Below are 72,089 nucleotides of genomic sequence, written 5' to 3'. Positions count from 1 at the left end.
ATTAAATACTAACCTTATTTGTAGGACTTGTCCAGTTATGGAAGAGAATTATTAGATTGAACATGAAATCTGTCTTGTAGTTTGAATGTACCCTCCAAAATTCATGCTGAAATTTAATTGCCAGCGTAACACTATTGGGAAGTGGAAGCTTTAAGAGGTGATTAGGTCATGAGCATTCCACCCTCATAAATAGATTACTGCTGTCGTCTCAGGGGTGGGTTAGATATTGAAGGAATGGCTTTGTTATAAAAATGTGCTTTCTTTGTTTCTCATGCTTGCTTCTATTTTCCATCCTTCTGCCATGGGATGACTCTCACCAGATGCTGGTGTCATGCTCTTGGACTTCCCAACCTCCAGAACTGTGAGAAATACATTTATTTTCTTTATAAATTACCCACTTTGTGGTATTGTAACATAACAACATAAAATGGATTAAGACAATACTTTCACAGTCTTTTCCTTCTTATCTTTTTTGACGGTGCTGGACACATAAACAAAAAGAAATAGAGCAGAATTGATGACTTAATGTTCCATGTTCCATATTCCACCCATTATCTATAGCCTATATCTAACAATTTGAATTTCTGCTGTATGCACTACTGAACTATCTAGCATAAAAAGAATAGGTATGAGCATGAATATGTTTTCTCATGTTTTTTGCATCAATCGCATGGCATTTGTCAGGTAATATTGTCTACAGCCAGCCTCAATGTTTAACTAGGACAGTAGAAAACTTGGGAAGTACATGGTAATTATATTTTTCTTTTTAATTTTTAGAGGTGAGGACTCACTCTGTTGCTTAAGCTAGATTGCAGTTGTGGCAGCACAATCATAGTTGACTGCAGCCTTGAACTCTTGGGCTCAAGGAGCTATCCTCCTGCCTCAGCCTCCCAAGTAGCTGGGACTACAGGCATGCATTACCACACCCTGCTAAATTATATCTTAGTTTTTGTTTGTTTGTTTGTTTGTTTGTTAGATATGGGTCTCACTGTGTCACCCAGGCTGGTCTCCATCTCCTGACCTCAAGTGATTCTCCTGCCTCAGACTTCTGAATTGCTGGAATTACCAGTATAAACCAATGTGCCTGGTGGTAATTATTTTGAAATACACAAAAGCATCTCATAAAAAGATGAATTAGACCTTATCTGTGTGTCCGCAGCAGAAAATTATTACAGGTGGGTGGAGATTATAAGAAGGTAGATTTCCTCTAAGACATAGTAAAAAGAGTCAGCACATCCCTTCAGATATGTGTGTGTCTGTGTACGCATATGTGTAGTTGGGGTTGGAAACCACTGAATCCAGTCTGCAGCATGAGACTTTTATGATTCCATCAGAGATCAAAGCTGAGTAGAAAAGAAGTCAGACACTTCTTACTCAATATTGGGAGCTTCAGTAACGCCATTTTCAATTGACAAACTGACTCCATTCTTAATTGATAAAAACCCACTCTACCTGAACCGTCCTCAACACCCACTCCTAAACCTATTCACACATGTGCACACATGTACATGCACACACATACACACACACACACACACACACACACACAACTGTTGTTTGTTCTTGGGAGCTGATCTTATTTTAGTAGCTTCCCGGAAAGAATAACTGACAGCCTCAGCTTTCACAAGATGCCATCAAATAAAAAACTCTAGAATGGGACACTCTGCTCACTTTGCCCCAGGAATTCTGTGCCTGCCTGTCTGAAATTTGGCTGATGACCAACATCAGTGAAGGCTTGGGGTGCTAAGAGCACATGCTTCAATCTTAAATCCTTTTTATATCTGGAAAAGATAAAGGATCTGAGTAAGGGCAATCTCATCCTTTGTAAAGAGGTAAGGCTTCCTAGAAGGAAGTGGAGGGGGTGGAAATTTGGATAGAGGCCCTTGAACAATGAGGCCCTTGATATGAAAGAGGCAGAAATTATTCAACCTGAGGACAGAAGAACCAGACTGAGATTTGATAAAATGGCCACAAAGGACCCCCTCACAGGTCTTTAAGTGCCTTCATTTTTGAGATTCAAAGCAATGTTTACATTTGCTACAACCATGCTCTCTTCCCTTTTATGTAATAATTCTCTTTCAAGATAATTGAAACTCCTTAGAAAAGAAATTTGCATGACACCATATACCCAGAGAGACTGGTTTTAAGAAAATGAAGGAACAGAGTGAAAACAGAGAAGGAGGAAACCCTTGTGCTCCACCCATACTTTCAATCTTCCGTGTTTTCTAACAGACAGGGCATTAGTAAAACAAAAAACATGCCACACTCCATTAAGACATGGAGTCAATTTCCCCACCCTAAAGCTTGGCTAGCTTTGTGATTGGCTTTAACCAACAGAATGTGTCAGAAATAATGTGCTATTTTCAAGGTTAGGCCTTAAGAGGCCTTGTAAGCTCCATGTTTGCCACCTTGGAAAGCCACCCAGAGACCATGTCAGAATGCCAGTTGAGCCTAGGGAAGAATGAGCAGCCACTTGCGGGAGAACCAAGGAGTCCTAGTCACTGTCAGCACCAACTGCAATACCTGACACTCAGGCCATGTTGCCTCTTCTAGCCTAGCCAAGCTTTCCAACTGAATGCAGCCCCAGCAGGGATCCCAGGTGAAATTAGCAGAGCAGACTCCCCAACCAACACTTCGGATCATAACAAATAATGGATCATTGTTTTAAGCCACTACATTTTGAGAAGGCTTATTAAGCAACAGCCCTTTTACTGGAGCGTGAGCTCCAGATGATGCCCAGAGGATTTGAAGGGCAGCCATAGAAAAACCAGAGCAATAGGAGAACTCCCCAGTGCTAGGGAGAACTCCAGTGAGGGCAGAGCCATGGGCAAAGATAGGAGAAAGCTGTTTTCCTGTACAGATTGGAGAATGCCGGTCTCTGAAAAGAGAAGGGAGGTGACTCAGCAGATACTTAAGAACTAATAAAAAGAAGAGCTGTCTAAGAATGGAATGGACTGTTTCAGGAGGTGCTGTGTTCTCCAACATTAGGGGCATTCAAGCATAAGCAGGATGGCGACTGAAGGGCAGAATTTGAGCGCTATGTAGTTGGATCTCTGAGGTCACTTTCAACCCCAGGCGTTTTATTAGGTTCTCCAAGACCTATTTGAGAAGATGGAAGTATATGCATGATTATGTCAATAAATCTGTCATGTTATCTTCAGAATAGGCCCTGGTTTATCAAAAGTAAAGCATACATAAGAGAGAAAATTCCTCTGTGCGGACAGTTTATTGACATTTATCTGACCAGGCTAGTCAGAGCACACAGACAGATACCCAAAATAGGCGGCACCAGAGGACTGTGACAATGGATTACTGGAAACATATCCGACTTAAAAATGAGACCTCTGGGAAGAGATTACATCTTTTTTTGAGTCCTCGTTTGGGGCCAGGCCCTGTTGTTACCATTAAGTGAATGTGTAATATGATCATAATAATGACAACAGCAATAACAATAACGATAATAGGTAACAGTCTGACTCCCTGTTGCCCTCTTATTGCCTGTGACAGATCTGTCACTAAGATGAGCTGTCTCTCCATTCCCTTCAGAAGGGGCTCATAAAATGCCAAGGGATGTGTTTGCCTGTGTAGCGAAGTGCTGCTTCCTTCCAGAAGGTGGACCCTCTTGAAATTTCATAATAAGAAAGGCTGCAGGATTGACGCATACTTATTACATTGCCTTTCAACAACATTCTTTTTGTGACATGCCCAGAATCAGATAAATGACCCAAAGAGGCAGCTGAGCTGTGATTAAGAAACCATCATCTAACGAATTTTTTACCTGGGAAGGACTATATGGGATCATTCAGGCTCAACCAGAGTTTAATGCTGTAATCTGGAATTAGAAAGACAAGAAGCTCGGAGCTGGAGTTTGGCAAGGAAAGGGGTTTAGTGTTGTGCCAGGGCTGTTCTACTTAAGAGGCAAGCCTGAGGAGTCAGTCCATAAGGAGAGGCATATCAGAAATCAGCCTAAGTGAGGCATACCAGCCAGTGTGATGGCAATGATGATGAACTGGGTGCCTCAAAGACTCAGGATTTAGTTTTAGTTCTGTTGGAAAACACATATTTCTGAGCTTCATTTTTACATTTGTAAGATTAGAAAAATAATCCTAATACTGTTTAATCTCATGGGGTAATGTTGTAAAGTCCACATAAAAACATTGGTAGAAAAGTACTTTGTCAACTGAAAAATATCATAAGAATTATAAGGCATAACTGTAAAGTCTCTTTATTATTGAAGTATAAAAATTGTTTACCTATAACTATATATAATAGAAGTCAGATATATATATGTGTGTGTGTATATATATGTATATGTGTGTGTATGTGTGTATATGTGTATATATATATGCACATATATACACATACACATATATACACATATATATGTGTATATGTATATATATATATATATATATAACATTTTCTCCCAGTTTAGTTTGACTATTCATTTTTCTTAATGGCTTTTTCTAAGAAAGTTGTGCTTACACTAGGATCACAAATATGTTCTACTAATCCAGTCTATCATTGTTGGACATTTGGGTTGGTTCCAAGTCTTTGCTATTGTGAATAGTGCCGCAATAAACACACATGTGCATGTGTCTTTATAGCAGCATGATTTATAGTCCTTTGGGTATATACCCAGTAATGGGATGGCTGGGTCAAATGGCATTTCTAGTTCTAGATCCCTGAGGAATCGCCACACTGACTTCCACAATGGTTGAACTAGTTTACAGTCCCACCAACAGTGTAAAAGTGTTCCTATTTCTCCACCTCCTCTCCAGCACCTGTTGTTTCCTGACTTTTTAATGATCGCCATTCTAACTGGTGTGAGATGGTATCTCATTGTGGTTTTGATTTGCATTTCTCTGATGGCATGTCTACATTTATAAGAGATATTGGTTTGTGGTTTTCTTATAATGTGTCTGATTTGGGAAACAAGATTATCATAATATGTGTTGAGAAGTCCTGTCTCTTCTTTTTTCTGGAGAATCTGTTATAAAATAATCTCATTTCTTCTCTAAACATTTGATGCAATTGATGAGTAAAGTCATATAGACTTGAAATTTTCTTTTTGGAAATATTTCTAGTAACTTTTAATTTCATTAATAGATATTGGGCTATTTAGATTTTTTCCTGTTTTCTAATTAGTTTTGGTAATTTGTATCTCAAAAAATTTGCCAGTTTTATCTAAATTACTTAATTTACTGGCATTAAGGTATCAAGATTTTTTAAATGTCTGTAGATAAAAAAATAGTGTTCCAATGTTAGTAATTTGTGTTTTTTCTTTTCTTCTCTTTGTAATCAAGCAAGGCTATGTGTTTGAGGTATATTAATCTTATTAATCTTTTCATAGTCGTAGCTTTGCTTTTTATTAATTTTCTATATTATTTTTTCTTTTTCTATTTAGTTGATTTCTGTTTTTATCTTTTCTATGTTCTTCCTTCTGTTTATTATGACCTCAATCTGTTCTTCTTTCTTCTAAGTTCTTAAGAAGTAAACATAGATTGCTTTTAAACCTTCTCCCATAAGAACCATAAATTTCCCCATAAGAACTATTTTAACTACATCCCTGAAATTTTGATCTGTTGTATTTTCATTATTATCAAGTTCAAAATATTTGCTGACTTCCTTTATGTTTTCTTATTTGACATATTTTGTATTTAAAAATATGTTGTTTAATTTCAAATTATTGAAGATTTTCCATACATATTTCTGTTGTGGTTTCCAATTTAATTCCATTATGGACAAAAATATATTCCACTCTAACTCCAGCAAGCACAGGGAACTGGTGGGTTCCTGGGAAGCTGTGAGACCCATGCAGACCTAACCCTGGGTATGGGCCACCCATAAGGGCAGGGGAGTACAGTCCGCTAAAACCTCCTCAGAACAATGAAAAGGAAGGCACAGCACCAACCACTAAACGTGGCAACGCCCACCGCCCGGGAACAGGCAGAGACGGGGTCATCTCCCACCCCCCTGTACAGTTATGGACACAGTAGTGGATCTTCCTTCTGGGGAGCAGTGTGTATACTCACAGAGTGTTTTTCGCTCTTTTCTTGGTTGCTCCACTCTGCTGAAGGTGATCTCAAGATGCTTGGGTTTACAGAGAGGGCAAGGGCCAACTTCCGCTGCCTACACAAAGTGGCAGGATTCTCACAATGGAAGACAGACAAATTGTGGAGTTGCCTGCCCTGGACCAGACTGGGGAAAGAGGCCCCATCCCGAGCCCATTTTTGTGGTTGCCCTCAGAGGGGGTCTCATTACTTCTAGCTCAGGAAAAGGAGCTGGCGCACACATCCCCCACTCCCACTACTTTCCCCAAGACCTCGGCACATCCCAACACTCTCTTCCCACCTCTGCCCCCTGCTTCCTCCATCAGGACAGTCCTTTCCACCAGACATCAGCCTACCTGAGGGCCAACGGGCTCTTACTCTTAAGCGCCTCCTACTGGTCTTCAGCCTGAACTGAACCACTAAAATTAAAAACCTGCTACCAGAAAGGCTTAGTACTAGTAAATGAGATAAACTTCCTGACGCCTCTGCAACCTCAGCCCCACAAGATGTAGTGTGTTGGCTCATACATTCAATACATCACTACAAAAAGCAGCGTATGAGAAAAACACCACACAGAAGCTATCCACAACCAAGGAATCCATACAATGCCTCGGTCCCCTGAAAGCACCCAGAAACAACGCCAAATGATTATACATCACATTTATACACTAAAGGGAAACAAATTAAAAATTAAAAAGTGTCATCCAAACTCAAAATTATGAAGTTACAGCTCCCTCAGATGAGAAAGAATAAGTGCAAGAACGCCAGCTGTACCAAAAGCCAGAGTGTCTTGACACCTCCAAAGGATCACATCAGCTCTCCAACAATAGATCTTAACCAAATCGAAAAGTTTGAAATGACAGATAAAGAATTCAAAATATGAATCGCAAGGAAACCCAACGAAATCCAAGTTGAAACCCAATACAAAGAAAGAAACAAACAAAAAAACTACTCAGGGTATGAAAGGCAAGATAGTTATATTAAGAAAAAAAACAAGTAGAACTCCTGCAATTGAAAAATTCACTAAAGGGGCCAGGTGTGGTGGCTAACACCTATAATCTCAACACTTTGGGAGGCCAAGATGGGATGGTCGTTTGAGTACAAGAACTTGAGACCAGCCTGGGCAATATAGTGAGACCTCATCTCTGCACTGAAAAGAAAATAAAAAAATTAAAAACTAAAAAAATTAATATATAAAAAAAGAAAAATTCACTAAAGGAATTTCAAAATACAGTTAGAAGCTTTAACAATAGAATAGAACAAGCAAAACAAAGAATTTCAGAGCTTCAAGGCAAATCTTCTCAATTAACCCAGCCAGAGAAAAATAAAGAAAAAATAATTTTTAAAAAAATCAACAAAACCTTCAAGAAACATCTGATTATGTAAAGTGACCAAACCTATGACTTATTGGCATTCCTGAGAGAGGAGAAGAAAAAACAAGCAACTTGGAAAACATATTTTAGGTGATAATTCAGGAAAATTTCTCTAATCTTACTAGAGAGGCTGGCATCCAGATACAAGAAATTCAGAGAAAACCTGAATGATACTATACAAGATGGCCATCCCCAAGGCATATCATCATTGAACTCTCCAAGGTGAATGCAAAAGAGAAAAGTCTTAAGGGCAACTGGAGAAAAGAAGCAAATTAGGAATAAAGGAAATCCCTATCAGACTACCAGCAGACTTCTCAGTGGAAATCTTACAAGCCAGAAGAGATAAGGAGCCTATTTTTAGCCTCCTTAAATAAAAAAATGCCAGCCAGGAATTTCAGATTCTGCCAAACTAAGCTTCAAAACAAAGAAGAAATTAAGTATTTCCCAGATAAGCAAACCCTAAGAAAATTCATCTACAAACCATTGCTCAAGGAAATAAGAGAGGACAAAAACAAATGGAAAAACATTCCATCCTCATAGATAGGAAGAATCAATATTGCAAACATGGCCACACTGATCAAAGTAATTTATAGATTCAATGCTAAAAATACCAAAGGCATTCTTCACAGAATTAGAAAAAAACTACTTTAAAATTCATACAGAACCAAAAAAGAGCTTGTATAGCCAAGTCAATCCTAAGCAAAAAGAACAAAGCTGGAGGCAACATGCTACCAGACTTCAAACTATACCACAAGGCTATGGTAACCAAAACAGCATGGTACCAAAACAGACATACAGACCAATGGAAAAGAATAGAGACATCAGAAATAAGACCACACATCTACAACCATCTGATCTTTGACAAACCTGACAAAAACAAGCAATGGGGAAAGGATTCCCTATTTGATAAATGGTGCTGGGAAAACTGGCTAAGAATATGCAGAAAACTGAAACTGGACCCCTTCCTTACACCTTATGTTAAAATTAACCCAAGATGGATTAAAGACTTAAATGTAAAACCTAAAACCATAAAAACTATAGAAGAAAACCTAGGCAATACCATTCAGGACATAGGCATGGGCAAAAATTTTATAATGAAATCATCAAAAGCAATTGCAACAAAAGCTAAAATTGACAAATGGGACATAATTAAACTAAAGAGCTTCTGCACAGCAAAAGAAACTATCATCAGAGAGAACAGGCAACTTAAATAATGGGAGAAAAATTTTGCAATCTATCTATCTGACAACAGTGTAATATCCAGAATTTACCAGAAACTTAAAAAATTTACAAGAAAAAAACAAACAACCCCATCAAAAAGTGGGCAAAGGATATGAACAGTCACTTCTCCAAAGAAGACATTTATGCGGTCAACAAACATATGAAAAAAAGCACAGCATCACTGATCATTAAAGAAAAGCAAATCAAAACCACAATGAGATACCATCTCATGCCAGTCAGAAGGGCAACTATTAAAAAGTCAAGAAACAACAGATGCTGGTGAGGCTGTGGAGAAATAGGAAACTTTTTACACTGTTCTTGGGAATGTAAATTAGTTCAACTATTGTGGAAGACAACGTGGTAATTCCTCAAGGATCTTTAACCAGAAATACCATTTGACCCAGCAATCCTATTACTGGGTATATACCCAAAGGAATACAACTCATTTTATTATAATGATACATGCATACATATGTTTACCACAGCACTATTCACAAGAGCAAAGACATGGAATCAACCCAAATGCCCATCAATCATAGACTGGATAAAAAAAATATGGTATATATACACCATGGAATACTATGCAGCCACAAAAAGGAATGAAATCATGTTCTTTGCAGGGACATGGATGAAACTGGAAGCCATCATCTTCAGCAAAATAACACAGGAACAGAAAACCAAACAGTGCATGTTCTCACTCATAAGTGGGAGCTGAACAATGAGAACATATGGCCACAGGGAGGAAAGCAACATGCACCAGGGCCTGTTGGCTGGGCAAGGGGAGGGAGAACATCAGGGCAAATAGGTAATGGATGGAAGGCTTAATAGGCTTAATACCAAGGTTGACAGGTGCAGCAAACCACCATGGCACACATTTACCTATGTAACAAACCTGTACGTTCTGCACATGTATCCCAGAACATTAAAAAAAAGAAAAGGGATACTAGACCTACCAAAAAAATAGACAGCTATACAATAATAGTAGGGGACTTCAGCACTCCACTAACAGCACTAGACAGATCATCAAAGCAGAAAATTGACAAAGAAACCCTGGACTTTAATCAGACTCTTGATCAAATAGACCTAATAAACATACACAGAATATTTCACCTCACAACCACAGAAAATGCATTTTTCTCATCTGCATATGGAACATTTTCTAAAATTGACCACAATCCTGGTCATAAGGCAAGTCCAATAAATTCAAACATACAAAAATCGTATCAAGCATTTTCTTGGACCACAGTGAAAATTAGAAATCAGTGCCAATAGAAGCTCTCAAAATGACACAAGTACATGGAAACTAAACAACTTGCTCCTGAATGACTTTTGAATAAACAATGAAATTAAAGCAGAAATTTAAAAAATTGAAACAAACGAGAAGACAGGCACAACATACCAAAACCTCTGGGATACAGCAAAAGCAGTGTAAGAGGAAAGTCTATAACACTAAATTCCTACATTAAAAAGATAGAATAATCCCAGCGTAACAACCTAATGTTGCACCTAAAGGAAACAGAAAAGCAAGAATAAACCTAATTCAAAGCTAGCAGAAGAAAAGACATAACAAAAATTAGAGCTGAACTAAATGAATTTGAGACCAAAAACAAACAAAAAAGAAACATACAACTGATCAATGAAAAAAACATACAGATGATCAAAGAACCTTTCAAAATTGGTTCTTTGAAAGGATAAACAAAATTGATAGACTTCCAGCTAGATTAACTAAGCAGGAAAAAGAGAAGATTCAAATAAGCACAATCAGAAATGACAAAGGTGACATTACAACTGATAACACACAAATACAAAAACCCTCAAAGACTACTATCAACATGTCTATGAACATAAACTAGAAAACCTAGAGGAAATAGAAATAAATTCCTGGAAACGCAACCTCCCAAGATTGGACCACCAATAAATTGAAATCCTGAACAGACCAATAACAAGTTATGAAAGTAAATCAGCAATAAAAAATCTACTATCAAAGAAAAGTCCTGGACCAAATAGATGCACCACCAAATTCTACCAGACATTCAAAGAACAGCTGGTACCAATCTTACTGAAACTACTCCAAAAAAATGAAGGGGAGAGATTCTTCCCTAACTCATTTTATTAAACCAATATTATCCTGATACCAAAATCTGGCAAAGACAACCAAAAAAGAAAACCACAGGCCCATATCCCTGATGCACATAGGCATAAAAATGCTCAAAACAATACTAGCAAACTGAATCCAACAGCACATCAAAAAGATAATTTATCACAGTCAAGTGGTTTTTATTCATGGGACTCAAGAATGGTTCAACATATGCAAATCAATAAATGTGACTCACCACATGAACAGAATTAAAATAAAAAACTATACGATCTCAATGGGCCCAGAAAAAAAAAGCATTCAATAAAATCCAACATCCCTTCATGATAAAAATCCTCAACAAACTAGGCATTGAAGGAACATACCTCAAAATAATAACAGCCATATATGACAGACCCACAGTTAACATCATACTGAACAGGCGAAAGTTAAAAGCATCCCCCTAAGAATTACAACAAGATAAAGTTATCTACTCTTACAACTCCTATTCAACATAGTACTAGAAGTCCTAGCCAGAGCAATTAGACAAAAGAAAAATATAAAAGGCACCAAAATATGAAAAGAGGAAGACAAATCTTCTCTGTTTGCTGATGACAAGATCCTATACCTAAAAAGCCCTAATTTTCTCCAAAAGAATCCTAGACCTGATAAATGAATTCAGTAGTTTTAAGATACAAAATCAACCTACAAAATAAGTAGCATTTCTATACACCAATAACATTTAAACTAAGAAACAAATTAAGATATCAATCCCATTTACAATAGACACACACACACACACACACACACACACACACACACACACACACACACAATACCTAGGAATACATTTAACCAAGGAGGTAAAAGATCTCTTCAAGGAGAACTACAAAACACTGCTGAAAGAAATCAGAAACAACATAAACAAATGGAAAAACATTCCATGCTTATGGAGTGGAAGAGTCAATGTCATTAAAATGCCATACTTGCCAAAGTAAATTACAGATTTAAAGCAATTTCTGTCAAATTGCCAATGTCGTTTTTCACAGAACTAGAAAAAACTGGTCTAAAATTTGTATGGAATCAAAAAGAGCCCAAATAGCCAAAGCAATCCTAAGCAAAAAGAATAAAGCCAGAAGCATAACATTACCAGACTTCAAACTATTTTAGAAGGCTAGAGTAATCCAAACAACATAGTACTGGTACAAAAATAGACACATAGACCAATAGAACAGAATAGAGAACTCAGAAATAAAGCCATACACCTACAATCAACTGATCTGCAATAAAGTTGGCAAAAATAAACAATGGAGAAAGAACATCTGTCTTAGGCTGTTCTTGCATTGTCATAAACAAATACCTGAGTCAGGGTAATTTATAAGGAAACAAGGTTTAATTGGCTCATAGCTCTGCAAGCTGTACAGGAAGCATGGTGTCAGCATCTGCTCAGCTTCTAGAGTGGTCTCAAGAAGCTTACAATCATGGTGGAAGGTGAAGGGGGAGCAGGCATCTCATATGGTAGGAGTAGGAGCAAGAGAGAAGGGAAGAGGTACCACACACTTTAAACAATCAGATTGTTTGAGAACTCACTATAGTAAGGACAGCAGCAAGCCATGAGGGATCCGCCCCCATGACCCAAACACCTCTCACCAGGCCCCAATTCCAATACTGGGGATTACGTTTCTTTCTTTTGTTTGTTTTGAGATGGAGTCTTGCTCTTTCACCCATGCTGGAGTGCAATGGCAGGATCTTGACTCACTGCAACCCCCACCTCCCAGGTTCAAGCAATTCTTCTGCCTCAGCCTCATGAGTAGCTGGGACTACAGGCACACACCACCCCACCTGGCTAATTTTTTTGTATTTTTAGTAGAGGCAGAGTTTCAGTATGTTTGCCAAGCCTCAAACTCCTGACCTCAGATGATCCACCTGCCTTGGCCTCCCGAAGTGCTGAGATTACAGGCATGAGCCACCATGCCTGGCTAGGATTACATTTCAACATGAGATTTTGGCAAAGACAAATATCAAGCTATATCAACACCCTATTCAATAAATGGTTCTTGGAAAATTGGCTAGCCATATTTGGAAGAATAAAACTGTACCCCTACTTCTCACCATATACAAAAATTAACTCAAGATGGATTAAAGACTTAAATGTAAGACCTCAACCTATAAAAATGGTAGAAGAAAATCTAGGAAATACTCTTCTGGACATTGGCCTACCCAGAGAATTTATGGCTAAGACATTAAAAGCAAATGCAACAAAAACAAAAATAGACAAATGGTATTTAATTAAACTAAAGAGCTTCTGCCCAGCAAAAGAAACAACCAACAGAATAAACAGGCAACCTACAACATGGGAAAAAATATTTGCAAACTATGCATCCGACAAAGGTCTAATATCCACAATCTATAAGAAATTTTAGTAAGTCAACAAGAAATAAACATTAAAAGTGGGCAAAGGACATGAACAGACACTTCTTAAAAAAACATACAAGTAGCCAACAAATCTATGGAAAAAACGTTAAGATCACTAATCATCAGAGAAATGCAAATTAAAACCACAAGGAGATACCATCTCACACCAGTTAGAATGGCTATTATTAAAAAGTCACAAAATAATAGATGTTAGTAAGGATGCAGAGAAAAAGGAACACTTATACACCGTTGGTGGGAATGTAAATTAGTTCAACACCTATGGAAAACAATATGAAGATTTCTCAAAGAACTAAAAGTAGATCAATCTACTATACAACCCAGCAATTCCCATTATTGGGTATCTACCTAAAGGAAAATAAATTATTCTTTCTAAAAGTACGTGCAGATCCTTTTGTAGTTCATGAACATGATGATTGGGTGTTCATGCACATGTGTGAGATGTGCCACCCTCTGAATCTTGTTATGACATCAGCACGTTATCCATTTGACCTGAAAAGGAAAAAAAAAAAAGGCACTTGAACTCATATATTTATCACAGCACTATTCACAATAACAAAGGCATGGAATCAACTTATGTATCCATCAGTGGTATATTGGATAAAGCAAATGTGATACATGTACACCATAGAATACTACATAGCCATAAAAATGAATAAAATCACATCCTTTGCAGCAACATGAATGGAGCTGGAGACAATAAGTGAATTAATGCAGAAACAGAAAATCAAATACTGCATATTCTTACTTACAAGTGAGAACTAAAGAACAGGTTCTCATGAAAATAAAGATAGAAGCAATAGAAACTGGAGACTCCAAAAGGGGAGAGGGAGTGAGGGAGCAAGAGTTGGAAAAACTACTTACTGGATACTATGTTCACTATCTCAGTGATAGGTTCACTAGAAGCCCAAACCCCAGCATTATGCAATATGCCCATGTAATGAATCTGCACATTACCCCCAGAATCTATGATATAGATAATCTATTATATATATAAAATAGATACATATATAATCTATTATGTCTATATTCTATATAGATATTATAGTTATATATCTATTATATATTTTTTTATATAATAGATGTTTATATTCTGTATATATTTAAAAATTTATGAACACTCAGATTTTGGCTTACCATATGGCTTCTCTTGATAAATGTTTCATGTGTACTTGAAGAAAAACTGTATGCTGCCGTTGCTGGGTAAAGTCTTCTATAAATGTCCATTCGGCACGTCGATTGAGAGTGTTGCTCGAGACTATCTCCTTATTAGATTTTGCCTTCTTGTTCTATTCATTCCTGAGAGAGGAGTTTTGAAATTTCCAACTGTAATTGTGGATTTTTTTCCTTCCTTCAGTTCTCTCAGTTATTGTTTCGTGTATTTTGAAGTTGTGTATTTAGGTGCATACACACTTAGGATCATGTTTTAAGTGTTCTTGATGAATTGGTACTTATTAATCATTGTGAAATTTCCCTCCTTATCTCTGGTGATACTCAATGCTCTGTATGTACTTTGTTTTATATTAACAGAACCTCTCCAGTTTTCTTATGATTAATATTTCCTTGTTTGTCTTTTTCTATCTTTTAACTTTAACTTATATTTATATATTTTATATATTTATATATTATATAATTTATATATTTTATATATTTATATTTAACATATGTATTTTATATTTAATATGTGTCTTTTGTAAACAGCCTATAGTTAGCTATTTCCTTTTTTTTTTGTAGAGTCAGGGTCTTGCTTTCTTTCTCAGGCTGGTCTCAAAATCCTGGCCTCATGTGATCCTTCTGCCTCAGCCTCCCAAAGTACTGCAATGGCAGGTATGAGTCACCCTCCGTGGCTGGTGTTTCCTTTTTAATCAAATCTTAAAATCTTTTTTTGACTGGATTTTTTGGTCTATTTATATTTAATGTAATTATTATGTGGAACCAACTAAGTACTTTCTATTATTTTATTTTATCTTCCCTTTTGGTTTATTAGCCATCCCTCTGCTTTATTTCTCAGAGGTAATTTTAGGGTTCATAATACACATCTTTAGCTTATCACTGTCAATCTTCAAATAATATATATCACTTCACATATAAAGTAAATACTCTTTAACACTCTATCTCCATTTCAGCCCTATCTTTTGTGCTATTGTTACTATGTGTTTTACTTGTTCATGTGCTATGAACCCTATAATACATTATTTTTTCTTTTTAAATAGTTGTCTTTTAAAAACTTTAAGAGTTGAGAAAAAATTTAAATACAGGTATTTACCATTTCTGGCTCTCTCAGTCTTTTTTTTTTTTTCTTTTTAAGGCAGAGTCTTGCTCTGTTGCCCAGGCTGCAGTGCAGTGGCTTGGCTCACTACAGCCTCCACTTCCTGGGCTCTAGCAATTCTCCTGCCTTAGCCCCCCAGGTAGCTGGGATTACAGGCACATGCCACCACACCCAGCTACTTTTTGTATTTTTAGTAGCGATAGGGTTTCACCATGTTGGCCAGGCTGGTCTCGAACTCCTGACTTCAAATGATCTGCCCGTCTCAGCCTCCCAAAGTGCTAGATTACAGGCATGAGCCACTGCGCCTGGCTCCATTTCTGGCTTTTTTTATTCTTTTATGTAGCTCTCAGTTTCCATCGAATATCATCTTCCTTTGGGCTAGAACGTTAAAGAAAGCTTCAGCCCAAAGGAAGATGTGCTAGCCACAAAGTCTCAGCTTTCGTCTATCTGAAAATAATTGTATTTTGCCTTCATTTTTGCAACATTTTCTTTGGATATGATTTCTAAGTTGACAGGTTTTCTTGCCATCACATCAGATGTTCCAATATTCTCTGATTTGAGTAGTTTCTGATAAGAAATCAGTGATAATTGATAATTGAGAACAACTCATAATCAGTTGTTCTTGTGTTTGTTTTTGATATGTCTTTTCTTCTGCCCTCTGGCTGCTTTTAAGATTTTTTTCTTTATTATTAATTTTACATATTACTGGTTTACATCAATTGGATTATAACATACTATGGTCTAGTTTTCTTTGTGTCTATCTTGCTTGAAGTACACTGAATTTCTTGTAGCCATGGATTTATATTGTTCATGTTATTTAAAAGGTTTCAACCATTATTTCTGTAAATATTTTTCCCCACTTCAACTTCTCTTTTGTCTCCTCCTGGTATTCCAGTCACACGCTTACTAGACTCCTTTATATTGTCCCAGAGCTCACAGAGATGCTATTCACTTCCCTCAGCATTTTATTTTTTGTGACATCCTCCCATTTATATAATTTATATTCTTCTATCTTAGTTCATTAACCTCTCTTATGGACTGTCTAATCTGCTATTAAACTCCTCTCATAATTTTTTCCTTTTAAATATTACATCTTTCAATTCTAGAATTTCCATTTTATTATGCTACATTTCCCTTTATTCGGATTCCCTATTCTCTCGCTATGCTTATGCTATCCTTTAAATTCTTGAGTATAATTATAACAGTTGTTTTCAAATTCTTGTTTACTAATTTTATCACCTTTCCCATTTCTTTGTTTCTATTTTTCTGACTTTTCTATGGTTATGGATCACATATTTATGTTCATTTACATATGTAGTAAATTTGATTGTACAGTTGATATTGTAGAAATTACATTTTTGGGCCGGGCGTGGTGGCTCACGCTTGTAATCCCAGCACTTTGGGAGGCTGAGGCGGGCGGATCACAAGGTCAGGAGATCGAAACCACGGTGAAACCCCGTCTCTACTAAAAATACAAAAAAAAATTAGCCGGGCATTGTGGCGGGCGCCTGTAGTCCCAGCTACTCGGAGAGGCTGAGGCAGGAGAATGGCGTGAACCCAGGAGGCGGAGCTTGCAGTGAGCCGAGATTGCGCCACTGCACTCCAGCCTGGGCAACAGAGCAAGACTCCATCTCAAAAAAAAAAAAAAAAAAGAAATTACATTTTTGGAGAATTTTCTCTTCTTTCATAATAGAATTTTGTGTTTTGTTCCATTCAGCATTGAATTTGCTCAAGGATTAACATGTTCCTTTTGAGATTTATTCATAAACTTTTAAAGACTAGAATTATGTCTACCTTAGGGTTCCGCTAATTCTATTCCTAAAGTATTGCTTTTCTATAAGTTTTATTGCACATCTGGGATGTTTAGCAAAATGTCTCCACTCTGGCAGATCAGAATGCAATCATCTTCTAGCCCTGTGCAAACTCTGGGGTTTGTTTAGCTCACAGTTCCCCAGTATTTTTTTCCCTCTGGTAAATGCTTTTAGCATGGCTTTATGAAATGTGTCTGTGCATATACACAGGCTAAGACTCAGCCAAAGACTCAAGGGGCTCCCTATGCAGATTTCTGGAGTTCCTTCTCTACTCAGCTTCCTTTTCCCTCTTATCCTGTTTCCAGAAGCTCCAACTGTTGCAGCAGTCTTAAATTCTAGTCTTTATCTTTTTTAGCTCAGTGAGGCAACGGTGCTGTTTTGGCTTTTTTTTCACTGCCCCACAGTCTGAAAGGTGCCTTCAGTCAGAAATCCACGGTTATTGTAGGGATTATCTTGTTTGTTTCCCAGCTCTCAGAGAGCACGGTCTTCCACCACCTTTGGTTCAACATCAGAAAACAGTTATATTATTTATCCAGGCTTATGATTGTTTACTACAAGAAGACTAGTGCACTTCATCATGGCAAGAAACTAAAGTTCTAACAAATATTTAATGTATGACTACTTGGTACTAGTGCTGTGTTCATCTTTGAGCTTTGCAGACAAATGGTACATCTCAGGCCTCACGTAGTATAGTACCTTGTGGGAAAGACACCTGGATAATTAAATTCAATGATTTCAGAGAAGTTTTAATAGAGGAATGTATTCAGTGACATAGAGATTGAGAGGAGAGACATTTAACTGTCTGAAGAAGTCAGTACAGGATTCCTAGAGGAAATGGAATTTTGCAGAGAATTTTTATTTTGCCAATTGGAAAATAGAAAGATACCTTAAGCACATGTACAAAAGAATGAAAGTGACTATATGTCTCTGGAGGAAGGGGATATAGTAAGATGCACTAGGTCACTATTGTATAGATTGCATAAGGGTGGAGAAAAACTGTTAAACCTGAAAAATAAGGTCCAGATCATGCAAGTCCACTAATGTCACATTATATAGACAATTTTAGCCTGTATGGGAACATAGCAACATAATGATTAAAAGCAAGGTTTCTGTGAGTTCCAGTCCATGACGTTCTAGCTGGGACTTTGGGTACATTTATAACAAACTTCATGGAGCCTTTTGATTTGTTTTTTTTTAATAGGATAATATTAGGACCTGTCTTCTTATCCTGTTGATGGTTACTTTAGCTAATGTCTGTTAAGCACTTAGCCCACTGTCTGGCATTTAAGTACTCAAAATTGGTAGCTGCATATGTCATTGTTATTATTTGTGCCAAAAAATGTAGCTAGAGTTGGTTTGTGAGATGCTTTGTTTCGTGACTAGGTATGTATTTTCATTCAACCTTGTTGTCTGAATGAGGGATAAATCACATGTAGGAGAATGATTAAAAGAAGGCTAGAAAGGGCAGAATATGGAATGTGCTGGAAGGTATGCTCAGTAGAGACCAAGAAGTTCGATCTTCTGTGCGTAGAAATGGCATGGTAAGGGCGGAAAGCAGTGCCTATTTGCCTTGACCCTTTTGAAGTGTGTTTTACCTGCATTTGCTCTACAGCAGAGATGCCCAATGATGGCAGGTGATACTGAGACACTGAAATCTCGTTGCCAGATGTGATAAGCTCATATATTGATTTAAGAATGTTATAAAAATGGTGATAGCATTTTTTTCTATTTGTGGAAGATTGTACTTTTTCAAATGGCCACAATACTATCTCTAATCCCAGATATTTGTCTTATAATATAATGTTGACCTGAAGCAAATAAGTCTGGGTGGGTTTGTTATGGGAGCAGGAGTGAGTTCTGTGACTTAAGCCGAGGACACCTGAGTCCAAGTGACCTTAGTCTGGATCATAAAAGGCGATACAGGTGACATCAGGTTTTCTTGAGATACTTGCTCTTGAAACCCAACTACCTTGACATGAGAAAGCAAAGAGACTATAGAGAGAGGCTATGTATAGGTTTTGTGGGTGACAGTCACAGCTGTGGTCCCACAATCAGTATCAACAATAACTAGAACACCATTTTATATTTTTTCTCTTTAATAGTTACTAAGCATACAACCACCAGTACTTAAAATCCTCAGTTATTAAAAAGGGACCCTAAACTCACAAAAATGTAAAGACTGACCGAGCTAGAAATCTTAACTGAAAAAGTGTAGCAGAGGTCATTGTAGCAATGATATTGTTTAGTTTATTCTCATTAAACACTATTTGCTACCTATAAGAAACTGAAAAGAGTTTGCTGAAACTGAATTCTATCTCCCATAGCAATTATTTTGACAATGTATTTGCCTTTTACCCATGATAATGCATTTATTTTCTACTGAGGCATAATTTGTTTTTAAAAACAAGAAAATTATGCCTCTCTTGATGTAGACAAAGCCAGGTGAGTTTAAGTAATTGGGGGAAAAGGCGTCACTTAAAATTATTTCTGCCAATTTGTTTCTTCTTCTTTCTGCCCCCACACTTCCTCCACATGGCTCCTTGCACACACTCTCAAATGTGGTCATAACAGTTGTCAATAACAACCAAAGATTAGGCTTTGTGTGGAGAAAAAGACTGAAAAAAAAATTAGAGCTGGAAACACCTCTAGTGGTTTGTTCCATTCTCCTTGAGGTTGATTCATGCGAAGACAGCTCTGCTGTTCATGGTTTGGGATAACATCAGATCTCCAAACAGCCTGAAAAATGTGATTAAGGCCTTACACATAGGAAAGAACTGTGCAAGCTATTGAGTCACCAAAGACAGATGTAGTGAGCATTAAAAAAATAATAATAATAAACACCAGGACACACTGATCCAATGGATGGACTGAGTGGGGCAAAGCATTTTAATCTAAGACTTGTGGTCTGTTGCTCTAACAGAAAAGAGTGGAGAAAGCGTTCTAACAGCAGCCTGATTATCCTGATCCATTCAGACTCTATCCCACCCCCATTCTAACATACAGCATATCTCCATCAAACTGGCCAGATTCAACTTTTTTTTTCATTTCTACCTAAATGCCGATACCCCTTCCTGTGACATACAAGGGTTTTTTTAACCCATTAGTTCTTTTTCTTATATCAACTGAATTCTTATATTTAAATATCACTTTATTCAATTGTATTCATATCTCAGAAATTCTTATGTAGCTCTTCAACTACATCCTTCTACAATTGACCACTGCACAAAGACCTAGAAATTGTTCCTCCAAAAGGGAGATAAGATGTTTAATAAGTGCTTATTGATGATTAATCACTGAAATGGAAGTAGTGGTTTGCTGTTATGTTTTAAAACAACTGATAAGAATAAATGGCTTAATACAGAGCTAATTTTGTAGGGAGCCTAAAAATATAATTAAACTGAGAAATTTGCCCCAGAAAAGGGCACAGGAGCACAGGGTATATAATTCTAATTATAATTTCAGAAAGTTCATGGACTTCAGGTTAAGAACCCCTGTCTATGGCAATTCTGTGTGGAGCATGAGCTAACTCGTTAGTATTCGGAATCAATCACCATTTATTACAAGATTACTATACGTCAGGCACTGAGCTAGGCACTCCTACTTTTACTTCAGCATAATCCTGATATAGACCAGAAATGTTCTTCCTTCTCTTCTGTTTTCCCCATGACAACTATTAACATTTCAAAAACCTAGTGTTCTTCCAATGAGTGCATTTTGGGAAAGGCTAATGTAGCCAAATTCTTGTTTTAAAGGTGAGAAAACTAAAGCCCAGAGAGAAGTAACATGCCTAAACTCAAATGGTGAGTTGTTACAGATGGGAGCTAGGGTCCAGGTCTGTCTCCTAGGCCTGAGCCCTTCAACTACATACCTCTACCGTGAGAGGACCCTAGCCCAATGAATGACAAATTACCATAGTTTGGGTTACACCAGAAACTCTCCTTGAAACAAAGATACAATAACAAAGCAGTTTATTTGGGAGGTGAAAGAAGGGGAAAATGAGACAGGGAAGGCAGTCGACATGGGGTTTATTATCAAATCATCTATTACTGTGGATGACTGGAGCTTAATCCTGAGGAGAAACCCTGGAGAGCAGTGTTGGACACACACCTTAGAGTTGTCTCATATAAGGGAGGAGGGAGCTCCAGTATTTATACACCTACTCCAGGAAGTTACAGGTTGAGTGTTATTTGGGGGATGTGGATGGGCTGTACTTCCAGCCTCCTTCGTGATGGGCTTCAGTGGCCAAAGAAGATTCTTAATCAAAGAAATGCAGATGCTGGCAGTTGCAAGTCACTCGACATACACAGGAGATGGGAGAATATAGACAGGCCACTGATAATGTCTGCCACATGTGCGTATCCACGTTACATGGTCAGATCTGTGAGCCAGTGCATGGTGTATTATGTGGGAATTGGGAGACCCAATTTCTCGCTTAATATGTTTAAGCTCTGTTTGGAAATCCATAACTGAACACAACTTAGAGACCCAGGGAAGTGCTTCTGAAGCCAGCAGCCAAGAGAACAAAAGGTTTATAAAGCAGGCCAAGTTGGTTGATGGCCCTGGGTTTATTTAGCCTACAGAAGGGAAAGTTGAAACAGCTTAATTATAATCCACTGAATCTAATCACTTTGTAAATTCTGTTAATTCTATATCCACAGTGACTTTCTTTTTCACCCCTCAAGCCCTTGTCTAAGCTGTCAATATTTATCACCTCTATCAGTCATTTTCTTGACTTTTAGATCAAATGCTCTTTTTTCTAAAAAAAAAAAAAAAAGCACACAAACACACATGCACACAACAAAAGCAACAACAACAAATATTTTGTGATATCCCATTTAGTATCTGGATATAAAAATCATAGATAATTTAATCTAGAAACATATCATTTCACAAACTGCAGTATAATGTCTCGAACTTCATACATGAAGAAATAAAGGGAAGTAATTTTTAAAAAATACTAACATTTTAGCAATGCAATTGCTGGAGCACATCACAGAATCAGATTGCATGCCATAGCTACAAATGCAGATCAGCACAGGTGTGTTACAGTGGAATTCAGATGTCATTAGCAGTGTGAGTATATATATAAAATAGAGTTAAATGCTAGGGTCAGACTAGTGTGTGTGTATATATATATGTGTGTGTATATATATGTGTATATATATATGTATATATATGTATATATATGTGTATATGTGTATATATGTATATATGTGTGTATATATGTATATATATGTGTATATATGTGTGTGTGTGTGTATATATATATATATAGAGAGAGAGAGAGAGAGAGAGAGAGGGAGAGAGAGAGAGTTAAATGCTAGAATTTAACAAATTACCATAGTTCGGGTTACACCAGAAACTCACCTTGAAACAAAGATACAATAGCAAAGCAGTTTATTTGAGAGGTAAAAGAAGCACTGGTGAAGGAAGACTAGTGTAAAAAGGTCAGACTAGTATATATGCTAGGTCAGACTAGTATAAAAAAGGTTATTTAACTTTTACATGGAATGCAGGACACTTCTTAGTTGTTTGGAGCTGTCCTTTGCAATGCAAAAGGTCTGTCATTCCTGGCTCTTGTCCACTAATAACAGTAGCAAATCAAATGATCCCGTTAAATTTTAAAACATGCCCTGTGACCAGTATTAGTTCCAGTGAGAAGCACTGACTCATTACAATAAAATCTTCTGATGGAAACAACATGTGATGTTAAAAACAAAGAAGTCTATAGATCCTGAAGTCCATAAGTAAAGCAGAGCCAATGTTCCAGTAACTGCTCTGAGAAGCTGTGACATGCTCTGGGTTGCACAGAAACATGGGAGACTATCAAGGCCCCTCCCACAGTTCATTCTCTCCTGGTGATTCAGGTAGTGAGTCAGCTAGTAGTGGTGTTCACAAAAACTTGGAAGTTCCTTGTCCACATGTTTGTGTGCCCTCTCTGTAGCCTCTGGGTCTAGGCTCTTGAGTATACAATGTACTAGGGACTGTTTGTGGCCTGGTGCAATCAGAAGTCATGGAAGATGGATAGAATAAGTAGAAAGGGTGGTAATGGAATTGTCAAATGACAAGATTGACAACTTCTTCTTCTGGGAAGGGTCCCAAGCAACAGTCCTCCAGATTCCTCAGGTTAGGTGATGCTGAGGAAAGCTAAAGAGCACCTGACACCATCTCCTAGTTCTTGGTACCTGTTAGCATATGCCTTTCATCGGTCTTTGTCAAACATATCCATCCAAGTCCCTGGATGGCCAAGGAGAATGAATAGAGATACCTCTCACAGGGGTGGGAAGAAGACGTGAAGTGGCGGGCAGGAGGTGAAGGAAGCCTAGAAATTTGGGTTAAATTAGCCTGCTGAAAACATAAAATGTCTTTAAAATCTCATGCTTTATCTTTCCTTATTTATTTATTTATTTATTTGAGTCAGTGTTTCATTGCTGCCCAGGCTAGAGTGCAGTGGTGCAATCATAACTCACTGCAGCCCACAACTTCTGGGCTCAAGTGATCCTCCTATCTCTGGAATACCTAGGACTACAGGCACACTCCACCATGCACAGCAAATTTTAAAAAAAAAAATTTATAGAAACAGTGCTCACTATGTTGCCCAGGCTAGTCACAAACTGCTGGGCTTAAGTGATCCTCTCTTTGTGGCCTCCCAAAGCACTGGGACTACAGGTGGGAGCCACAACAACCCAGCCTCATGATTTATCTTTAAAAATTTATTATTTTTATATTCCATAGTACATCAGTGTTTGTTTTTTATACATATTTTGGTTTTGTGTGTAGGTCTCTGGGTTTGTGTATATATACATAATCTAACTAACTAAAGCAGGTTTGATCAAAACTAGCACTTCAGAAATAAATGTTATCTTTCTCCTATGGCTTCAAGTTACCACCAGTGGGTGCAAACATTTTCACTTAAAAGGTGTTGAGCTTATTGTTATTTGAACATAGGGTATTTTAGGTACTGGAGTAATGATGGTGCATAGGGAGCATGGGTTTAGCAGGAGAAAAATCTACACTTTCGGAGATATATATATATATATATATATATACACGCACACATATATTTTTATATCGAGAGAGAGTATATATATATATATATATATATATACACACACACACACACACAGTCTTTTGTGTCTGGCTACTTTTACTCAGTGTAATGCTTTTGAGATTAATCTATGCTTTTGTATATATCTGCAGTGCATTCTTTTTCATTTCTGAGTAGTATTTTACCATATACATGTATTAAAGTTGTTTATTTATACCTTCACCTGCTAATGCATATTTAGATTGTTACCAGTTTTAATCTAGTATAAACAAGGATTCTGTAAAGATTGTATAGAAGCATTTTTATGGACATATGTTTTAATTTCTCTTGGATAAGTGCCCAGAAGTGGAATTGCAGATGCCACAAGGCTCCATTAGGAAAGCAGAATCATGGTGGTGCGGCTGGTGTTTTGTTTGAACACCTATCTAGTGACAGCTCATGTACCATCACTTTCCCTATTTCATGAAAGAGATTGTGTATAATCATTATTATTTCTTCCTTACATGTTTGAAATTATTCGCCATAGATGTCATCTGGGCTGGGATTTTTCCTTCTGAAGCATTTTTATTTAGAAATAAAATTATTTTTAGATAGACTATTTGGAATTTCTATTTTCTCTTGTCAGTTTTAGTCATGTGTTTCTCAAAGGATTCTTCCATTTCCTATCAGAAGTTAAATTTATTGGCATAAAACTATTTATAATAGACCTTATTATTCTTTTAGTGACTGTAAAATTTGTAATCATGTTCCCTTTTTTGTTCTTGATATAAATAATTTGTGTCTTCTCCCTTGTTTTCTTGGTGTGTTTAAATAGAAGTTATTGGTTTTATTGTTCTTTTTTAAAAAATCAGCTTTTGGTTTCATTTATTTTCTCTGCTATTTGTACATTTTCTATTTGGCTGATTTCTGCTATTATCTCCACTATTTTATTATTTCCACTCACTTGAAATTTTATTGTCTCACCTTTTTGTAGCAGATTAACATGTAAGTTTAAATCATTGATTTGACTTTTCATTACTTCTGATATAATCATTTGAAGTTATATGTCTTCTAGGTACTGTTTTAATTATGTCCCACACATTTGTTTTTATTTTCATTCAGTTCAAAATATTTTTAAATTCCCTTTGTGATTTCTTTTTTAACCTGAGTTACTTACAACTACGTTGTTTATTTTTAGATCCCTTTTTGTTTTTAATTTCTAGTTTAATTCTGTAAAATCAGAGAACATATTCTTTATTATTTCAATCTTTCAAAATGTGTTGATTTTAATAAATTAAAGGATTCACTGTTTGTGTTCCTATTCCCAGTAATTACGATCTTGTGATGTCTAGTATCCAATGTCTGAAAATGGTTTTTTCCTCATATATTTTGCCCAGTTTTTTACTTGTTTGCAGTGGCAGTGCAAGTGCTGTACCAGCTACTTCATCATGATGCAAAGCATCCCTGACTTATTAAATCTGGCTCCTAGTGATTAATTTCCTTTACTGTCATCCATTCAGGTCTTAACGTAGATGTCATTTTCTCTTAGAGGTCTCTCCTGACTGCTCACCTCACTGAAAACTTGGTTAGAACTCTCTTTCATGTCTTTTTTTCTTCAGCATGCACAGTATTTACTCCTTACATAGCACATTTCCTACACTGTTGTATTTGCCCGCTACTTTTTCACTTGCCTCCAATAAAGAATATACATTTTGTATATATATTAGTTTGAGCCATATACAATTTTTGCTATCTGACCATTTTTGAGATATAAAATGGAAGGTTTCCTCTGGTTCAAACTAACATGTATACAAAAAATTATTATTTATACATACACAGAGAAGTGGTGGGATCTCAAAATAGCACTGGTCTCTTATAACATGTTATTAATGGGAGAGTTCTCCTTTATAGTAATCCTTTCCCGGAACTTTTGAAAGTGGCCCTACCACATTTTCTAATTCTTATTAGAATTACACAGGCTGTTATGAGGATCAAATGAGATCATGTATACGGAGTGCTTTAAAAAGTGCTGGGCCCATGATACATGCCCAATAAGTTTAGTTGTGACGGCTGTTTCATTAGTGTTTTTACGCGGTGGTTGCTTCAGCTAAGCCTTGTCTTTGTTGAATGCCAGTCAAGTTCCTCAGACTGTGGCTTTCCATGATGTCCCTGCCTCGAGGCAGCCCTTCTGGACCTCTTTTCAGCCTTTCCTGCAGCTCCCTACTTTTGGTTAACCCTGAGGAAAGGGAGTCCCTTCTTCTATGACAATGATTAGTTACCCTGAGCTTCAGGTTGGTTGGGAAAATCCTTGCACTTGATCCCTTAATCTCTCCCAGAATTGTCTCAGGTCTCTAGAATCAGCGTTTTGACTAGCTTCTCTCAGCCCTGAGGTGGAAAGGGGGCTTTATCTCAGGCACAGGTACTAGCACTTTTATGCTTTTCATTTTAAATCTCTTCAGCAATGTTTGACTTTCTTGACCAGAGTTTCTAGACTGAGCTCTGGGTGTCCTAGAAATAATGTTCTTCTGATGGCAGGAGCCTCTGTCCCAGAGACCTGGTGTTTCTGTTACTGCTCCTGAAAGAAGCTCCCAGGGATAGAAGGTAGAAGTGGCATCGCTGTCCCACCTCAACCTTCAGTTGAGCAATGGTGAAGAGGGCCCATGTTGGGAGGTCTTAAAATCTTATTCTTGGCTACCCACTTGGCCAAGCCCTGCTCCCTGTGTAGACTCCAATTTCCTCATATGTTCAAAGTCCTTTTAGTTCGAAGGTTCTCGGCTTCCATGACCTGCTTGAGTTTATTGTGAAATGTATTTTAGGGATTTCTATACCTGAGAAATTGAGGAAATCCTTTATTTCTCAACCACTTTTTTCTTGTACAACACAAACTCTAGTAGCTTTTTAGCTGAAGTTTCCCTCCCCTCCCCCCTAAGTGGATGCTTAATTAATTACTTAGGAAGGAGCCTTGTGCCCTCAACTTAACAGCAGGGAATGGACCTTAATTCTAGAAGAACTTTGCATCCTCCCTCAATCATGTAAGCGAACATGTCGGCTCCAACCTTAAGGGTACCACTTTTCAGTAATAACTTGGAGGATAATGGTTCTTAGCCACCTACCCACATCAGAGTGTTGCCAGTACACAATATTTAAAAGGCACTCTAGAGTAGTGCTTCTTAATGATAACTGAGTGGAAAATGGCAGTAATCACAGGTGCATATACATCTGTGGGCTGTATTAGCCATGGTCCTTTGGAGGCAGTAGGAGCTGCTGAGTTGATGGAGAAATTGTAGGCATGTGGGCTCAGGTTCCGTGAGGAGCAATTCTGCAGCACAGACTGCAGAGCCATTGTGGGAGGAAACTGACATATGTAATTGAAGAACATAATATGATAAGTCAGTGGTGTAAAAAGGAGAGAGAAGCATGAAATCCACAACAGCAAGATGGCAAAGAAATGCCTTGTTTTAGATTATTTTGTGTCCTGTTTCCCTGTCTATAAAGAAGGACCGTATAGAAATCAGGACAGGACTGAATCCTAACTTTGCCTTTTACTCGTGGTACTATCTTGGGCAAATCACTTACCCTCCCTTAGGGTTAGTTCCTTCGTCTGTGAAAACTAGAGTGGTAACGCTTTGCAAAGTCATCCCAAGGAGTAAAGGAACTGGCATACGTAAAAAGCAGCTTGTGATGACACTTTAAGTCAGCAAAAATATTTTCTGAGTGCTTATTGTGTGCCAGGCACTGAACTAGCCATAAGGGAAATTCAAACAAAAATGAGACAATTCCTGCCTTTCAGGAGAATAGAAGCTACTGGATGAGACAGACATAATTACTCAAGATCAGAAGGTAAACTTTTGGTTTAACCTGAGAAAATCCAGCTCATTTTAAAACATTTTTTCAGATACTTTAAAGATTTGTCTGCTCCCATTTTATTGTCAAAAAGGATCAATTCCATAATCAAGTAACAGTGGATTTATCTGCATATTTCATTCAAGGACATCACTGCGTTACCATTTTAGCAACAACTATCATAATCATGAACTAATCTATTTGCAGTGCCATCCATGATTCTGAGGGTTTCAGAATACCCCGTTTTAAAAATTCAATAATTAAACTGAATTGTCAAGTAAAGCCAATGTTCTAAATTGTATTATTCATAAGCAGTAGCCATCTGAAATGAGAGGTGGATCCAAGAAAACTCAAGATTAGATTTGAGAGTGTAGAGAACAAGCCACTGAAGGATGGAGATTCCCTGGGCCCAAAATAATCAATTTGGATTCCCCTAACTCTTCACAAATCTTGGTCGACCTTCTTGACTGTGGAGAATGTGATAGGAAGTGCCTGAGGTTCCTACTTGAATAACATTGCTATATTCTTGTCTCCTTTGTAAGCATTGTCACTTTGGGTCCTGTCAGTCTTTTTAAGCAATCAAACACTGTTTAAATGCTGCCACTGATACAGTCCCAGACTGGAACCAATCCATATGTCCACCAAATGGTGAAGGTAAAAACAAGCACATCATATGCATACAATGGAATACTCTTCAGCAATTGAAAGAAACAAATTACTGATAAATGATAAGTGAAAGAAACCAGACACAGCAAACCACACATTGTATGCTTCCATTGATACAGCCTTTTCAGAAAAGGCAAACCTATAGAGACAGAAAGCAGATCAGTGGTAGCTAGGGGTTAGCTGTGGGAATGGGAATTGACCACAAGTTGTTATGAGGGACCTTTTGGGTGATAGAAATGTTCTAAAGTGGATTGTGGTGATGATTGTACAACTGTGTAAATTTACTAGAAATAACTCAACTGTGCACTTAGAATGTGGGTTCTATGCTATGTGTTTTATATCTCAATAAAGCTGATTTTAAAAGAAAGCATTTTAAAAAACAATTGTGCCTTGGAGGCAAATAAAAACATTTTGTGGATGGAAAAGAAACACGGTTATGATAATTGCCAAGGAACCAATGTTTGGCATATTATTAACTGCTCTACTCTGCAGAAGTTGAATGCTTAGAATTCAGCTTGGGCCCAATTCCCAGTATGTCTGGGAATATGACCTTCTCAGGGGCCTCCTGCTTGACCAACCGTCTCTTAGCTTTGTCAGCTTTCAGCACACAGAATGTCAATACAGGAATGCGCATAAAGCACCAGGGCTTCAGAGCCTGACAAACTTTGGTTTGAACTCTGGCTTTGTCATTTACCAACTGTGTGACATGGGGCATATAATTTGAGTTCTCCAACTTTTGGCTCTTTCACTCATAAATTGAGACTAATAATTCATCTGTACTGGGCCAGTTATGAGGATTATATAAGATCATTCCAATTAGCTATTGCTGTTTGACAAATGAACCCCAACTCAATGGATAAAATCAAACACTTTATTACATCTAATGATTCTGTGGGTCATGAACTTAGGACGGGCTTATTTGGACAATCTGTGTGTGATCCACAGGTTGTCAGCTGGGGCAGCGCGTGCTTGGATCTACTTCCGAGATATTTTCCTTACTCCTGTGGGGCTCCTCCACAACCCTTATGCTCCTTCTCCACATGGCATCTCATGCCAGAGCCTTTCTGTGGGATTTGGGCTTTTCACAGCATGGTGGTCTCAGATACTTGTATTTCTTAACTGGCAGCTGGCTTCCTGTGGGCGGGAAGCAGAAGTTGCTGTGAGCTAAACAATGATCCAACTTCACTTCTATGTTATTGTCAAAGCAGTCACAGGGCCCACCCAGAGAGAAGCTGACTTCACTTCTTGATGATGTGAAACAAGTTCACATTTTTACAAGAGCATATGGGTTGGGGGACACTATATGGACGTATTTGGAAAATGCAATCTGCCCCAGAAATAATGACCACAGAGTGCAGGGGCCGGCAAACATTTTCTATAAGAGCCAAATAGTAAATATTTTAGACTATACAAGTCACATGGTCTCTGACACAATTACTTAACTCTGCCATCATAGCACAAAGGTGGTCATAGATAATACCTAAATGAATAGTTACAGATGTGTCCAGTAAAACTTGATTTACAAAAACAGAAGAGGATAGACTTGGTCCATGGGCTATAGTTTGCTGACCTCTGACACAATGCATGACATGCAATAAGTGCTCAGCAGTGGTAAAAATTATTATCGTCATTGTTACTAAGAACCTTTGGAAACCATCCAGTCCACTGCTCAACCTCCTGTCACTTTACAGATGTAACCTGGCTGAGCCAGAATTTAGTTTAGTGCTACTGGCCACCTATCTGCATGCTCTTTTACTTCACCCCATAACTTGTGCCTATACTTCGGGTCCCAGTTAATACCATCCTCTCTTCCAGCAACTCCACACCAGGCTCTTTCCTCTTCCTCACAGGTTTGGTGGGGTCTGAAACCTATAAAATATGATTGGTCCCTTTAAGAGTACAAAAACACAAAGTTAGGAGTGAAAATGAATGTTTATTAGAATGAGAAAAGAAATCACAATAAATTACAAATTTAAGAATGCGGCCAGATACGACAACTATAACAAAATTCAACAATGTCACATAGCCTGACATACTGCAATACTGTATATACTATAATTTGATTGATTTTTTAAAAAATGTTGTGATGTTATTTTCTGTAAAGAACAAAGATGTAGGTCAGGTGTGGTGGCTCATGCCTGTAATCCTAGCACTTTGGGAAGCCGAGATGGGAGGATTGCCTGAGCTCAGGAGTTCGAGACCAGCCTGGGCAACACGGTGAAATGCCATTTCTACTAAAAATACAAAAAAAAAAAAAAAAAAAAATAGACGGGTGTGGCAGCATGCGCCTGTATTCCCAGCTAATCATGGGGCTGAGTCAGGAAAATTGCTTGAATCTGGGAGGCAGAGGTTACAGTGAGCCAAGATCATGCCACTGTACTCCAGCCTGGGTGACAGTGCGAGACTCTGTCTCAAAAACAAACAAACAAACAGAAAAAGAACAAAGACATACTTTTCTTCTGTCACGGTTAGTCAATTTTTTTTAAAAAGTATTAATAGTTTGGATTGTGGTGTCCTAATTAGGGAAAAGGAGTCAAGCTGGTGGGACCAGGGGAAAGCAAAGAGATAAAGCAGGTAAGCTGTAGGTCTGCCTTTCTCTATGGCCCAGAACATACAGCCCTCCTGTGCAAATAACATACATAATTCACAAATCTCCTGCCTATTGTCAAATGCCTCAATTTATCAAACACCTAGACTAACAGAAGAATGCAAGTTAAGCTCCCTGCTACCTTGGTGTTAACAATCAGCCCAAGAACTATCCTTATATAAAATCTCAAGCAATCGGCTTTTCCTTGCAATCAACTCCTCTCTTGCTGGCTGTCCTTTGCCTCCTTGCAAGGTATTTTCCTACTTTCTCTAATGAATCTGCCTTTCTCTACCTACAACTGTCTCATTAAATTCTCTTACCCCTGCATTATCAGCCCAGGTAGTCATCACTCGTCTGCAACATAGATAAATTCCTTTCAGCTTTATAACTCTTTATTAATAATGCCATGCAAAATGTTAGGATTATTGCCCCATTAGGGAAAAGATGTATTGAGTTGCTTTCATATGTAAACAGCATGTCTTCAGGTTTCTTTGTATCGTGACTTATCTTGAATACTCTTTGAATTAAGGAGTAACAAGTTTGTTAGCATTTTTTTAAAAATAAGTTTGTCAAAAACACCCTTGTTCTAGTGGCAAATGATTGGTTTTATATTGTCTTCATTGCTATTAGCATTCCAAGTCAAATCTACAGAACATCTTCAAATTTTTCAATGTATTATATGATTCACTTGACTCATTAATTGGAATATCAAGCCACCCAAGAGCCTAGTCTTTATTGCCATGTGAAAGTTATCTTTTCCTTTTAATGAATTACTTCATTTGGTAATTTTTGTTTTTGTTACAATTTGCTTCTCTATCAGAAAACTTCTGTCAATTTCTTTGCTCATCTTGATCATCGTTGTTTCATGTTTCATTCATTGTAAACAGTTTCTAATTTTTATTACAAAAATTTTCAAACGTATAAAAAATTGAAAAAAAAAATGATGCTGTGGAAGGAAAATTAAAACTTGCGACCCCAATTCATGATGCCAAAAGGAAAAAAAAAAAAAAAATGCTGAAAGCTGAGTCATGCAAAAAGCTATCTGTCCTTTCGTTCCTAAGCAGACACCTCCAGATAAAAGGCCAAATACCGCCACAGGTAGCTACTCTATGTTCACCTTATCTTATATGTAGTGCCAATTTCTGAGGAGACAAATACATAATTGACTACTCACATACCTGCTCCTGTTTCCTTGCAATATGTAGATTCAGTAATGTGACCACACGCTCCCTCTTTCCCCTCCAGCCTGCTTTTCCCCTTTAAATTTAAAGCCCTCAAAATCATCTTTGAAGGAAGGCACATGTTAGAGTAGGCAGATAATTAGACATGAGATGGAGAGGAAGCCCCAGAGGGAGGAAGCTCTGCAAAATCTCATGCCCCAGAGACCACCCAAAACATACACGCTAAATATGAGCAGAGAGGAGGGGAGATTCTGTGCAGAAAGGAACTCCCCAGGACCCGCCTTAAGATGCCCAGTAATCACTCTTTCTGTGGTTAAGCTGTGAGAACATAGCTAGCTACATGCTGGTAAGAAGGGAAGAAGGACAAAGGCAAAAGTCCTAAGAGGTACACAGGTACAATAAGTACAGATTTAACCGCTATACGACCTTCTTAGGGTGGCGGGAATGAGCAACACCACCATTAGGTAGGAGTTGTATTGATCCCAGGCCTGCACATGAACATCAGTGGACAGCAAGGGAGAATCCCACCAGCCTGGGAGGGAACTATATGGGGACAAAGGTGGAGACTTAAGACAAAAGCTGGAACTTAAAGAAATAGTCCAGCATAATAAAAACCGCAAGGCAGAGCTCTCAGAGCTGCTCCCAGCCAGCTTAGCCCACTTCTCTCTTGGACTGTATTATTTCTCTCCCATTAATAAATCTTTGTGTTTTTTTTGTTTTTTTTTTTGTTTTATTATTTATTATTATTTTTTTTTATTATACTTTAGGGTTTTAGGGTACATGTGCACAATGTGCAGGTTTGTTACATATGTATCCATGTGCCATGTTGATTTCCTGCACCCATTAACTCGTCATTTAGCATTAGGTGTATCTCCTAATGCTGTCCCTCCCCCCTCCCCCCACCCCACAACAGTCCCCGGAGTGTGATGTTCCGCTTCCTGTGTCCATGAGTTCTCATTTTTCAATTCCCACCTATGAGTGAGAACATGCGGTGTTTGGTTTTTTTGTCCTTGCGATAGTTTACTGAGAATGATGTTTTCCAGTTTCATCCATGTCCCTACAAAGGACACGAACTCATCATTTTTTATGGCTGCATAGTATTCCATGGTATATATGTGCCACATTTTCTTAATCCAGTCTATCGTTGTTGGACATTTGGGTTGGTTCCAACTCTTTGCTATTGTGAATAGTGCCACAATAAACATACGTGTGCATGTGTCTTTATAGCAGCATGATTTATAGTCCTTTGGGTATATACCCAGTAATGGGATGGCTGGGTCAAATGGTATTTCTAGTTCTAGATCCCTGAGGAATCGCCACACTGACTTCCACAATGGTTGAACTAGTTTACAGTCCCACCAACAGTGTAAAAGTGTTCCTATTTCTCCACATCCTCTCCAGCACCTGTTGTTTAAACAAGAAATGGGGAAAGGATTCCCTATTTAATAAATGGTGCTGGGAAAACTGGCTAGCCATATGTAGAAAGCTGCAACTGGATCCCTTCCTTACACCTTATACAAAAATTAATTCAAGATGGATTAAAGACTTATATGTTAGACCTAAAACCATTAAAATCCTACAAGAAAACCTAGGCAATACCATTCAGGACATAGGCGTGGGCAAGGACTTCATGTCTAAAACACCAAAAGCAATGGCAACAAAAGCCAAAATCGACAAATGGGATCTCATTAAACTAAAGAGCTTCTGCACAGCAAAAGAAACTATCATCAGAGTGAACAGGCAACCTACACAATGGGAGAAAATTTTTGCAACCTACTCATCTGACAAAGGGCTAATATCCAGAATCTACAATGAACTCAAACAAATTTACAAGAAAAAAACAAACAACCCCATCAAAAAGTGGGCAGAGGACATGAACAGACACTTCTCAAAAGAAGACATTTATGCAGCCAAAAAACACATGAAGAAATGCTCCTCATCACTGGCCATCAGAGAAATGCAAATCAAAACCACAGTGAGATACCATCTCACACCAGTTAGAATGGCCACCATTAATAAATCTTTTGCTTACTTTACTAATTGGTCTCTTGGCCAAATTCTTTCCTCTAAGAAAACTGAGAACTGAGGACCGCACACTTCCTTGTAACACACAGACCACAGACTGTTTCTGTGAGTCTGTGTTTTTTCTCCCAGGGATTGTCCTTAACCTTGGCAAAATAAACTTCTAAATTGATTGAGCCCTGTCTCAGATACTTTTTGATTTAGAGTGCAATAAATATCCACTAATTTTTATCTGATTTTTCCTTCAATTCTTTGATAATTTTGAAGGGACGAAACAAGGCATCCATTGTGTATGTCCAAATCAAGAGTCAGTAAATCCTCACTTGATTTAATGAGATGTCCATTATATCTTTCCAGTTAAAATGGTGTATTGAGGTCGGACTAGGTGGCTCATGCCTGTAATCCCATTGGGAGGCCAAGATGGGTGGATCACCTGAGGTCGGGAGTTCGAGACCAGCCTGACCAACTTGGAGAAACCCCATCTCTACTAAAAATACAAAATTAGCCAGGCATGGTGGCACATGCCTGTAATCCCAGGTACTCAGGAGGCTGAGGCGGGAGAATTGCTTGAACCCAGGAGGCAGAGGTTGCAGTGAGCTGAGATGGCGCCACTGCACTCCAGCCTGGGCAACAAGAGTGAAACTCCATCTCAAATAATAATAAAATAAAATAAAATGATGTATTGAAATGTTCCCAACTTTCTGCATAAAATTTTGAATCTTATGCGTGTTCAGATATGTGAAATATATAAAATCTATTCTACTAAATCCAGACCTAAGTGTATTCCCATTTCAGATTCCTCATGGCTGGACCCCAAAAATGCCTTCAGTCTATTTTATGCCACATGACACTACTGAGTGTTACATGAAGGTAGGGTCAGAGTAAAAAAAAGATCTAAGTCTTAACTAAAAATAATAAAAATACCTTAATTTTGAAAATACAAGAACAAATGAATACATTGCTAAATTTTACCCCCATGTTAGTTTTTTTTTCTAAGAGTAAGTGGAAAAGGTAGGTAATATAGTACAACAAGAATTGTGGGTTAAAAACCAACAACCTCTTCCACTAACTGGATTGTGACACCCACTATAAATCTTTTCTTCAAGTCTGGTTCTGTGTACCTAGCTCATTGAGAATCTACTTTAGCCTAGCTTCAATTGCAAAAATACAAGGACTGAAGAAAATGTCAGATACTCAAGACAAAGTCATGAGAAATATTTGGTTGATGTAATTTCCTTGGGTTTTCATTCTTGGTATTATATCTTGCCAAACTTTATCCTTCTATAAACAAAGGACTGAAGGATTTTCACCCAGTCTCCATTTTGTGCATCACAAATATAATCAAATCATACCCTTTAGTTAAAAATGTGTTGCCCCAGAGGCAAAAAAAAAAAAAAGTCCACATAATTCCCCATAATTTCCTACACAATGATTCCAGAAAGCAGAAGGCAATTGATTTTCACCAGCACATACATTAATTTTTATGACACCTTCTCTGAGTTTTGGAAACAAATGAAGTTATTAATATTTGAAGATGTTGGGTAGTATTTTCTGGCCCATCTAATTAAAGAGACTTCGTTGCAACCAGACAAGGAGGGGGGTCTAAATCCAAAGTCTAGAATTCGAGCTGGGCCAAGGAAAAGCTCTGCCATTGTGAAGGGAAATTGGGGTTTGGAAACATTGCAGGCATTGAACGCATTCTTCAAAATTGATGTTTCTCAATCTCATGTGAACAGAATGGAAAGCATGTGGGAATAGGCAAAAAGAGATAAGAATTCCCAATTTGAGTCTTCAGTGCCACCCTGAAAAAGGGATGAGATTGGTTTATATCTTTCTACAGTAGAAACAATGATCTCTACCTCTAGAATACAGTTTAAAAGAAGACCAGGCTATAAAAATGAGGGTTTCTTTTAACTGCAGAGCTATGTAAAAATGTTAGTACTGCTTTTAAAATGGCCACTTATTTAGAAACGTTTTTTAGTTACCATAAAATTGTCCTACTTTTTAGTGATAAAGAGACCTAAAAATAAATAAGGAGTTGTGTTTAAGGAAATGATAGGCCAAGTTTTCCAGACTTTCCCATCCATTCAGTGATAATTATTAAAGGTCACCTTAATATTCTCAAAGAGTAAAGATTTGAACAGGTTCCTTCCTCTGTCTGCTTTAGTTTCCCCAGCTGAAAAAGAAAGTGTGTCTCTGTGACTTCTCAGCTTCCTTTCAGTTATTCCTTTTAGATATTTCCCAACTCCAAATATCTAACAATGTCAAAAGGTTACTGTTGCCCTTCACCTCTCCCACAACTTTTGGGAACTTCTCTGTAAGTGACAACTGTGGTGTCTCTCCTGCACAGCCTAAGAATGGAAGAGGGGCCCTCCCCCTGAACCCCACCATCAAGCAGTCCTGTATGACCAGGCACATAGGGAGGGATGACACGGAGGAGCCATGCTTACAGAGGACTTTTTAAATGAGCACTGAGATTCTTTCACTAATGAACTTTATTTTTTAAAAAAATTCAATAGTTTTTGGGGAACAGGTGGTTTTTGTTTACCTGGATAAGTTGCATAGTGGTGATTTCTGAGATTTTGGTGCACCCATCACCCAAGCATTGTACACTGTACCCAGTGTGCAGTCTTTTATCCCTCACCCCTCTCCCTCCTTTCCCCACAAGACTCCAAAGTCCATTACATCATTCTCATGCCTTTGCTTCCTCATAGTTTAGCTGCAACTTGAAAATGAGCATATACGATGTCTGGTTTTCCACTTCTGAGTTACTTCACTTAGAATAATGGTCTCCAACTCCATCCAGGTTGCTATGATTGCCATTATTTCACTCCATTTTATGGCTAAGTAGTATTGCATGGTATATATATCCACATTTTCTTTGTCCACTAGTTGATTGATGAGCATTTAGACTGGTTCCATACTTTTTCCATTGCAAATTGTGCTGCTATAAACATGTGTGTGCATGTGTGTTTTTTATATAATGACTTATTTTCCTCTGGGTAGATAACCACTAGTGGGATTGCTGAATCAAATGGTAGATGTACTTTTAGTTCTTTAAGAAATCTCCATTTTCCATTTTCCATAGTGGTTGTACTAGTTTACATTCCCACCAGCAGTGTAAAAGTATTTCCTTTTCACCACATGCATACCAACATCTATTATTTTTTGATTGTTTAAATTATGGCCATTCTTGCAGGAGTAAGCTGGTATCACATTGTCGTTTTGATTTGCATTTCCTTGATAATTGATGATGTGGAGCATTGTTTCATGTTTGTTAGCCATTTGTATAACTTCTATTGAAAATTGTCTATTCATGTCCTTTGCCCACTTTTTGATGGGATTATTTGTTTTATTCTTGATTTGTATGAGTTCCTTGTAGATTCTGGATATTAGTCCTTTGTCAGATGCATAGTTTGTGAATATTTTCTCCTACTCTGGGTTGTCTGTTTACTTGGCTGATTATTTCTTTAACTGTGCAGAAGCTTTCTAGTTTAATTAGGTCCCATGTATTTATCTTTGTTTCTGTTGCATTTGCTTTTGGGTTCTTGGTCATGAACTCTTTGCCTAAGCCAAAGTCTAGAAGAGTTTTTCTGATGTTATCTTCTAGAAGTTTTATGGTTTCAGGTATTAAATTTAAGGCATTGATCCATCTTGAGTTAATTTTTGTATACAATGAGAGTTGAGGATCCAGTTTCATTCTTCTACATGTGGCTTGCCAATTATTCCGAGCACCATTTACTAAAGAGGGTGTCTTTTCCCCACCTTATGTTTTTGTTTGCTTTGTTGAGAATCAGTTGGCCATATGTATTTGACTTTATTTCTGTGTTCTCTATTCTGTTCCATTGATCTATATGCCTATTTTTATAGAAGTACCATGCTGTTTTGGTGACTATAGAGTTACAGCATGGTTTGAAGTCAGGTAATGTGATGCCTCCAGATTTGTTCTTTTTGCTTAGTCTTGCTTTGGCTATGCAGGGTCTTTTTTGGTTCCATATGAATTTTAGGATAGTTTTTCTATTTCTGTGAAGAATGATGATGGTATTTTGATGGGAATAGCATTGAATTCATAGATTGCTTTTGGCAGTATGGTTATTTTCACAATATTGATTCTAACCATCCATGAGCATAGGATGTGTTTCCATTTGTGTCATCTATGATTTCTTTCAGCAGCATTTTGTAATCTTCCTTGTAGAGGTCTTTCACCTCCTTGGTCAGGTATATTGCCAAGTTTGTTTGCTTGTTTTTGCAGCTATTGTAAAGGGGGTTAAGTTCTTGATTTTATTCTCAGCTTCATCGCTGTTGGTTTACAGCAGTGCTACTGACTTGTGCACATTGACTTTTTATCCTGAAATATTACTGAATTTATTTATCAGAGCTAGAAGCTTTTTAGAGGAGTCTTCAGGGTTTTCTAGGTATACAGTCATATCATTGGTGAACAGTGACAGTTTGACTTCCTCTTTTATCAACTTGGATGCCCTTTATTTCTTTCTCTTGTCTGATTGCTCTGGCCGGGACTTCCACTACTATGTTGAATTGAAGTGGTGAAAGTGGTCATCCTTGTCTTGTTCTACTTCTCAGGGGGAATGCTTTCAATTTTTTCCTGTTCGGTATAATGTTAGCTGTGAGTTTGTCATAGATGGCTTGTATTACCTTAAGGTATGTCTCTTCTATGCCGATTTTGCTGAGGGTCTTAATCATACAGGGATGCTGAATTTTGTCAAACACTTTTTCTGCATCTATTGAGATGATCATGTGATTTTTCTTTTTAATTTTGTTATGTGGTGTATCACATATATTGACCTGCTTATGTTAAACCATCCCTGCATCCCTGATATGAAACCCATTTGATCATGGTAGATTATCTTTTTGATATACTGTTGGATTCAGTTAGCTAGTATTTCATTGAGGTTTTTTGCATCTATGTTCATCAGCAATATTGGTGGTTAGTTTTCTTTTTTTGTTATATCCTTTCCTGGTTTTGGTATTAGGGTGATACTGGCTTCATTGAATGATTTAGGGAGGATTCCCTCTTTCTCTGTCTTTTGGAAGAGTGTCAGTATGGTTGGTACCAATTCTTCTTTGAATGTCTGCTAGAATTCAGCTGTGAATCCATTTGGTCCTAGACTATTTTTATTGGCAATTTGTTTTATTACCCTTTCAATGTTGCTGTTTGTTAGTGGTCTGTTCAGAGCTTCTATTTCTTCCTGGTTTAATCTAGGAGGGTTGTCTATTTCCAGGAATTTATACATCTTCTCTAGGTTTTCTAGTTTGTGCACATAAAGGTGTTCATAGTAGCCTTAAATGATCTTTTATATTTCTATGGTATTGGTTGTATTAAGTTGGTGCAAAAGTAATTGTGATTTTTGCCATAACTTTTGTGCCGACCTACTACTATCTCTCATTTTGTTTCCAATTGAGCTTATTTGGATCTCCTCTCTTCTTTTCATGGTTAATCTCACTAATAGTGTACCCATTTTCTTTATTTTTTTCTAAGAATCAGCTTTTTGTTTCCTTTATCTTTTGTATTTTTTCTTTCAATTTCATTTAGTTCTGCTCTGATCTTTTTTATTTCTTTTCTTCTTCTGGGTTACAGTTCAGTTTGTTCTTGTTTCTCTAGTTCCCTGAGGTGTGACATTAGGTTGTCCATTTGTGCTTTTTCATATTTTTTGATGTAGGCATTTAATGCTATGAACTTTCCTCTTAGCACTGCTTTTGCTGTGTCCCAGAGGATTTCACAGGTTGTGTCACTATAGGTTTGATAGATTATGTTCAGTTCAAAGAATTTTTTAATTTCCATCTTGATTTTATTGTTGACCCAAAGATCATTCTGGAGCAGATTATTTAATTTCCATGTATTTATATAGTTCTGAGGGATCCTTTTGGAGTTAACTTCTAATTTTATTCCACTGTGGTCAGAGAGGGTACTTGATATGATTTTCATTTTCTTAAATTTATTGAAACTTGTTTTGTGGCCTAGTATATGGTCTATCTTGGAGAATGTTCCATGTGCTGATGATAAGAATGTATATTCTGCAGTTGTTGGGTAGAATGTTCTGTAAATATCTATTAAGTTCATTGGTTATAGGGTATAGTTTAAGTCCATTGTTTCTTTGTTGACTTTCTGTCTTCATGACCTGTCTAGTGCTGTTGACAGAGTATTGAAGTCTCCCACTATTATTGTGTTGTTGTCTATCTCATTTCTTAGGTCTAGTAGTAATTGTTTAATAAATTTGGGAACTCCAGTGTTAGGTGCATATATATTTAGGATTGTGATATTTTCCTGTTTGGCTAATCCTTTTATCATTATATAATGTCCCTCTTTGTCTTTTTTAATTGTTGTTGCTTGAAAGTCTGTTTTGTCTGATATGAGAATAGCCAGTCCTGCGCACTTCTGGTTGCCATTTGCATGTAATATCTTTTTCTACTCCTTTACCTTACGCTTATATGAGTCCTATGTGTTAGATGAGTCTCTTGAAGACAGCAGATACATGGTTGGTCGATTTTTATCTGCCATTGTATATGTGCTAAATGGATCTTTTAGGCCATTTACATTCAACGTTAGTATTGAGACATGAGGTAATATTCTGTTCATCCTGCTAGTTGTTGCCTGAATACCTTGTTTCATTTTTTTTCATTGTGTTATTGTTTTATAGGCCCTGTGAGATTTATGCTTTAAGGAGGTTCAATTTTGGTGTAGTTCAATGTCTTGTTTCAAGATTTAGAACTTCTTTTAGTATTTCTTGTATAGCTGGCTTGGTAGTGCTAAATTCTCTCAGCATCTGTTTGTCTGAAAAAGACTTTATCTCTTCTTCACAGTACCTAAGAGCAGGTTTGGGATTGAGGTTTCTGGCTGTATGGTCGCCAGCTTTGGGGTCTTAGGCAAGATACTCAATCTCACTGAGCCTCAACATCCCCATTTATCAAATGAAATTAACTGCATTGGTCTTAGTGTTGCTATGAAGGTTAATTGAGTTACTAGAAGTGGAGTGCAAAGAGCTTGACATTTAATGAATGGTTGATAAACATTACTATTTTATTATTATTTCTGGGAGAAATGAGGAGACAGCATATGGGGAAACTATTGGCGAGTGGCATTAACAGGAGATGACAGTGAGTCCTGGAGGCCTTGAGAGCAGAAACTTGGGACTGATGAGGAAAAGGCTTAATTTGAGGACAGGGAAAATGAGCTGAAGTTACTCCTTCCTATCTCTGTTATCTTTGCTTTATAGCTCAAGCCTCAGAGAAATATCCCTCACTCCTTGGGCAGTTTAGTAAATAGGGTACTAGCTTCCCCATCTTAGAGCTCTGTTCCTTCTGCCTCATCCCCTCTAAACTACAAAATAATGTGCCTCAACACAGGCTGTGGGAGCTTGGGCAAGTTACACTTCCTCCTTGGGCCTTCATTTCTCAATCTGTAAAATGCTGATGTCTCATATTCCTTTGGTCTTACCGTACTGTGAGTAAAATAACAAAATTGAAATCTTGGCCCAGCATTTTTGAAAAATTCCTATTTCTATCCCAGATTTGTGGTCTAAACTTCATATTATGATGATTCTCAACTTTACTAGCCATAAGGAACTCATTCTCCTTTGAAATTTTCTCTTATTATTTACAGGATAAAAAAGAAAGCAAAAACAAACCTGGGAATCAGAGTGTGGGGGTAGATGATTCATTCCCGTCATGTTATCTTTTGAAAGGTTAATAGCTACCCCTGCACTACCCCATTCCTTATCTACCTGAATTCCATTTCAGGCAAACAAACAAAATGATCATGAAAAAGGCAATCTTAGAGAGACACTGTCAAGGCTGATAGACTCTGGTAATGAAATTATTCCAACCTCTGCCACCCACGCAGAGCTGGCAAGAACAAAAGGATGGGTGTTTGTGCAGATGCCTTGTCATAGTGGTAAGCAGCTCAGTGTCACTTGCCTCAGGCCTTCACGTCTCATCCTCAGAACCGTCCCAGAAGGAAGGATGTTAGTATTCACTCTGATGAGGAACCAGGAAATTAGACTTTTCCTAAAACCAAAAAAAAAAAAAAAAAAAAAATGCCAGCTTTGCAAACCCACCTGAATCTTTCTAGGTTGCATGTGCAGGTTATCATTCCCATTTAGGGGAATAAATTCTTACAGAATCCTTGAATTTAAGCACTGACAGGACTTTAAATGGCATCTATACCAACCAAGCACATTCAGTATTTAAGTCCTCTTGCTTAGTACTCAGCCAAAGTGTCACCTAGCCTCACTTGAACACTTCCAATGAGAGTTCCAACTGAGAACCTGTAGGAAGAACTCAGAGAGGCAAAAAGGAAGCCACAGGGCCCCACAGAGCTCAGAGACAGCTGAGTATGAGAACTGAGTGAGTGCATGGTGGTGGTAGTGTTAGCAGTGGAAGAGATCTGAGTTACCCCGAGTTACCCCGAGTTACCGGCAGTGTATCTGTCAGAGTCCATAGCAACTTCAGTCCTTGCCTCCTCAAAAGAAATAATTTGACTAAGGGGTATAAAGCAGAAAAAGAGACCCAGGCAAGTTCCAGAGCAGGAATGGAAGTTTATTAAAAAGACTTTAGAAGGGTAAAGAAAGGAAAGAATCCTTGGAAGAGATCCAAGTGGGCCCCTAAAGGTTAAAGAGAGAAAAAAAGGAAGCCACCTTTCACCAATGTTCTAGGATTTGATAAGCTCACCTCGTCCCCATGATTCTTCCTTTAGGGTGGGCTTTCTGAATGCATGGTGCCCTCAATGCCCTTGGGAATTGAGCATGCACAGTGCGTTTAGAGAGTTTATGAGGTTATGAGGCTTTCTTCCCTTTTTCCAGTGGCATGTGCCCCCAGAATGTCATACTTCACCATTTCATCTCTTAACATGTGTGCCCAAGAAGCTGCTTCTCCCTGGGGCCTGCAATAAATTAACATTTTGATGTTAACAGGTGTGGATCATCAGGAAATGGCCTCTCCCTAGCACTGGCTGTCAATTTATCACTTTGAGAGAGGCAATGCAATAATTGCCAAACTGTCACCGACATTTCTAGTGGGTGGGGGAAAAGCCCTCTCATGCCCCTCTCATGCCTAACTATCTGTAACAGTAGGGTGGCCAAGGGATCCTGTGGGATGCTGGAAGGAAGAAGGAAAGTATGGAGACCTTGCCTTGGGTTTGGAGAATGTGGGAAGTTTGGGCTTCCCCATGGGGTCAGTGTTTCCATAAGCAGCACTTTAGGGAGGGTAAGTGAGCTGGGCTAACAGGGAGTAGGAGATCCACCTCTTCTCTAAATTTAACTCTTGGACATCTTGGTCTTTCTGGATTGTGTTGCAAGGACAAAAATATTGGGTTGAGCGTAATGAGACTTTATCATTATATATCTGCTATCAATTATCAGTGAAACCATGAACAAGTTTTAAAAAATCATCTGAAATTTAGATATAGGCCAAAGAGATTATTGGGTAATCTTTCAGTGCTGGACATAACTTTCTATTTACTGGATTATTTTACTTCACTGTAAAAGAAAGCCTCACTTATAAATTTTGTTCAGTAGAGATATAAATAATCGCTGCCCAGTGGAACTAATAGCCCCAAAGTGTATAGTTTATGATCCTATTAAATGTAAACCAGTCTTTATATAGCTTATTACACACCAAGCTATTAAATTGCTTATATAGACCTAGCTTCTCAAATGTTCTTCGGGGTGGTTCTCAATCTTATTGTTTCCCCACTAACTAATGAGTTCAATAAAATCTTTAAAACATTCACTATTTGTATGAGGCATACTTTGACCTTTTTGAAGATTATACTTTAACAGGAAACTCACTTCTGACTCCAAGGATTTGGTTTTCTTATCTTTTACAAGATGCATTAGGATTAGAGGGTCTCTAAGAGCCCACTCTGAGATGTCTGAGCCACTAAGCCACCTGGGCCCCATCTTCTCCACCATCCCAGGGTCTCCAGGGAATAGGCCCTCTTAACTCTCTGGAGCTGAGAATTAGTGACTGCCGATACTGCTTCTTGCCATGGCCCCCCAGAAAATGTGGTCAAGTCACATATGAACACTGCAGGCCTTCAGCAACTCTGAGATTCTTTAGAAGCTCTCAGGAGCCAGAATACATTGTTTTTCCCCACCTATTCCCATTCCTCAGCCTCTTCCTCCTCCTAACCACTCTCTACTTCCCATTACAAACCTGAAAAATTCCTGCTTCTACATCCCTAGCTTTTAGATCAACCCAGAGCCTAAGGCATCACCCCTGAGTGCTCACCTCTTTGACATCCTTAAGTGGAAATCAGCCATGCCTTTTGGCCTCAGCTGAGGCAGCAGGGGTCAAACAGCTACTCCTCTCACTCCTGCAGAAGGGGTGTAAAATCGCTTCCGGCTCTGACGTCTGATGAATCTATCCTTCCAAACCTCCAGAGGCTTCTCTGTCTCTGCCCTTTTGGCCTGAGGTTGTTCAGAGGGCATTATCCTCTAAACTGAAAGTGTCTGAATTCACTGAGGGCGAAGATGTGGTGTGTAGATGGGGCAGAGAACATGAAAGGAGGTTCAGGAAAGGCCAGAGATTACATTTAGCATTCCTGAAAGCCCCTTTCGGCCTTTGGCAACAATTAATGATCAACACATGGAAAAAGCCTTTTCCATTTCAAGGGATGACTGATTTTGTTAACAGCAGCTTTTGCTGAGCATTCCTAGGTCAGATCTCTGTGTGCGTGAGAATAAGCTCAGTGTGTACAGTGTTTATGAAATAAACATTTTTCTGTTTCTGATGCCAAGTTGGCTGTCAGGCCTGATTGCTAATGCTCATGGCTTGGTCAGGTGCTGATAAATTTCTCTTGGTACCTTTCTTCCTTCTAGTGATGACCCCATCCATTATTTTAGGAGCCAAATTAATTCCCCAGCATGGGGAGGGAGTGATGCTTCCCAGGCTGCCAACCACAGCCTGGGCCCTCACCCGTCCTGTACTATGCAGTTGGATGGGGGACGGAGGAGGGATTGCTGAAGATTAAGCTCAAATGTCTGATAAATCACATAATATTTATTGGGCTTTGAGTGGTTACACAGGGTGCCCCAGAGACAAAATCCCCAAATGTTTGGATGTGAATATCCTGAAAATATGAAATGAGGTCAGCCAATCCATGATGTATCTATGTGACACACTGAGAGGGTGTTTTTAAACACCTCCATCCCGTACACAACAGAGACCTTAGGGACCCTCTGCTTCAGTTTCAAGAAAAGTTTCCCTAAAACGTTGTGGGCATTTGTGTCTCTGAGAAGGAAGAAAGCTGAAGCCAACTCCAAACAGATTCCACACTTGTTTATAAGTCTTGAGCCTCTGGGACACAATTCTCTCCAAGGTCACATCCCCGGCAAGAAAAAAGAGTCAAGAGAGATGGATACCTGGCTAGGGCTAGGGAAGGAGTTGTCTTCTCACTCCTGGCTACTCTTGGAATTTCTTGAAGTAATCAAATCTTGAGGCTGGGGATTTATCCACTGGTTGGAGCAATACTTATATATATGTATTATTAAAACTCAACAGTGATCACAGCAATTATTTATAACTTAGATCAACAAAATGTTATTTGGGGGAAGTAATTCATCACTGACATTGTTCAGAATTGGTGGGATATAATGGTAATTTAAAAATTATTCAGAATTGGTGGGATATAATGGTAATTTAAAAACAGACAACTTTTATGCATTTTATTATGAATTTAAAATTCTATATAGTGAATGCCCCCTTCATTGCCTACACCACAGCCCTCTCACTGCTCTTGCCTGGGTATCTACCTCCAGCTAATGAACTTGGGTCTTTAATAAATAATGTTAGTCTAGGGCTGCCTTATCCTTTGCAAAGTAAAAACATCTGTACCGGTCGGGCGCGGTGGCTCAAGCTTGTAATCCCAGCACTTTGGGAGGCCGAGGCGGGCGGATCACGAGGTCAGGAGATCGAGACCACCGTGAAACCCCGTCTCTACTAAAAATACAAAAAAATTAGCCGGGCGTGGTGGCGGGCGCCTGTAGTCCCAGCTACTCGGAGAGGCTGAGGCAGGAGAATGGCGTGAACCCGGGAGGCGGAGCTTGCAGTGAGCCGAGATCGCGCCACTGCACTCCAGCCTGGGTGACAGAGCGAGACTCCGTCTCAAAAAAAAAAAAAAAAAAAAAAAAAAATCTGTACCGTCTGCATTTCTATAATTGTGATTATATTTATTTATTTATTTATTTATTTATTTATTTATTTATTTAGACAGGGTTTCGCCCACTCTGGAGTGCAATGGCGTGATCTCAGCTTATTACAACCTCTGCCTCTGGGCTCAAATCATTCTACTGCCTCAGCCTCCTGACTAGCTGGGATTATAGGCACATGCCACCACGCTCAGCTAATTTTTGTATGTTTAGTAGAGACAGGGTTTCACTCTGTTGCCCAGATTGATCTCAAACTCCTGAGCTCAAGCCATCCACCCTCCTCGGCCTCTCGAAGTACTGGAATTGCCGGCGTTTCTCACTGTGCCTGGCCATGATTATATTTAAATTGTGGTTGGAGGAGGAGTCAGAGTAAAGAAGAAAAGAGGAGACTAGGTAATATAAAAAGAAAAAGGGGTTTGAGACCAGCCTGACCAACATGGTGAAACCCCATCTCTACTAAAAATACAAAAAAATTAGCCAGGTGTGGTGGCTCATGCCAGCAGTCCCAGCTACTCGGGAGGCTGAGGCGGGAGAATCGCTTGAACCAGGGAGGCGGAGCTTGCAGTAAGCCAAGATTGTGCCACTGCACTCCGGCCTGGACGACAGAGCGAGACTCCATCTCAAAAAAGTAAAAAGAAAAGAAAAAGGGGAGAGAAGCATATCAGAATAAAGAAAATAAACAGGGAGAATGTAGCCAGGAGTGGGGGCTGCACCTGCACTCCCAGATGTTCTAGGAGCTGAGGTGGGAGGATTGCTTGAGCCCAGGAGTTTGAGGCCAGCCTGGACAACATCACAAGACCCTATCTTTGTTTTTTGTTTTTTTGTTTTTTTATTAACAACAACAACAACAAAAAGGGAGAATGTGACAGGAAGAGATCTTGGAAATCTAATAAGCCTTTATTTTCTTAAAGTGACATTTTATTTTAATTTTTATCAAAGTCATATGTGGGCATAGCTTAAGAAAAATAGAGTCATTCTGTAATGCTTATGGCAAAAATCAGCCCTTTCTGGGCCCTCTCAGCTTCCATTTCCTCTCCCCAGAAGCAATCATTTTCTTCTTTTAGCTTTTTCTTCTAGTATTCAGCTCCTTGTTTCTGTTTCTTGATTTTTCACTTTTTGATATTAATCACTAATTTCCTCCACCAAGATAAGCATTTAATTTTCTTTCACCCTCAGGCTCTAATCAGGCACGCTTCTCTCACCTTCAAATTCTTTTAAATCACATTTTTTGTTAAACCAATATTCAGTCATAAGACTTAATACTATGATTATTTGAATATTATTTATAGCTAAGCAGTGTAGAGTACTCTAATTGTGTTTATTTTCTAGTACAAGCTCTTGTTTTATCTTGTTTTATCCCTGACGTTAATAATTGCCTTGGTTTTCATTTTTTGTTTCTCTGCTTACTTTTCCATGTTTCCATTTAACTCATTCTGAAACTCTGTTAGAAATGTAAACTCCTCTTTAAACGTTCAAATGCATCAGGTAACCTCTTGTTTCCTTTTGTTTTTTCCCTTGGGGACATCCCCCTACCCATAGCCTTCCATCAAATGGCCCCAATCTAGATGGGTTTCTCTCTACGCTGGCTGCACAGTGAGTGTTCTGGGAGCTTTTTAGTGTCTCACACTCGGTCTTGGACAGAGAGCCAAGGATACTTTGACATCTGAAGAAATCCTCTACCATGAAAGGCAGAGGCCAAAACAAGCAGACAGGGGGAAAGTGAGACAGAAGAGGTAGTCAGTGAAAGAACCAGAAAATGGTACACGCAAACAAACAAAGGCATTAATGCCTCACATATTGAGATGTTAAGTACAACCCCATTACAATTCCAGGTCCTGTATATGTGACCTGTTTCTGTTTGTTTGTTTTTATGTTTATCTGTTTCTTATTTTGTTTTTATCTCCAAAGGCTTTTAGGATATCTTTATATATTAACATCAGAAACTTCATAATGGTGTGACTTGGTATGAATTTTTGTCCATTCACTGTGTAGGTGGCCCCTTGGTGAACCCTTTAAAGTAGGCAATTATGTCCTTCAGTTCTAGGAAAGTTTTTTAAAGTATTCCTTTCATAATTTCCTTCCCTTCATTATCTCTGTTTCCTATCTCTCTGGCGCTCCTGTTGTTGGATATTGGGCCTTGTGGACAAATCCACTAGTTTTATCCACTTCCTGTTTTCTATGTGTGGGCAAGTAGGTGGGCAATCAGTAAGGATATTTCTTAATTTATACAATTAAAAGAAAAAAATGAATGCTTAGACTGAAAGCTGCACACACACACATACACACACACACAAATCAGGACTCCTTTTCTTGACTGAGAACTGAGCTGATTTTCAGACTCATAACTCATTGACTGAAAAGTCCAGGTCTCCAGGAGAAAGAATGCTGCAGGAACTCCCAGTCCTTGCCCAAAGAGATGTATGACCATGCATTTGGCTAACTAGATGCTGGGGAAGGGAGAATACCCAGACATTTTGAGAACTTTTGGATTCATGGTCTGAATTGGTCCCCAGGCAGCTAAAGCAAATAATAGCCCATTGCTAGAGAGGAAGTATGTGGAAGCCAGGTTATAAAAGGAGTTCTAGTTCAGGTTAGACTCACCATGAGTATACTGGTTCCATGGACTCACCCAGTGGCCATTTCCCCAGTTCCTGAATTTATCACCGGAAACGATACATGTGGTAGATGGCAGAACCCCTTGCTGATTCCTTAGTCTGTGGGTTAAGAGCTGCTATAATGAGAAAATCTGAGGACCCTCCTTAAAAATCCAACACAAAACCCTAAAATATTATATCTCAAGAGAAATAGTGCCATCCTTAAGACCTAAAAGATGCAGAGATGGTAATCTCCAGCATATTTTCATTTAATTCACCAGTCTGGCCCCTACAAAAAGGAATCAGATCCTGGAGCATGACACTGGACTATCTCAAACAACCAAGTGGAGATCCCAATTGCAACTACTGTGCCAGAAGTGGTATTTTTGCTACGTTAAATTAACATAGCTTCAGATATATGATATATGGACATTGATCTGGCATGTGCACTCTTTTTCATCCCTAATAAGGAGGATCAGAAGTAGACGGTATTCATTTGGGAGGATAATAGCATACATTTACACTTTTGTCCCAGGGTCATGTTAACCCTCTCACCCTCTGTCATAATACAATCTGCAAGACCTGATCCATCTGGACATTCTGAAGAATATCACATTGGTCTACGCTATCAATGACATCATTGATGAGTCAAAAGTGGCAACTGCATCATAAGCCTTGGTAAGACACATTCACTCTGGAGAGTGTGAGATAATCTCTGTAAAGATTCCCTGCCAAATCAGTAAAACATGTAGGGGCATAGTAATTTGGAGCATGCCAGGAAAACACTTCCAAAATAAAGCTCAAATTATTGCATCTGGACTCTCCCACCACTGAAAGGAAACACAACAGCTGATAATCCACACTGCTGTGACCCATTTACCAAACAACAGAGAAAGGTGACAGCTTTGAATAGGGCACAGAATAGGAAATGGATCTGCAGCTGGTCCACAATGCAGTGTAAGCAGCTTCACCACATGGGCCATATTATTTGGCAGACCCTGTGGAATTAGTTATCTGTAGTGGGAATTGATACCATGTGTAGTTTATGACAATCTCAATGGAAAACAAAATACAGTTTATAATACTTGTGCTCTGAAGAAAGGTCATGCCGTCTGCATCAGAGGATTGTATGTCATTCAAAAAAAAACAACTCCTGCAATCTATGTGGCTGTGGTTGAGTTAGAACTCATGACCATGAGACATGTGGAGATAATGGGGCCAGAGATGCCCATCATGGCTTAGGTTCAAAACGGCCCATTAAGTCCTAAAACCACTAGAAATCCATCAAAATATGGGAGCAGTGCAGCCAGGCTAGAGAAGGATAAGTCAGGTCTAGAGAACACAAGTGAGCTAGATAAACTGGTGGTCCAGCCCTCATGTCAACCACCACTGTTGCATTAGTACATCTCCCTCAGCTCACATCTGGCCATGTAGTGGCTGTGGTGGTATGCAAGTGGGGGGATTGTCACTTTTAACCAGCCAACAGAGGAAGGAAAAGGCCAATAATGGTTGAACAATGGTTTAGTTCAATATGTGGTGAAAGCTGAAAACAGGCTGTGGCTGCATTACACACTCCATCAGGGGTGGCCTTGAAAGGTAGTAGAGAGAAGAGATCCTCCCAAAGGGCAGAGCTTTGATTGGTGCACCTGGTCATCCACTTGATTTGAAAAGCTAAATGGACCAGTAAGCATAAGTATAGACTCATGTGCAGTGACAAATGGCCCAGCTGGTTGGTCAGAGGCCTGGAAGGAGAAACCTGGGAAGATTAGAGATAATAAAGTTTGGGGAAGAGGAATGTACACAGATCTTTAAAAGTGAGCACAAAATGTAAAGATCTCTGTATTTTATTTTAATGCCCACCAGAAAGCACCCATCATGGAAGAAGCACTAGGCAATTAAGTAGACAGAATGTCTATGCCAGTTGGTGATAGCAGACTGTGTCATCTGCCACTCCAGTACTGGCACTATGTGTGCACGAATGGAATGGCCATGGAGGTAAGAATGGAAGGTATGCATGGGCCCAACAGTATGAGTTTCCACTCACTAAGTTTGATATAAATAATCCCACTGCTGAATGTCCAATCTGCCAACAATACATGAGCCCTCAATGTGGCACCATCCCTTGAGGAATCAAACCAGCTATTTGGTGGCAAATTATATCCCTTCCATCATGGAGAGGGCAGTGATTTATCTTGACTGCACTCAGCACATACTCCAGATATGGCTTGCATTTCTTGCACATAGAGCTTTGGCCAGCACAAATCTCCAAAGACTTGTGGAGTATTTGATCCATGAGCCCAGGATGCTTCATGTAATGGACTAAATTGTGCCCCCTCCCCGCAAACAAAATTATGTTGAAGAGCTAAACCTTAGTACCTCAGAATGTGACCTTATTTGAAATTATGGTCATTGAAGATGTAATTAGTTAAAATGAGGTCATACTGAAGTCAGGTGGCCCCCTGATCCAATATTACTGGTATTACTGGTGTCCTTATAAAAAAGGGAAATTTGAACACAGATATAAACACAGGGAGACTGCTGGGTGAAGATAAAAGCAAGAATTAGGGTGATGCTTCTACAAGCCAAGGAACTCTAAAGATTGCCAACAAACCACCAGAAGCTAAGTGATAGGCATAAAACTGATTCTCTCTTACAGCCCTAGCAAACTAACATAGCACATAATGTCACATTAGACCAAGGGACAAAATTCATAGCAAAAGAGTTACAGAAGTGGCAATATGACCATGGAATTTCCTGGTTTTACCAAATACTACATTTCCCAGAAGCTGCCAGCCTGATAGATTAATGGTAGATCAATGATCTTTAAGATGCAGCTGTGGTGCAATTTAGAGATGCTCTCATGTAAAGATGAATCACCATCCACCAGAACGCAGTATACAACCTGAATCAATTACCATCACATGATGCCTGTGGTCACAATAAGTAGAATATATGGGTCTGGAAATCAACGAGTGGTTTAGGAGTAACTCTGTTTACAATGCTTCACATTAAATCACTTGCCATTTTCTGTGCTTCCCATTGCCACGACTCAAGGCTCTGTAGGTCTAGAGATCCTAGATGGTGAATGGTTCCACCAAGAAACAGCAAAAGTCCCTATATTTTGCTATGGCTGATCATTCCAGAGATCCTTTGCCAAGAGTACAGCAGACAAGAAAAAGAGTTATGTTCCTGAATGCAAATCAATACCGCAATGTGGTATTGCCAATCAATACCACAATGATATACCATCTCACACCAGTCAGAATGGCTATTTAAAAAGCCAAAAAATAACAGATGCTGGCAAGGTTGTAGAGAAAAAGGAATGCCTTTACACTGTTGATATGAATGTAAATTAGTCCAGCCATTGTAGACGACGGTGTAGTAGTTCCTCAAAGACAAAAAGACAGAAATACTATTTGGCCCAGTGATCCCATTACTGGGTATATACCCAAAGGAATATAAATCATTCTATTATAAAGACACATACACGCATATGTTCATCACAGCACTATTCACAATTGCAAAGATATGGAATCAACCTAAATTCCCATTGATGATACACTGGATAAAGAAAATGTGGTACATATACACCATGGAATTCTATGCAGCCATAAAAAAAAATGAGATATGTCCTTTGCAAGGACATGGATGAATCTAGAGGCCGTTATCCTTAGCAAACTAACGCATGAACAGAAAATCAAATACCACATGTTCTCACTTGTAAGTGGTGGTTAAATGATGAGAACACATGGACACATAGAAAGGAACAACTCACAGTGGGGCCTCCCAGAGGGCAGAGGGTGGGAAGAGGGAGAGGATCAGGAAAAATAAGTAATGGATACTGGGCTTAATACCTGGGTGAGGAAATAATCTGTATAACAAACCCCCATGACACAAATTTACCTATATGACAAACCTGCACATAGACCCTTGAACCTAAAATAAAAGCTTAAACAAAAAAGAGTTATATTCCTGATCATCAGAGGGAAATAGGACTACTATTAAACAACGGGTGTGGGAAGAATATGTTTGGCACCCAAGTGATTCACTGGCGCATCATTTGGTATTTCCCTAAGTTTGATAATATTTAATAGATGGACAAATGAAGAAGCCACAGACTGAGAAGGACCTCGTGACCCAGAGCTCACAGTCCTCAGGATAAGCGTTTGGATAGCCTTATAGGTAAGCCACCTAAACCAGCAGAGGTGTTAGGATAAGGAGAATCAAGAACTGGAGGTAGAAAAAAGAGATAATGGGTGTACAACTGCTGTCCCAAGACCAGATGCAGTGGTAGGGGCTAAGTTTATCCACTAACCTTCCTCTTGTATGTTTCTGCCAGAAAAGAATCCTGGAAGACCTTTCCCCAGATGTAGACTTTTTTATACAAAACAAGTAGATTTGACTTTTGCAAGATGTGGATTATAGTGGAGGCTGTGGTGCACCACTCACATCACTTCCTTGAGGACTAAGGTGCTCATTGTCCAGGCTTTTGGGAACATTGCCTATTGGATGCTTGTAGCTGAGACTCTACCACAGATCTGATTCCAGCCAAAGGTAGCTGTCTCACCTAGGGTTATCCCAAAGGATGATGTCTAATTCTTGTCTAATGAATATTATACCTTCTCTTACCTCACTGAGGTATAATAGTTTTACTTTTTAAATATTTTTTTGGTTTTCTTATCCTGTAATCATCTCTATTTCTTCAGAGTCTTTTTTGTTTTAACCTTTTTTCTTCTTTGCCTTTGTATTAGGGGACTTTATCAAACATTTGAGAATCCCTTGGCAGTCCGTCCAGTCATATTTAAGGTGCAAATATGAGACCTTAAAAAGCCACCTGCAAGCTCTGGTGGAGGAGATTCCATCCGATGAGTTCACTCTGAGGTTATCAGAATTGAAGCCCCCACCCCCTTTCAGTATAAGTATTTTATTTTGAGCAGATCCATTTTTCTAGAAAAGGAGTCCTCCGTTGTTCTGTGTCTATGAGGGATGGGCAGGTAGGTTATAAAATGGCTCCAAGGGCTGATAGTGGGGTAAGAGGGTCTCATTATTCAGTATGTGAACGTCCATGGTCTTTTTGATTGCTTGTGGCTCCTCTTCTCTTAAGGATTTCCCTGAGCCATAGTCCCTATGAGAAATGTCTTCAGAGAAGCAGCCTCCATTCTTCTCCCTCAGTTGGGTAAAGTGTGGTTACGAGGCTGCCTCGGAGAGGGGAAAGAAACTTGGTATAGTCTTTCAGCCAACACTCCCACTTTTGCCTTCCCAGTGCCCACTTTCAGAGCTACTTCATCCTACAGTCTGGAGCTTTTTTGGAATTGTGCAACAAGAATCACATCTTGGTTTTTCCACACTAAACTTATATTCTGGCTCACCTTACTCTGCTAAGTCAGTTACCTGCCACTAGTCCATCAGTGTTCTATCTTCTACCCATTCTCCTTGCCCTTCTCTATTGATGCCTTTATTTCCTTTTGCTGTCACTCATTGTGGTTTCAAGAGAGATCAGAGGTAAATACATGTGATCAACCCTCCATGTTTTACCCCCACCTATTTTATAGATGGAGAAACTAAGGCCCTGGAAGGGATTATGACTTGCTGAGGTCATACAGCGTTACTAGGCTATAAATAATATTTTCATGTAGATCCCCAGGCCAGTGTTCTTTGTGAAAAAAACAGAGAGGTAGGAAAACCGGAGGAATTCAGGAATTCAATAGTGTGGTTTGGTTTGGGGAGGGGGTATGTATACAGACAGAGCACTGGTAGGGGCATCCTGAAATAAAATGAAGAGATGGCCAGAAAGGAGGGAGATATTTTCATCCTTAGGTCTTTTGGTCTCTTATATTTGTCTTCAAATTCTTTCCAGATATTTATTGTTTACAGGACCCTCTTTCTGTGTTTCCCACTGTTCTATTGCAAGGCAGACTTCTCACTATTTCTATTCTGTACTCCATTCTTTCCCAAAAATAGATGGTATTTTAAAAATGTGGTTCTACTCAAATTGCCCATATCCTCAAATGCTTGCAATGACTCCACATTGCCTATGGGATAAAGTCCAAATCCTCTCGTTTTTCAATAATTTTGAACTAGGTGAGGAGAGAGGATGACAAGGAAAAGTAGAAGGAAGAGATGGGAGGAAATTGACAAAAGAAGCAAATAAGTGTTGCTGATCAGGAGAGGTTGAAGATGACTCTGAGGTGATAAGTTTGGGTGACTTGGGGGATTTAAAACAGGAAAGTCAGAGGTGTTGAGCTTGGCTTTAAACATGACAGCCACACAGAAATGCCTAGCAGACAGATGAAAATAGGAGGTGAAGGATGCATCAAAGGATCTCAGGATTGGCAAGTTCTTCTGTGATTCCCAATCCAATGCTGAAAGAAGTGAGAATATGATAGCTCCAAGGATCATCAAATCAAAGGGAATCTCTTTGAGATGGAGATATTTGAGTGGGTTTAAGTAGGGGAGAAAGAAGAACAAGAGGAGATGGGGCTGACTGGTATTTCTAATGTATAAAGTGCTCTTTTTTCTATCAAACCTGAAGCATACCTAAAACATAATTCCCTGATTCATACTGTAATATTGATAACTATATTCATTTCTTATTGCTTCTCTAATAAATTACCACAAAGTTAGTGCATTAAAACAAGACAAGTTTACGAGCAAGCAGTTCTGAAGGTCAGATGTCCAAAATCAGTGTCACTGGGCTAAAGTCATGTGCAGGCAGGGCTGGTTCCTTCTGGAGACTCCAGGAGAGAATCTGTTTCTTTGTCCTTTCGGGTTTCTAAAGGCTGCCTGTACTCTTTTGTCTGTGACCTCTTCCTCCAACTTCAAAGCACTTCAACCTCTTGTTCCATTGACAAATCTCCTTTTTCTGATTTTGACCTTGTTGCCTCCCTGTTATAAAACCTGCTTCTTATCCACCTGGACAATATGAAATAATCTACCCATTTCAAGGTCCTTAATTACATCCGCAAAGTCCATTCTACCATGTAAAGTAACGTGTTTATAGGTTCTGGGTATTAAGACATGCATATGTTGGGAGAGACCATTATTCAGCCTCCCACACTTTCTGAGCTATGTATATTGATATCACTGAATGACTTAGTGAATGAATGATTGAAGACTTTTTAGCAATTCGACAATATTTACTACTAAATCCATTATGTACTTGGTCATGTTTTACACTGTTTTCAGAGGATAGCTAGGAAACCAGTGTTTATTCTACAAACTTGATCCTGCTTGGTCTCAAAGTGAATTCTCAGTTATATTAAAGTGGCAGCCAGTTCATGGACTACCATGGAATTAAAACAAGAAAAGGTAGCAAGCCTATTTTCATCATTCTGCTGTAAAGCATTTGACTACAATAAATACAAGCAGCAAAATAAAGACACAGATGTTCAATGGATCTGGGTCTCGACTGGGCCCTAATTTCGCATACCCACTCCCCTTAGCCTCTTTTGCCTCAGCTGATTGGTTCTTGGCTTGGTTTGGGGTGTACACAGCACCAATTCCAGGTGAGGAATTCCCAGTCTTTAGGTGGGAGAGTAGGGATTTGGATGGCTTTGTCATGTAGCTTTTTAAGCCCTGTCCACAGATGCCCAGAGTGCATGCCTCACAATTGGCTGTGTCATGGGATCCTTCCAGGGAAACTTCCAGGATTACTGGCATTTCTGGAGACTTCCTTGTGCCATTTCCATAGTATTTCTTCAGTATATGATGCACCAGGTTGCTCAGAATCCTCGTGGTGCTGTCCGAGGAGAACTCAGGCATCTCATATTGGGACCAGGAGCACTTCTGGCACCTTTGGCCAAAGAGCCGCACACGCACCTGGCCCTGGGATGTCCAGTGCGCCCAATACATGTGGCACAGAATCTGCACTTGGGCGGAAGCCCAACTTCGCTGGCAGGAGGAACACCGGAACCTGCAGTCAGAAGGAAGACACCCATTATGCCTTTATCTGGTTGTTAACCTGAGGGAAAATGCTCCTGGCCCCTGTCTCTAAGATCCTTTTCCATTTGAAAAAATTCATGTGATTTAGATTGTCCCAGTCATTGATAAACAGGAACAAGGAGGATTATGTTTCAGATAAGGCTTTTTCCTGTGACCTACTGATTATCCACCCATATGTTATACCCAAGTCCACCTCTTTGCTAGTAAGACATCTCCAGACGCCTCTGAGGGAAAATCATGTCTGCCATCTTCCAGAGAAACTTATTCCTAATTTTGGTCATAGAAAGCTTTGGTAAAGTATCTATTTGGATGCATACAATATAATTGCTGCTCTATAATTTTATCCCATTTCATCTGTGAAGTAAGCACTATTAAACCCAATATCCAGATAAGGAAACTGAGTCATGAAAAGGATATGCAACCTGCTTAAGGACACACAGGGTAAATGTTAGAGGCATGTTGCTAATCTCAGGCCATCTGAAATTAATCTCGTTTACCTGCTGTAACACGTTGCCTCTGGTGAGTAGTGTATCTAATCTCTCACAGACTGCATCCCTCATACCTGGGCTGAAGATCCAAGTCCACAGTTTACATCAGGAAGATCTTGGGCAAAGCCCTTCCCTTCTATAACCCTCATTGTTTGAATCCATAAAAAAAAAATTCAAGGGTTATATTGGCAGCATCAAAAGAGACGATGTATGTGAAAACACTTCGTAAACTACAAAATGCTTTTCAAAAGCTGATTGATATTTTCCAAAAGTACACTGGTAGGTTGCTTTTCCGATCTCAAAATGACAATCAAATCAATTCATCCTAACAGGAGAAACACCTTCCTTCTGTTTGGAGGAGTGCCAAAACGTTGTAAGACATCGTGAGTCCCTCAAAAAGCTCTGGCTGGGTGTGGAGAGAAACATTTACACATTTCCCTGGATTAGAAAGCAGAGCAAAATGACTGCTATATGGGCTCTGACAAGTGACTTGAGAACTGTTCTGGAGATGTTTAGGAGGCTTTGTTTAAACAACAGATTCTGCAGCTAAAAATAAGCATATACTGTATTTGATACAATATATAATAATATATATTATTTATAAATTTATTATTCTGAAATACATAGTACATATGTATATATAATTATTTATCATTTATGTATACATACACATATATATTTTATCTTATCCCATTCTTATGGGAATGTATACGAAGGAACACTTACTCTGCCTAGGAGAACCAGAGAATGCTTTTAGGAGGAGGAGGCACTAGAGTGGGCCTTGAAGGATGAGCAGGGAGGGGTGAGGGGAGGGTCTGCTGAACAAGCAGAACTCCATGAACAAGGGTGTGGAAGTCTGAAAATGCGTGGCATAGCTAATAGTCCATAAGGAATGGAGTAGGCCATACCTGAGGCAGGATGGGGCAGGCAGGCAAGCTGAGTAATAGGTCAGATGAAAACTAGACTGAAGGTCCCGTGTGTCATTTAAAAATAAATTTGATTGTCCAGGTCAGCAATTCTCACCCTCCTAACATGGGCAAGGAAACTGGTTCCTGCAACCTGGAGGCTTGCTGGGGGTTAAAGAGGGAAGTGATGAGTAAGGGAGGAGTATTACTTGGTTACTTCATGAACTGGGTTTTAGATTGAGTTTTTGCAAAATCATTCCCTCCTATTATCCCCAGGCCTTCAGTAAAGCAATGTTCGTAGTAACTGCTTGATCTTAGCCAATTCTTAGGATATTAAAAAAAAAAATGGGTCCATCCCAGGCTTGTACTGGACAGGGCCAAGGCTTGGAGAGCTGCTGAAGCTGGGGGAAGCTGGTCAGGACTGCTGGGGAGGCTGCAAAAGACTCTAGAGGTAGTCTGGAACAAATGAGGTGGTGAGAAACTAGAAGGGCAGATTTATGGAATAAGGGGTCCTTCTCCAGGGTTTTCCAGAAATATTTACAGAGGGAAACCTAGTAAAAGAAGAAACTTCCAGCAGTTAAACAAAATGGAGGTTTGGAGTCGTCTTATCATTTAGACCCTAAAGAGTACTATGACCACAACAGGATGGAGACCCTGGTGACATTTACTCCTTCAACAAGCTCTCAGAGGAATACATCATGCTAAGCTGAGCCTGAGCCTCTCTTCTCAGAAGGGCTATTGACTGGGAAACCCACACTCACCAGCCAAATGCTCTCTGTTGATACTGCTTCCACCCTTGAGCCAGGCAGTCTAGCTGAAGGTTTCCATCCAACTTCAGTGTCCATGTGGTCCAGGGTTTTGCCTCTTGGATTAGTTCTTGAAATGTCTGCTCCCAAGTCCGGACATCTACAACCATTTTTCCCCTCTGAAGCTCAGAGACCAGCTTTCAGGTTTGCTCATTTCTCAGGAAGAGACAAACAGTTTCAGTTTCGGTGTTCAGTTCAGTTTCTGTTTCTGTTTCTGTGTATGGACATGAGCTGTTTTTTTAACCTTCATTTTAGACTGTCCGAGTACACAGAACAAGTCTTTGTTCCGAAGACAGAGAGCAGCAAAACTTTGTTAGTTAATAGGCCTTGCTGAGAGAGAGATACAGAGCTCTGTTCTAGATTCTGGGGTCACATATACATTCGCTTTTATTTTCTCTCTCTCATTTTTTATAATAGGCAAAGCACTATTTTTGGCACTGGGATAAAAGAGTATCCTGTAGCTAAGAAACAGTTCCTACCCCCACAGATGCTCACACCCTAGTGGAGACAGGGAGGTTGGGAGCAGAGTAGGGGAGCACGTGTTTAACGCTCATCTCATGCACCTGCTGAATCCTCACCAGTCCCCCGAGGGAGGATTATTCTTGGAATTTTGCAGGTTAGCTGCACAGAGGGCTGGGGTACTTTGTCCAAAGCCCCTCAGTTAATGAGCAGTGGAAGTGAGACTTGTACCCAGGTCTGTGTGACTCCAAAACCTGCCATGTCTCCGCCCACCTCACTCCCTGAAGAGAAGCTGAGAATGGCATTTCAGGTTCCAGGCTGGCACACTGGAGCCAGTGTCAGAGGAACCCTAGGGAGATTTCCTGGGTCCTGAGGCAGGAGGTCAGCTGCGTGAAGGGATTTCAAACTCTGCCCTTCACTCTGTAAATTATCTGGAAGGGCAAATACACACAGGCATGGGGGCCGTCTTTCAGTGGTAGGATACAGAGAATTCCCATTTTGGGGTGAGGGATTGAGAAAAAATGACCTTTAAAGACACTTGTAAATCTAAAACGTGGAGATTCCAGAGAGTAAGCTTTGTCCTCCTGGGGCTTAAATTCAAATAGAGGAGATAGGACAAGCAGGATGCTTAGGTCTTTAGAAGCCCCGCTACAGCTTCTGTGTCTGAGACAGTATCAGCCTCCATCTTCCTGGGTTTTCTAGGCTTCCACATACCCTGTCAGGGACTCAGAAACACCCTCTCTGTTTCCTTCCCTTCCTGGATACCTATGTCTATACAGGAAGCTCTAGGAACTTAGAATTGGATCCACAGGATATTAGAGTTGGGAAAACCCTTAGAAATTAACTTATTCCTTTTCCCTTTAATTTTTATACCTGAGAAAACTGAGGCTAGGTACGATGGCTCACGCCTGTAATCTCAGCACTTCGGGAGGCCGAGGTGGGCGGATCACTTGAGGTCAGGAGTTTGAGACCAGCCTGACCAACATGATGAAACTCCGTCTCTACTAAAAAAGTACAAAATCAGCCAGGCATGGTGGCACACGCCTGTAATCCCAGCTACTTGGGAGGCCGAGGCAGGAGAATTGCTTGAACCCAGGAGGCCGAGGTTGCAGTGAGCCAAGGTTGTGCCATTGCACTCCAGCCTGAGTGACGAGAGCATAACTCCATCTCAAAGAAAAAGAAAAGAAAAGAAAACCGAGACCCAGAGGAATAAGGTCTCCTGCCTAAGGTCACGCAGCAAATTAGTGCCAATACAGGGCCTGGCTCCAAGCTCTGCGCTTTTGCCCCACCTATGCATACATCATTTCTCTACCCTTTCTCTTCACTTTCTGCTGGGTTTAGGATCCCAGGTCCACTCTACTTATTCTGTATCTTCAGAGTGTACTTCAGAGAGTCCCCTTATCCATGACACCTCAAATGCTCTGTTTTTCCCAAAAGGTAGCTTGACCAGTCCATTGCACACCTTCATGATTGCCTTCTGCCTCTTCTTCATGTGTGCCCTTTGATATACCCAACTGTTCAGGTCAGCCTGGTCCTTTGCATGGGACGTCAGCAGGAACATTAAGGGTAATGCGTGTTGAAGAAACACACTCAAAGTGCTTTTTCTATTCTGTCACTTAATAACAATCAACACAAAAGACTTCTAACCTAATATGTGGGGAGTTTCCTCACCAACAAGCAAGCAGTCACTTAATTCTGTAGAGGACACCAACGAGATGACCTCTTATTTAATTCAATTCTAATACTATCTACCTCAAGCTAGCATCAGATCCCACAGGTGGAGGGTCCAGTCCCCAAGACTGTTCCCCTACAACTTCAGACTGGGGCTTGGGGCCAGTTGAAAGTCCCATGTTATTTTACCTGTGCTTCTGACCAACTGGTTATACATTAGGATTCCCTCCTTAAGTTTGATTAATTTGCTGGAGTGGCTCACGGAACTCAGGAAAACACTTACTTATGTGTGCCAGTTTATTATAACGGTATTAAAGGGGATACAGATGAAGGGATGCACAGGGAAAGGTATGGGAAGGGGCACAGAGCTTCCATGCCCACCCTGGGCATCCCATCCTCTAGGAGCCTCCTTGTGTTCGGCTATCCTGAAGCTGTCTGAACCCTGTCCTCTTGGAGCTTTTGTGGAGACTTCACTACACAGGCATGATTGATTAAACTATGACCACTGGTGATGAACTTAGTCTTCAGCCTTAGAGGTTAGGGGATGGGACTGAAAATCCCAACACTCTAATTCTGCCTGGAGCTTTCTGACGACCAGCTCTCATCCTGAAGCGACCTAGGAGCTGCCAGCCACCTGTCATTTCATTAGCATACAAAAAGATCTCCTCAGAGATTCTAAGGATTTTAAGAATTGTATGCCAGGAAATGGAGTCAATGATCAAATATATATTTTACAATATCACTTTGAGATTTGAGGGCTGGATGAAGCCCACTACCTGCCTTCCCCATCACCAAGAGGGAACAGAAAAAGAAAGAGAAGGAAAAGAAGAAATACAGCCCCTTCTGCAACCCCACAATGCACTTAAGCCACTTGGTGGGTGGTTTGTTTGCTTGTTTGTTTTCACCAAGGCATTGTAACTCCAGAATAATAGAATTGTGGGACTTGGTCATTGAAAGAGACCTTAGATATCTTGTGACAGCCCCTCCAATTTCACTGAGACCCAGTGAAGAAAATGACTTACCCAAAGAATGCAGTGTGATAGTTGCAACCTTCGAGCTTTCAACTATTGAAGCTTTATCCCAGATTGGTTAAAGAACTGCTGAGAGACAGCTAGAAATACACACACACACACACACACACACACACACACACCCCAAAGATCCCCAAAGGGGGAAAAAAACTGATGAATTCTGAAGGAGGGCATAGAAAAATTTAGATTCTTAACAGTTCAGACCTGAAACCAATCTATAAGATCTTATAATCCTGGGATGGCAAGCAATGTCTCTCCCCTTTTCTTGTCTAAGACAGACATTGCCAATCAATCTTCTCACCTTCCCCTCGGGGTCTGGGTGTAACTTAAGAATTTCCCTCATCACAGCATTCTAGTCAGCCACTAGAAACTGATTGGTATATGAAACATTTCTGCCATTTCTGCAATATTCCAACAAATTACAGAAACTGAAGTCAAGACAGATTTGGGTTAATCAAGGCTTAAGTTCAGTTTTTATAACCTTAGGCTTGCACCCATTTTTGGAATATAACATGACCCATCACAAATAGGGCTAGCAAAAAACTTAACACATAGAAATATGTTCTTTTGGGGACATTTTAGGCTTGGGAAGAAAGGAGGCTAGACAAGAGTGATAAGAATTGGTGGGTATCGGACTGAAAGAGGAGATGAAAGACTATGGCACTTGGCTGGGAAGGCCAGCTCTTCCCCCAGGACGCTTGTCCAACCTCTGTCTTGGTGGCCAACTGCTCTGTAAAAGGTGAAACAAGAAGTAAAATGAAGTGTGACACCCAGAGCCAACTGCTGCTCAGGCCTAGGGGCTAAGCCCGCTAGGAACACCATTCAGGAGAGCAAAGATTAGATTGAAGGTAACCTCTGAGAAATAGCAAGAATAAATGTATAAAATCAAAAGAACTAAAATAAAAACTTAACAAGTTTCCAAAGGGGCCGTTGGTTTCACAGCTTCTATGAAAATCTGCTGAGCCTCAGACCTCTTGAGGCCCATTGTTCAGATGTGGGATTTGCCTCAACAATCATTTGGATATTTTTTGGTAGAAAGAATGTCTGTGAGCTTAATGAAAGCTAAGCCCTGGAGAGGTGACCAGTTGAGACCACTGCAAATAGATACCGACTCCTATTCTTGACAGCCACCTCCTCTTTTTCAGCACAAATGGTCTTAAAATCAGAGACAGGACTTTTTCTGCTCTGTTCCAAGGCTGTGGTGAACATAGGTACCCTACATATGCAGAGTTTTCAATCACCCCCATATCAGGCCAATGTCAGGAAACAAGCAGGCCAAAGCTATACTCTGTAAATGAACTTTTCTCCTGTCCCTGATTCACTTTACCAGTCTCTCACTCCTGCCCTCAGGGATCACTTTTCAAATTAACTACTTGCAACAAGTTCTTGCCTCAGGCTCTGCTTTTAAAAGAATTTCAACCAAGACAGAGAGCAACTTATTTTCTTTTTCTTCTTCTTCTTCCATGTGTAAAAAAGTCCGTTTCCAGTCTGACTCGTAAGAAGCTTGGAAGTCATCACCCCCATCCTCATAACAAGAGAAAAGCTGAACAAACTGGATATCAACAACTCTTCTTTTTTTTATATATGTACGTTTTATTTTATTTTACTTTATCATACTTTAAGTTCTAGGGTACATGTGCACAACGTGCAGGTTTGTTACTCTTCTTAAGTACATCAGAGAATTGAAGTCACAGGGCAAACTGCTACCCTGAAAACTGGAGCGATGGATGGGCAGATACAGGGAGTCACAGCTTATCAGAGCCACGCCCAGGAACGGAAGTTCACAGCCGGAACTAGTACTGGTAGAGTAAGAACACTTTAAACTGAAATTGGCAATTGCTGGAAGCTCAGTGAGAACAAGCTTGAGAATTAAATAACTAGGGGGCACGGGCTCAGTTTTAGGAGAACCCTCACTCTTTCAGGAGTTTTACCTCCAGGAGCCCCACCAGGTTGTCACTATGAAGATAGTGACAAAAATCTTCTTGTGCTTTCACCATGTGAGGAGAAAAATAACCATTTTTGTTAACACTCAGAACTCTGTGCTCCCTAACAGTCTGACCTCAAGGGAAACTATTTCACCCGAGTAACACACTTGAGTTTACCAATGCCTAATCAACCTGAGAGAAGGGAAATGTGAGGGATACGAACTGCCCCCACTTGTTTCATGCGTGACTTCCTTTCTGCATGGCAATGAAGACACAGACCTCCATGCTTACAGGGTCAGGAAAAGAGAGTCTGGCACAAGCTCAAGGAGGCAGGGCTGCCTGTGTGCTTTTTTCTAGGAGAGGAACCAAGTCCCACACAGTTCAGACTAATTCTCTACTCAGCTAATAATGTCTGGGAGAGAATAAAGAATTCAATCAGCCATCAAAATTTCTAAACATATTACAATAATAATTAAACCACCAAGCCATGGAAGAGATCTTAAAGGTTCCCTAAGTTCCATTTATTACTTGCTGGCTTTGTAATAGTTAACACCTAAGTTATAAGTAAAAACGGATACTATTCCCAGAGTTAGCCCATGGGAAAAGCAATTAACTTAAAATTAGAAGACAAGGATATCAATTCCACTTCCAATACTTACTGAGTTACTTAATCTCTGTGAATCTTAATGTCCTTGGCTGTAAAATGGAAATAATACTCATTCCATTAGATTTAATGATATATATACTAATATGACATATACATGGACAGTAATAAAAAAATAGATAGGGTTATTTCAAAAAAGAAAGACTATGAAGTGGCATAAGTTAATAGGACTTAAATGGAATACAACATCTCAACTCATTATTTAATGAATGAGAAAAAGATAGGGCTCACATATGGAAAGGAAAGAGATATTTAGAACAAGAACCTAGAAAGTGTCTGTGTCTGTGTGTTCGGGAGAAGAAAAGCAAAAGATAAAATGAATAACTAAGATTTGGAGCACTTTATGTCTTCAAATGCACCTTTATACCCATATCTATATGGTCCCTACAATAACCCAATGGTTTATGTCCTTTATCAAGAAATGTTTCAGAATGGATGCATCTAATGGAGCTTTATAAAATATAGATATCCAGGTCCACCTCTGGAAATTGATTCCACAGGTATGGGGTGGGACTTGTATTATTTAAAAGCTCCAATAATGATACTGAAATACTCCTGGATAAAAATCACTATAAATAGAAAATATGAAGCTCGAGAAGTTTGACTGACTTGCCAAGATCTCACTTTATGAGTAGCAGAAGCACGATGTGAAACAAGCTGCTTTAACTACCACTTGTGTGCTTTCTTCCATGGTGAAAATCCGGAAGGCAGGGTCAGCCTCTGAGTCTATTCATTATGGCTGAGTTGACCTGGCACTGGAAAGCAGCTTGCTGTCTGATGGATGGAGTCCAGGAGACAGCCACAGTCATAATGTATGAATTTAATTAACAGCAGAGGACATCGAAAGCAAGGGAGGAGAGCTATGAGAAACAGAGACAGATCATTTGGGGCTATTACAATGCAAAGCTGAGGCGAGACCACACAGCCTGCCAATTATAATGCCAATATGTAGTAACTGGACTTTTTACCTCTGCAGACTCAGTCTGGGCAGGAGAATGCAGCTCGGGCCTCAGTGAGACCCCTGTGTCCCCTCTTGATGGCAGTGAGAATTTTACACCTGTGCAAACAGCAGCCAAGAGCCCAGGAAATGAGAAAGAAACAAACAAGCCCACCCAGGGGTGGTTTGATGAGTGTGTTAAAGGACTCCTGATTTTCACCTCAACGCAGATGTTTTGCAAAGATTCCGACTCCTTCCCCACAGGACAGTTCACGGGATTCACACTGTAGTAGTTTCAGAATTTGACCTAAAATCTGAAGTTATTGATTTCTCCTGAGTTCCTTCTGATGGGTCATTTTCACAGCCTGTTTTGTGCACCTCTCTGTGGGGCACTCTTTGGTCCTCAGCCACAGGATCACAGATTAGGTTTTTCATTGTTGTTCTCTGCCAGCCATTCAGACAGATATTTTTTTTTTTTTTCATTTTCATGTTTAAAAATCCAGATACAGGCTGGCCCTGTGAGCTTCAGTTCTGGAGTATCAGTTGCATACATCAAGAATGTAGAGAGGGATCAGTGTCAGTGCAGCCACTGCTTCAGAACAAAACCCACTGTGCACAGGATGGGCTCTGAAGACGGCAAGGCTGGGAAACCACAGATGATGAATGTTGCTCAGGGCAGCAGCCACTATTGCACACTTTTCTCTCCTTGCACTTCCCTTATAGCCCCAGGATTTATAATGCTCTGTCTTATCCAATTTTGGTCACAGCCTGATGGATGTCATAAGGCTGTAAATACTCTGAGGTTTTACTTTTCTGTGTATGTTTTCTCCTACTTTGTATTTGCTATAATCCATGTCAACCAATAATGGATTAATTTTTGGATCCACTTTTTGTTCTTACAAAGCTCCTGAGATTTGGAAGATGAATATTCATAGTATGAATATGTGAAACTGAGCTGAAAAATTATTCTGGCACAAATATATAGGGAGAACAAAATACAATATTGTCCCAGGGAGTCTGATAAACATAAAGAGAACCAGATTAGAGATAAGAGGACCTGGATTTAAATCCAAGCTGTGCCACTAGTCAATTGCCATGATCTGGATGAGCTGCTTCACCTCCCTTTCTGTATAATAAAGCACTGGACCAGGTAGTCTGCAAGTTTGGTTCCAGTTCTGTCATCGTATGGATGGATCAGGGCTCTGGTTCTCCATTAGGAAATGCAAAGAGTCTTCCCAGATCTCAACTTGGTGATGTTGACAGCACCAGGCTGTCCCAAGTGTGTAGTGGAGTGATGAACTTGAGCATAGTCCTCCTGAAGGCCAGAGACCTGCCTCCTGGTAGAGCTTACTTTCCCTAGAAGAAAGCAGAGACTTGAGGTGAAGCCGAAAGAGGGAAGGGTGATAGGGTAGATGAGACTGGTCGCCTTGAGGAAGTGAAGTTGCACTAGAATCTTGGCTACTTGATAATACCAAATAAAGATGTTCCGTGTGCAAGAGGAAGCAATTTTATCCCTAGTGGTTCCAAGGGGCTGAACTATATGCAGGAGACAAGAGCCTCAAGGAGAGTAGCTGTTTCAGTGTGAATACGCACAACCATCATTCCAAGCTGTGGGAAACTATTTGGGTTACCCCACTCACTGCTCTCTCCAGCTCCCTCTCCCTAGTGATAGCCCAGGAATTTTGATATAGCATAAAGAAGGCCAGGTTAAGAATTAAACACTTGGATTCAAATCCAGGCTCTGCCAGGACTGGGTTGCAGTGACTGGGTGGAGTGGCCACATGGCGAGGATATTGAATAGTTCAGCACCAAATGTCAGCTGGGGAAGATGACTCTAAGGCCTCTTCCAGTCGTAGATTTATGAAAATCTTTGGGTGTCTCTCCTTCTTTCCCTGGAATCAAAACTAAAATATGGAAGAAATTAGCATGACTCTGCTTGGTCTGGTGCCAGTCAAACTCTTGATGTAAGTAGGTTAAGTGAGCATTTGTTTACGAAAAGATGGTAAAATCTAGGCTACTACTTCTTCATAGCTTCCTCTAACCCTCACATCAATGAGCACACAATGATTTATATTCATTTGTAGCCTTCTGAAATGTTTTCATTCTTCTCTGTAATTTCCTTAAGTGCAAGTATTAGACAGATTTGAAATATAACAAGTACTATTGAGTCTAGCATTATGGATAAAATCCAATTGAGAATTGAAACAAAACAAGGCATTACTTAGAAACTGCACTTAACCAAAGAGGCATGATATACATTTATTCTGCCAAGACAAGTCAGGTTTGATGAAGCAAATCCATCCTACACTTCTGACCCCATTCATTTTCAGTGCCCTTCACCTCCATTTATGTAAGTCAGCCAGTTTCATGGCCACATACTAGACCTTGTCATATTCCAGGCTATCTATCTGTCTAACCACATCCAACTCTCCAATTCAGCTACTTCCACCAAGCCCAGTGTTAGACCTTACAAATCTCTGACCTCTCCATCCATCAATACTCTGCTGCCTTTACCTCCTTCTCTCTCTAGTTTAAAAAGATGTAGTTCAACACTAGGCATTGTCCCATATTACTTGTAAAAATCTCAACCTAGGATTAATCTACTCCCCATTTTATTCAAGCCTGCTGAGTGCTGTTAGGAAAACACACACACACATATACACACACACATACACTCATGCCATTGCACATTTATGTTCCCCTATCTCAGTAGAGCCTTCCATGTGGTCCATAAATCTCTCTGCTTTCTTTTCTCCCACTTTACTACAGCTATTTCAAACTGTGTCCACTATCCACAAAATTTCAACTCTGCTGTTTCACTGGCTTACTCTCAGGAAATGACCTTACCTCCTTCACAGAGAAAGCTGAAATCTTCAAATGAGAATTTCCTAAAACGTATGCCACCAAACCTATAAACTCTCTGTGTTCTGTACCCATGTTTTTATCCTTTGCTCCTACTTTGATAGTAGAAGCATCCTTCAATCTATGTTAAACAATGACTTCCCCCAAATCTTGACATTTTAGTTTCTCTGTGTATCTATTTTTTGTTGTTGGCCCCTTCCACTCAGCGCTTAAACATGTTAAAGCAAGTCTTTCTTGTCTCAAATGACCCCAACCTTAACTCCTGTATCCCCTTCCCGCTATCATTGATCTCCCCGTCATAACCACATTTCTCAAGTGAGCTGCTTATGCTCACCACTCTGCTTCCTTCCCTTCCAGCTACTTCTCAACACACCCCATCTGATTTCTGTCCCCAATGCACCACTAAAGCCCATCTCATCACAGTCGCCTTCAAACTCCTTGTTGCTAAATCCACTGGGTGATTCTCCATCTTCCTAGTGTATACTATAAATTGTATACTGTGGCCTCTTTGAAATCATCTTTCTTTGACTTCTATCGTACTGCACAGTCCTGGTTTTGTTTGGTTTTGTTTATTTCCTCAAGTTGCTTGCCACTTTCTAAATAGCCTTTGGATTCTTTCTTCTGTGCCTGTTGGTGTTCCTCCAAGTTCTGCCTTCTTATCTCATGCCACACTCCTCTTAGGCTGTGGCACGCATTCCCATGTACAATTGCATTATATATCCTGATGCCAAACACACGGCCCCAATCTCTCCAGAGTTTCCTGATCTTATCCTCTGTTACTCCCTAAAAGTCTCCACTTTGATTTTGAAAATGACAAAATCCAGTTTGTCATTTTCTCCCCCAAGCCAGCTCCTTCACCTTTGTCTGCTGTGTCAGCCAAGGGTCTTATTGCCATCACCTACTAGCACATCCAGAAGCCTGGATCCCAAACTGCTCCTCTTTCTCCTTCTTTTTCTGAACACTGAATCAAACAAATCACCATACCCTGAGAATTCTTCTTCGTGAGTTAATATCTTTTAAATCCTTCCATTCCCTCTGCTACCACCCCACTTAGGTCACCATTATCTCTGTCCTCCCTGACTCTCTAATCTGTTTTCTAAGCTGTACACAAAGTGACGTTTTGGGTATTCAGTGGCAATTTCATCATGCCAATCACTCAATTAGTACCACTGTTTCTTCTTTAGAGGAAGGCCAAACTTCTCAACTTTACCCCATAACTCTTCATGGCCTGGCCTCTTACCTCTTCAGACCAAGGTTTTTCAACTTTGGCACTCCTGACATTTTGGGCTGAATAATTCCTTGTTGGGGAGATCGTCCTGTGCGTTGTAGGCTGTTTAACAGCATCCATGGCCTCTACCCACTAGATGTCAGTAACACCACCGTGCCAATTGTGATAATTAAAAATGTCTCCAGACATTGCCAAATGTTCTGTGGAGGGCAAAATTCACCCTGGTTGAGTTTTACCACATTAAGCTAATTTACCACTACATCCTACACCCTATATGTTTGAAGTTCTAGCCATACTCAACTTTCCTCTACTCTGCTAAGGAACCATTTTTATTATTTAAAAAATGTGTAATAGCTTTACTGAGATATAATTCACATAGCATACTATCCATTCATTTAAAGTATACAATTCAATGATTTGTAGTATAATCACAAAGGGGGACAACCACCACCACAATCCATTTAAGAATATTTTATTAACCAAACAGAAACATTATACCCATTGGCAGTCACTCAATTTTTCTCCAATTCCCCCAACCCTAGGCAATCACCAGTCTACTTTCTGTCTGTGTAGGTTTGCCTCTTATGGACGTTTCGTATCATGTAATACATGGTCTTTTGTGGTTGGCTTCTTTCACTTGGCATAGTGTTTTCAAGGTTCAGCCATGTTGTAACATATGTCATTACTTCATTACTTTTTACTGTTGAGTAGTATTCTCTACAATTCTCTACTTTGTACATCATTGTAGTCTCTACATGGAGGTTTGTTCTTATATTATGGACACTGCATTTTTTTTCTTTCATTCAAACATTGCTCTTATATTTGTTATATCACTGTCCTTGTACACTGCCAACCCACAGTCTCTACCCTAAGTTCCAGAAGCACAGGTGTATTACGAGTGGCTTCAACAGGCCAATTTAGAAGCCATCTTGCTGTGATCTAATATTAATAATTGGGTTTCTCCTGAATGAAGACTTTCTTAATCCTCTTTCTCTATCCACCTCCATTCCTCACTTCTCTTTTCATCCTTGCAGTTGAGCTTGGTAAGGTCAGAACTTTTGGGTTGTTACTATAGTGCCCTGTGCATATTTTTATTAAAGCATCACATCATCTGATTTCTTTCTCACTAGTCTAAACATTTTAAAGGCAGAAACTATATATTACTATTAATACATCCAGTACCTGACACATTGTCTGGCACAAGTTAAGCATTTAAATAAATTTTTTGTAGAAACAAAGAAAGGAAGGAAGGAAGGAGAAAGAGAAAGAAAAAAAGGAAGGAAGGAAGGAAGGAAGGGAAAGAAAGAAAAAGAAAGAGAAAGAAAGAAAAAGAAAGAAAAAGAAAGAAAGAAAGAAGAAAAGAAAGAAATTAGTCCTTTGATAACCTGCCTTGTATTGTGATTTTCTTGGATGCAGGCCTGGCTTGGTGCTGGTCAGGCTTCCCAGAGCTGGAGTCTTGCCTTTTCACAAGATATCGAAGTGGTAGGCAGGGCGCGGTGGCTCACGCTTGTAATCCCAGCACTATGGGAGGCCGAGGGGGGCGGATCACAAGGTCAGGAGATCGAGACCACGGTGAAACCCCATTTCTACTAAAAATACAAAAAAAAAAAAAATTAGCCGAGCGTGGTGGCGGGCGCCTGTAGTCCCAGCTACTCGGAGAGGCTGAGGCAGGAGAATGGCGTGAACCCAGGAGGTAGAGCTTGCAGTGAGCCGAGATTGCGTCACTGCACTCCAGCCTGGGCGACAGAGCGAGACTCCGTCTCAAAAAAAAAAAAAAAGAAAAAAGATATCGAAGTGGCGACAAGAACTTCCAGTCAGTCTCTGTGACCATCTGCCCAAATCACTGATGGCTGC

The 72,089-nt window shown here is 39.5% G+C and overlaps 1 protein-coding gene and 1 non-coding gene across 2 annotated transcripts; one reads left to right on the top strand and one right to left on the bottom strand.

Moving 5' to 3' along the window:
• The first annotated feature begins 13,542 nt into the window (after nt 1–13,542).
• On the top strand, nt 13,543–13,647 carry LOC134733389 (small nucleolar RNA U13). The gene has a single exon (XR_010116834.1). It is a non-coding gene; the product is annotated as a small nucleolar RNA U13 (small nucleolar RNA).
• A 39,469-nt stretch (nt 13,648–53,116) lies between these two features.
• RTP4 (receptor transporter protein 4) lies at nt 53,117–59,625 on the bottom strand. The gene is made up of 2 exons (XM_063620503.1): nt 59,414–59,625; nt 53,117–57,230 (listed from the first exon to the last, which is right to left on the bottom strand). Exons 1-2 carry the CDS (start codon nt 59,566–59,568, stop codon nt 56,645–56,647), a joined length of 741 nt encoding a protein of 246 aa, XP_063476573.1. The 5' UTR covers nt 59,569–59,625; the 3' UTR covers nt 53,117–56,644.
• Nucleotides 59,626–72,089: the final 12,464 nt, after the last annotated feature.

This window comes from Symphalangus syndactylus, chromosome 17, assembly GCF_028878055.3.
Source record: "Symphalangus syndactylus isolate Jambi chromosome 17, NHGRI_mSymSyn1-v2.1_pri, whole genome shotgun sequence".
In the NCBI taxonomy this organism is placed as follows: Eukaryota; Metazoa; Chordata; class Mammalia; order Primates; family Hylobatidae; genus Symphalangus; species Symphalangus syndactylus.
The sequence above is the reverse complement of the archived record's forward strand: the minus strand, read 5'-3'. Positions and strand labels throughout refer to the sequence as shown.

Coding starts and splice junctions, on each gene's coding strand:
- RTP4 (XM_063620503.1), bottom strand. CDS start 59,568: ATGGTTGTAGATGTCCGGACTTGGGAGCAGACATTTCAAGAACTAATC. Junction 57,231..59,413: donor CAACAGAGAGCATTTGGCTG/GTGAGTGTGGGT, acceptor TTCTGACTGCAG/GTTCCGGTGTTCCTCCTGCC.